Source organism: Myotis daubentonii, chromosome 11, assembly GCF_963259705.1.
Source record: "Myotis daubentonii chromosome 11, mMyoDau2.1, whole genome shotgun sequence".
In the NCBI taxonomy this organism is placed as follows: Eukaryota; Metazoa; Chordata; class Mammalia; order Chiroptera; family Vespertilionidae; genus Myotis; species Myotis daubentonii.
The window spans coordinates 6855709-6927098 of NC_081850.1; the positions used below are offsets into that span (position 1 = coordinate 6855709).

General features: G+C 47.8%; 1 protein-coding gene across 1 annotated transcript; it reads left to right on the top strand.

Moving 5' to 3' along the window:
- The first annotated feature begins 4128 nt into the window (after positions 1-4128).
- HSD17B3 (hydroxysteroid 17-beta dehydrogenase 3) lies at positions 4129-55383 on the top strand. The gene is made up of 12 exons (XM_059658683.1): positions 4129-4236; positions 5439-5637; positions 18118-18164; positions 32505-32580; positions 34229-34336; positions 35676-35743; positions 37602-37637; positions 40382-40416; positions 41499-41580; positions 42111-42176; positions 51912-52061; positions 54924-55383. The coding sequence occupies exons 1-12, from the start codon at positions 4129-4131 to the stop codon at positions 55032-55034; spliced, it is 1086 nt and encodes a 361-aa protein (XP_059514666.1). The 3' UTR covers positions 55035-55383.
- Positions 55384-71390: the final 16007 nt, after the last annotated feature.

Genomic DNA, 71390 nt, shown 5'->3' on the forward strand with positions numbered 1-71390 from the left:
TTCTGCTTTTCTCCTTCGGGGCTGGTGGCTGAGCTGGCATCATCACCGGAGGTGTGATCTTCAGCTTCTTGAACGGCGGGATGAGCTGTTCTCCTAGGAGGTCCATGGTTGTGACGCACTGCTTGCTCTGGCACCCAGGTGGGGTTAGACGCACCTTCTGGAAAGATACAAACATGGCCTCTTCCCCATGTTTGGATCTGGCCCTCTCCACTGCCCTGTTTATAAATCCTCCCATCATGCCATACCGGCAGATGCCACGGCACCAGGACTTTGATGACTCTCGGCTGCTGTGCGACCCTCATCGTCACAATTTAAAAAATTGAAAGTGTGAAGGGCATGATTTAACTGATTCTGTCGAGTAGGATACCTTTCTGTTTTTATAATTGAGTCTTTAAGGTTCGATTAGCTCTTTCTACAATTGCCTGTCCTTAGGGGTTATAGGGAATTCCTGTTTTATGCATAATTTGGTATTGCTTGCAAAACTGCGGAAAGGAGCTAGTACAGGCAGGTCCATTATCTGTTTTTATCTCTAGGGGCCGTCCTATGACTGGAGAAGCCGCTAGGCAGTGGTTAATTACATGCTTTGCACTTTCCCCTGTTTGGGGAGTAACAAAAATGAAACGTGAGCATGTGTCTGTAGAGACATGGACCCACCGAAATCTGCCAAATTCAGGCACATGAGTAACATCCATTTGCCAGATTTCTTAGGTTTAAGCCCTCGGGGATTTACCCCCAATGCTGGCACAGGGAGGAGGATAACTGCCGGGGTCCAACCCCAGCAGGTCCAGGGGTCCCCAAAGGTGTGGACGGAGTCGGCGAAGAAGGAATGAATGACACAGAGGCAGCGTTCAGTTGATCAGCATGGTTGGGTTCTCTTGCCTAGTTCTATTGCCAGGTTCTATAGGTTCTCCAGCCAGGTTCAGTAGCCACGTTCCCTCGCTAGGTTCTCCAGCCAGGTTCTGTCTGAGATCTCCAGCCAGGTTCAGTCACCAGGTTCTAGTCAGGTTCTCTTGCCATATTTCTGTAGTCAGGTTCAGTCCAGGATCTTTTGCCATGTTCTCTACAGCGAAATTCTTCTGTCTGTAGGTTCTGTGTAGGTTCTGTCTTCTGAGTTCTGACTTCTAAGTTGTGTGTGTTGCTGTCTTGTTACATCTGTATTTATACCAGTTGATTCAATCCTATCAATCTCTATTACAAAGGTTAGGGTGTTTCTTATCTTCATTCCAGGGAGTAAAGATTATGCAGCTTAAGCATGATTGTTTGTAGTTAAAGTGATTAATTACCCGCCTGGCACTTAGTTAAGGGGTTTTATTCCCTCCCTAACTTCAGGAGAAAATCCCTACCTGGGGAAACAACCTTTCTCAGAGACCTTGGTTAAAACACATAGTGCCAAGAAGGTGAGCAAACATATTAAGAACAGTATGCCATATATGCCAGGTCCCTTGAAACAGCAAGCATGGACCGGCTCCCTGCAAATTCCCACTTTTTTATTTTTTAAAAGCAGGCATTAAAAAGAAAAACCCAAAATGCTCTCTTGTATCCATTTTAAGAGTAGGATTGGCGCTTTCCGCTACTACCTGAGTCCTGATCTATCACCCCAGGGAGAGCTTGCCAATCCTGCACTTTCCCGGGGTGGAAAGGCTGCAGTGGGGTTAAGGATAAGGCTCCTTGGGCCTACCTTCTCCCATGCCGTTACATTTACCTTTCCTTCCTCAGAAAAGCATGGACATACTTCTTGTATAAAACGTTCCGTCTGACTGGGAGTAACCTTAATTCCTCTGCTAGCAAGCATATGTGTTAAAAGATCAATACAGAGTCTTATTTCTTTAGACTCAGTATGGCACATCTTCTTAATCTAAAGATCAATACAGAGTCTTCTTTCTTTGGACTCAGTATGGCACATCTTCTCAATCTAAGTTCTGTACTATCCACCTTCTTACCCTACTTATCCTCTATAGGGGGGTCTGTAGCACCCTGGTGGAGTCCTATCCGTCCCGAGTGTGGGAGTTCTCAATGGGGGGGGCTTACCTACGGGAATCCTTTTCCAGGGGTTCCCAAAGGTGTGGACGGAGTCGGCGAAGACTATCCACCCTTTTCCTATGGTGGAGTCCTATCCGTTCCGAGTGCGGGGCGCTTACCTAGGGGTCCCTGTTCGGGCGCCATATGCCAGGGTCCAACCCCAGCAGGTCCAGGGGTCCCCAAAGGTGTGGACGGAGTCGGCGAAGAAGGAATGAATGACACAGAGGCAGCGTTCAGTTGATCAGCATGGTTGGGTTCTCTTGCCTAGTTCTATTGCCAGGTTCTATAGGTTCTCCAGCCAGGTTCAGTAGCCACGTTCCCTCGCTAGGTTCTCCAGCCAGGTTCTGTCTGAGATCTCCAGCCAGGTTCAGTCACCAGGTTCTAGTCAGGTTCTCTTGCCATATTTCTGTAGTCAGGTTCAGTCCAGGATCTTTTGCCATGTTCTCTCCAGCAAAGTTCTTCTGTCTGTAGGTTCTGTCTTCTGAGTTCTGACTTCTAAGTTGTGTGTGTTGCTGTCTTGTTACATCTGTATTTATACCAGTTGATTCAATCCTATCAATCTCTATTACAAAGGTTAGGGTGTTTCTTATCTCCATTCCAGGGAGTAAAGATTATGTAGCTTAAGCATGATTGTTAGTAGTTAAAGTGATTAATTACCCGCCTGGCACTTAGTTGAGGGGTTTTATTCCCTCCCTAACTTCAGGGGAAAATCCCTACCTGGGGAAACAACCTTTCTCAGAGAGGAGACCTTGGTTAAAACACATAGTGCCAAGAAGGTGAGCAAACATATTAAGAACAGTATACCATATATGCCAGGTCCCTTGAAACAGCAAGCATGGACCGGCTCCAGGCAGATAACACACCGAGGGCATTGCTTAACGATTTGGAGAGCCTGCTCTCGGGAAATATGGAATTCCCTGCGCAAGGCAGAGGCATTTTGACGATGCAGGGCATGCGAGGCCTATGCCATGGAGGATGGAGTGACCTCCTCTACTGAGGCGACGAGACGATCTACTTCCTCATTACCTGCAGCCAAGGGACCCGGAAGGCCAGAATGGGGTCTAATATGGCCAATAAAACATGGAAACCGCCGTTTTCGAATAACTCTTCGCAAGGTGATAAACAGGTGGAATAGCTCTTCAGAGTTCGTATGCCCAATGGTAGCAGTTTCAATAACTGTAGCCATTCCAACTACATAAGCACTGTCACTGTAGATGTTGTCAGGTTGAGGCAAAGTTTTCTAAAGCATAAATGAGAGCTTGGATTTCTACTCGTGCAGAGGAGTAATTTGCCTGAATTACTTTAGAACTCTATGAAATCCGGCTTTCCCTGAGCTGGACCCGTCAGTGAAGACAGTGCTTGAGGGAGAGGTTGCTGCTTAACTATTTTTGGAAAGATAAAAGTTGTAACAGACAAAAACTGTAAAATCTTATTAGCAGGATAATGATTTCCAGTTTGACCAGGATAGTTAGCAAGAGCTGTTTGCCAATTAATAGAGTGTTGCCATAGCCAGCTTTGCTGTGCCGTGGTAAATGGCACTATAATGAGGGAAGGTTCTTGCCCTACTAATTGAACTAGCTGTACCGTGCTTTCGATATGAGTTGAGAAACTGAATCATGAAATGGTGTTAATACTTTGGTCGGAGAATGGGCCAGTGGAGCCATTCTATTACCCCCGGGTCCTGCAAAATGACTCCCGTGGGAGTGTGAGTAGTAGGGAAAATTAACAGCGGAAGGGGAGTAGTTAAATCTACTCTTGCAAGCTGAGCAGCATGAAGGGCGGCTTCTACTATGGTTAAAGCAGTACCAGCTTCAGCAGTTCATTGTCTGGGAGAAGATGGTGGGGAATCTCCTCGAAGAACATCAAAGGAGCGAAATCTGCAGTAGTCAATTTTAATGAGGGACGGATCCAATGAATGTTCCCGGGTAATTTTTGAAAATCATTTAAAATTACTAATGTATCCGTCCAAATTTGTAAGCGTTGAGAATGCACAGTACGTCCTTCAATTAAACTGCCTTGATATTGAAAAGGAGAAATTTTCTGTACCTTTTCTGGTGCAATACACAGTCCCATCGTTAAGAGAGAGTGGTGTAAGTCTGCAAAAGCTTTATGAAGAGTGTCTACATTCTCATGAGCCAGCAAGATGTCATCTATATAATGGATGATGTGTGCCTGGGGGTGCTGCTGCCTTTTGGGGTGGAGCGCTGCATCCACAAAGTCCTGGCATAGCGCAGGACTGTTAGCCATTCCCTGCGGCAGCACTTCAGCAGTATCTCTTCGTTGGCTCCTTAAAGTTTATTGCAGGGACACTAAATGCAAATCCAGTGGACACTGGATGCGAAGGTATAGTGAAAAAACAATCCTTTAAATCTAGAACGAGTAGTTCATCATTAAGAGGAATAGCAGTAAGTGAGGGCAGCCCCGATTAAAGGGGGCCCATAACCTCCATGGCCTTTATTGCTCGGAGATCTTGCAAAAGTCTCCTCCCACCTGATTTTTTCTTAATTGCGAAAATAGGTGTATTCCTTGGACCAGCCTTAAGTTGTTCTTGTACTATTGTGCTAGAAGCTGTGCTGCTTGAAGCTTCTATCCAGTTAGGGGCCATTGATCAACCCAAACAGGCATGTCTGAAAGCCAAGTAATTTTTGCAGCAGTGTTGGGTCGGAGAGACGACCAAGGCCCTAATGAAAAAGCTGTGGCTCCCTGTATCCTAGCCCTCTTCTCCCTTGCCGGGTGGACGTGGGGATAACTGCCTTGCTGCCTTTTAGACCTTTAACAGGATGATAAAGTCCTTGCCTTGACATTTGAGCTGTGACCACAGCGTTGGGACTCCTCGGCAGGAGGGGCAGTGGGGGTTGGTAAAAGCCATCATGAGCACCAAGCACTAGGCAGGTGTGAAAGATGAGAAGAAAAACCCGGCTCAGCAAACCACTCTTCCCTCACGCCCGCGTTTCCTCAGTGAAAGGGCCCGTCCCCAGCCGGCGCAGTTGCTGGTTCCGATGCCTGGCACCCCGGCTAGAAAGCCGCCCCGAAACGGCAAATTGGCCAGTGAGGGGAGAGGCGGGGCACCGAGACACCCTATGACGCCAAATGGGCCCACAGTGGCCCATGGGCCTGCCCAACGCAGGGCTGCAACATGAGACGCCACAGGGCATCGGGTGGAGCCCGCAGCGATTTGCACAGAGCACAGGTGGCCAGTGTCCTCCATAAAGTATTTCAAGGCGACCGTTCAATTCCTTTTACAGTTAGAGTGACATACTTTACGCTTCCATTTGACCTGGCTTCTTACAGCGCCACATCCGAGAACACCTCGTACCGGTGCGCTTACTTCAGGCGTCTTTCATCACGTAAATCCCTCATCTATTGACTAGTTTTACCGTCCAAGCACGTCCTAGAGCCGCGGGGTATTGTGGGTGCAGTATGCAAAACACGGGGCAGACGCAGCCCCCCCCACCCCCCACCCCGCCGCATCCCCACGCTCCTGGCGCGCGGGCGGAGAAGGGCCGCCCTCGCCGGCGCTGCGACTCGCTGGCGTCAGCCGGGCGGCGGAGGCCGATGGCGGCGGCGGAGAGGCGGCCGGTGGCGGGCCCGCGGGCCGGGAGGGCGCGACCCTGGGCGGTAAGTCGGAGCACGCGGCACCCGGGGGCCCGGACCCAGCGGGACCCTGCCCCCGCGCGCGGGCCCCGCACCCGCAGCCCAAACCCTAGCCGCTCATCCACGTGCGCGACCGGCTCTGGCCCGCGCCCTTGGTCAAGATGGCAGTCGCCTCCTCGCGGCTCTTCCCGCCCGCCTTCCGCCGCCTCCTCGGGTTCTTCGTGTTGCTCAGGTGACCGTGGCCCCGACCCCCGACTCTCGACCGGCGGCCGGTAGCACCCCCAGACTTGCAACCTCTGACCCCGGCCCGGACCGCCCGCCGCGTTCACGGGGGGTCTAGACGGTCCGATCCGACCCGTTGGGTCCCTCCCCTTAGCAGCCGCCCAGCTCCCGACCCCCTCCCGGACCCTCACCCGTGGGGGCACCGAATCGCACTCCGGCCTCCCGTCCCCTCCAGGCAGCCTCCCCCTCCCCCGAGGCCGGAGCCCCGCCCCCCTGCCTGGGCCCCGCCAGCCCCGCTGTGCCACGTGGGTCCTCAGCCTCGGGAAGACCCCTCCCCCTCCTGCCCTCTCCAATGTGAATTTCTAATAAAGTCTGAGGTTCAGCATTATGTCCTGCGTGTGCACACTAGCTGTCGCATTTCTCTGTAATTTTCTGCTTCTGTCTTTTAGCCCTAAGATGTTGATGTTCTTTGACCTTTTGTTTCAGAAAAACCGGACCAGAACCAAACAGCGCTCTGAGAGTTTGGAGTTACACTGTATTCACCGGGCGGGCTTAGGGAAATTAACCCAAATTCTAAGCAAAGCTACAAGCAGAGCTTCCCTTTTTATAGAAGAGCCAGCCCTTTGTGCGCCTGCTGGCGGCGGCCTTGAAAACTACACGGTTCTATCCAATTAAAAACTGCACCTGGCATGGCATTGGGTGTATCTAGTCTAGTCTCTGGCCTACAAGGTCAGACAGCCAAGTCTGTCTCCCCCACTATTCAAGCAGGCCAGGAAGCCAAGTTATTTTTCCAGAATTAGATAGAGGCCGACCAAAGAATAGCGGAGAATGCCAAACAGCAGTTTTACAGAATCGGGGTTTGCCTTCACACTTTGACCTGATCTTATGCCCTGAATGTGGGGCTCCCTTGGGGCCCATATCTAGGCGAGGCCTTACCGGACTTGGTGTCTTCTCCCAGTTCCACCCGCTGCTTTGCATTTATTTCCACTGGTCTCCCCGTCCCCCGACTCCCCCCCCCCCCCACACACACACGCACACACTCGGGTGATGGGAGAGGCCACTGGAGCTTGGTTACTGGGTCCTGTGTGGTCCTCACATGGCCCAGTCCTCTCTCCTCCCACACCAAGCATGGGCATGTTGCAGTGAACTCCATAGATGCTCGCTCTAATCTGAGGCCTTACACTTTTAGTCCAGGGGCCAACTCTTTCCCACCTGTGCAGGCCTTTATAGGACCCCACACGTGCTGTCAGAACACCTGCCTGAGCTTCCCTAGGTGTTCAGAACCTTTCACCTGATCTGTGTGTGAGAGGCATGACCAAGCCCTGGGAAGGCTCACAGGAGAACATGGTAACCAACGCAGGCCTGTTGACCATCAGCAGCCACGTGCCACTGCTGGCCCCATCCCAGCCGCCTGCAGGTTCAGTGTGGGCAAAGTGAGTGGAAGCCGCAGCGCTTTAATGTGTTTGCAGACCCCGCAGGCCGTCCGGAGTCTTCCTGACTGAATTGAGTCAGCATTTCTCTGCAGGTAGACTAGCCTCCGCAGAGGTCCTCTGCCCTCACCACCTAATCTGCCTCTTACACATGGGAGTGTTTTCATTCCTGCTACGTCACTACCCCAGCTAAGCCAGCCCCGGGACCAGGAGGGAATAAGGTCCCATTTTATGACACTGCGCTCTGATTTACAAGGCACCCCTTTAACCCGAATCTAATTCTGTTTGTTGATGATTCATACTGGAAAGATGAAAAGGGGAATTTCCAAGCTGGTTATGCTGGTCCTACCCAATATGAACTGCTCGGAAGGGGAAACCTCCCTGAGTCTCCATTAGCCCCACAACACAGCTCCATGCTCTTACCAGAGCCCACAAGTTATCAAAGGACACATTGTTAATGTTTAGACCAGGGGTGGGCAAACTTTTTGACTTGAGGGCCACAATGGGTTCTTAAACTGGACCGGAGGGCCGGAACAAAAGCATGGATGGATTGTTTGTGTGAACTAATATAAATTCAAAGTAAACATCATTACATAAAAGGGTACGGTTTGGGGTTTTTTTTAGTTTTATTCATTTCAAAAACGGGCCGGATCCGGCCCGCGGGCCGTAGTTTGCCCACGGCTGGTTTAGACTGTCATGACCGCTGGTGTGCCTGTGAGGTCATCCATGATTTTGGAGCGTTAGGGAAACAAAGGGGTTTTCTTATGTTTATAAGAACCCCCATAAAAAATGGGCACCAATGCCCTGGCCAGTGTGGATCGGTTGGTTGGGTGTCATCCTGTGCACCAAAAGGTTGATTTCCACTCAGGGCACATGCCTGAGTTACAGACTCCATCCCTGATGGGTGGCTTTCAGGAGGCAACCCATCTATGTTTCCCTCCCCCTCCCTTCCCTCCCCGCCCCGCTTCCTCTATCTCTAAAAATCTTTTAAAAAAGGGGGGGCAACCAGTAGACAGCGATGCTCTGACCTTCTGAAAGGACTGTCACCAACACTGGGGCTCTCACTGGAAGGCCCGCCTGCCTGTTGGAGAAAGGCCCTCGCTGACTTTCATGCACAGGCAGCAGCACAGAACCTTCAAGGTTGTGACACGTGGATAAAGTCTATTCTGCTTCTGCAGAAACAGGCCCAGACCTCTGCCTTCATACTTGGAATTATCCCCGTTCCTGTCGCCCTCAACCATCAGGCAAGGTTGAGAGAACTAATGGGCTCCTCGGACTTAAAACCTCTAAACCTGCTGAAGCTGCTGGAAGCCTCAGGGGCTGCCCTGGGTCTTGCTGAGTGTGCGCAGTAACCCCTCAGGGAAACAAGCTCACCCCACACGCGGCGGTCCCCGCAGACCAATGTACATCGGCGACAGCTCTGCTGATTATCCTGGTCAGGCTAATGGGTTAAACTAAAGTCTGTCAGCAGGTCAAAAAGCTTTTCCAGATTCTGACTCAGAGGATCCTGGTGGTCAGGGTCCAGGGCCTGGTGGCTGGGTGTTCTGGACCTGCCATCAGAGGAAGACAGCCCTGGACCCCACTGGAGGGGACCTCACCGTACCGGGCTGCTGACCATGGGCACTGCCACACACCAGCAGGCTCTTGGCCTGGGTCTCCATCTCCAGCTGAAGGTGCCGTCTGCCAGCTGGTGCTGAACAGACGCTGGCGACCTTGGACTCACATTGACAAGAAAGAGAAGTAGCTGACTTCCACTCGGGATACTGGATCAGGACTCCATAGTTTAACCACGAAACTGTTTCTTTCCCCCTGTCCTTCCTTTACTCTGGCACTGGCCTACAGAGATAATGTCCTCATTCGTATATCCCAGGCCACTGTTCAGGGGGCTCCCTTTCAGACTGCTCGATTCATCATCAGATATTCTGACCTATCCCTGACGCGAAAGACACCTGCTACTCCCTGTGAGCTGTTTCTCTTCTACCCCAGTGTCGCTGCAGACTATGACTGCACTCCTCCAGCCCCAGAAGTCTCTTATCAAGGTCAACCGTTATGGCCAGAACACCCAGTGCCCGTTTTCACCTTTCTCTAATGAGACCTGTACTTAACCAATTTGACATAAATACCTATGTAAGCCTTAGTTCATGTGCACCCCTATGTTTTTGTCATTATGTACACCACATCTGCCTCCAATCACAAAACGATCTCACCAGCAGCTCCCATCTTTGCAAGTGATTTAGAACAACTTTTATTTCAGGTTAAATGGACTTCCCAAATGCGCTGGACACCTGACTGACCCGTGGCTTGAATGGGCAAATGCAACAATTCCTGCTACTGAGTTCATTGGCAATGCCAGCTTAAGGGGAAGAGCTGTGGTCATTATCATTCTCCTTGGGCCTATGAATGCCCAGATGGCTGGCACATAACCAAGCAATGCCTCTTTGGTTATCTGTGCCCTAAACTGTTCACAAATGAACTGAGACACTTTATTGGTCAATTCCCTTGAGTTTACATCATGGAGTTAGAAAAGACCTTCCAGGAGGCAGTCATGACTCAGGGCTTGCTTCCTTTGGCAGGGCCCTACGTCCCTGGTTGGGAGTAAGCGTAAATGAGGTTATGGTCAGGAACCTCTCCTTAAACTTGAAAATATTGCTGAATCCACTGCTAAGACAGTAGCTGCCCAACAACAAAAAATTTGTAGACTCCAGTTAAGGTTGTTCTTGATCATGAAATAGCCCCTGGTTATCTTCTAGCTGAACATGGAGGGCCTGTGCTGTAGCCAGCACAACTGCTGAGCCTGTATTCACACCATGGGGGAAGCTGAAGTCAGTTACATAAGATCACGGAGCGAGCCGCTTGTCTTACAAGGGTGACTCCTTCAGTGGAGTCTTTCTTTTCCTTATTTGATTTTCAATGGTTTGGGTCTGGGGACCATGGCTCTGAAGTTCACTCCAAAAGTTGGAAATTAACCTGCTTATAATAATCATAATGTCCTCCTTGATGTACTGAGTTCTCCCAAAAGCTTTAAATGCATGTTCACAGCTGCTAACCACCAAGCAAATGATTTCCTGAAGATGGGAACACCAGAAAAGGAAGGAAGAGAATGACTGACTGAAAAATTATGAGCCTACAGTCATGACCTGTGAATACCACACAGAGGGTATAAGAGCTGTGGGGACTACAGTGCAGTAGCTGAGAGGGCCACGGATCCCTTGAATTTAGATCACACCTCTCAGGCTGAGAGTCTGATCGAAGAGGTGGGAGAGGGATTTTTTAAGGAGACAATAGATCCCAAGGGAGTCACTTGTACTAGGTCCCCAGTCAGCAAACCAAGACTTCGTACCTAACCTAATTGCAGTTGTAGCCTCTCCCAAGAATGTAATCTTTAACCAGTTAATTCGCGTTACCTGGTCAATACTAGTGAGATAGTCAATCTGATAGACCCCTTCTGTCTTCCATAGGTAGATGAACTTGCCTGAGACAATCCAACCTTTGCTGGAAACTTCCTTTTTGAATAGTTGAATAAAGCCAACTAGATCTTTAAACTTAGGTGATTTTTTTTTAACACCGGCATCTCTTACTTTCCTCCCCAGGGCTCCTCTTCACCCACAGGCACTCACAGGCCATCTGATATATGGGCAAACCTGGAAATGAGGGAGATCATACCCAAGGGGGCAAGCTTGATCAATGGGCACAGGAGCCAACAGGCAACACACTCTACTTCTATATGTAAGTCAGAAGGGTCTGAGCTGCATTCCACAGTTTCTCAGGACGAAACCTCGGTCACCCACAGCAGTGACCAGCTTAGGGACACATCTGTGTCTTTCCATCTTGTCCCTGTTCAGTCTCCCAGTGCCAACCCAACTCCTGCTCATTGGAGTCACTTCCCAGAGTGATTGCCTTTACTAGGCCTTCATATCAGGAAGAGCTCAGGCTCAGAAGGTCATGCTATTGACTTGTGGGTCTTTTAGATTCCATCTCTCAATATAACATACTGTTATCCTATATAATAAAAGCCTAATGTGCAAATTGTCCCCTTGGGCGGTTGGTTGCTCACTTGCTATGACATGCGCTGACCACCAGGGGGTGGTGCAGAACATGGTGGGCATCAGCGACTCGCCGTGCTGGGTGCTGGCAGCGGTGGCAGTGAAGGTGCTGCTGGCTCTGATGGGCCTGATAACAGTGGGACTGTGGCAGGATGGTGGAGCAGGTGAGTGGGAGGTGCCAGGCCAAGGTGGGTGCGAGCAGGGACCCGATTGCCCAGCAGATGGCGACCAGCGGAGGTGGGTGGGCACGCTGGCCGGCTCCCAGGTGCTGAGGGAGCTGGGCAGGGGGCCCAGCCCCCATCGATTGCCCTGCAGGCGGGATGGTGGAGCAGATGAGGGGGCAGCACCAGGCCACGGTGGGGTGCCAAGCAGGGCTACAGGGCTGCAAGTCTGGGAGCATGAGCTGGGGCTGCAAGCCTGGGGCGCACACTGGGGCCCGATCCCTGTAGGTCACCCCGAGGGACCCCAACCATGCACAAATTCATGCACTGGGCCTCTAGTATATATATAAGTACGATATATTTAAAGTTATAAAGAATGTCTCCTTTTCTTCATAGCTCCTTTAAGTTAAGAAGCTTCAATCATTAGATTACCTCAGTTTCTCTTAGAGCAGCGGTTCTCAACCTGTGGGTCGCAACCCCTTTGGGGGTCAAACGACCCTTTCACAGGGGTTGCCTAAGATCATCGGAAAACACATATATAATTACATATTGTTTTTGTGATTAATCACTATGCTTTAATTATGTTCAATTTGAAACAAAATACATCCTACATATCAGATATTTACATTGCGATTCATAACAGTAGCAAAATTACAGTTATGAAATAGCAACAAAAATAATTTTATGGTTGGGGGTCACCACAACATGAGGAACTGTATTAAAGGGCCGCGGCATTAGGAAGGTTGAGAACCACTCTCTTAGAGCAACATCTAAGAGATCCTCCATAGCTGGTAGAGAAAAGATCTTAAATTTTTTCAAGTTGGAAATTGTCATTTAAAGGGTTGCAATGAACTTCTGTATTTTAGGATGCAGGCTGTTCTTTAACGCCAGAAACAACATTTTGATGAATCTTTTAGTAATGTTAATGCACCTACCACTCCCTCCATTATGGTATGATGCTAAGTAAAGGAATGAACAAACAAAACAAAACAAAACAAACAAATTGATAGATGCAGACAACAGATTGGTGGTTACAAGAGGGGAAGGGGTCGGGAGGAGAACAAAATGGGCCAAGGGTGTCAAGTGTATGGGGACAGATGGAAACTGGACCTTTGGTGGTGACCATGCTATAGTGTATACAGATGTTGAATTATAATGAACCTCTGACACTTATATAATGTTATAAACCAATGCTACCTCAATTAAAAAAAGAGTCTTTGCCATTCTGTGGATGGGGAAGTGGGTATATACAGAGTAACAGTGGACATTAAATGACAGTACATTTTATTATGAAATGTCATTACCGAATATCTGTAGATGGGGGTCCTTTAAATTAGTCTCTCTACTCAGGTATGTTTTTGATTTTTTTCTTAATATAAATTTTTATAAGTGCAAAACTTTTAAAAGAAATGATAAAAATTTATTGAAGACATTAAGAAGGACTAAAGGGAGAGATATGCCCTGTTTATAGGCCGAATGACTCAATAGTGTAAAAATAAATGCTAGTTCTCCTCCAGTTCAGCCCCAGTAGAACTGGCCCCAGTGATTTCTGCAAGGTTTGCTAGCATTCCAGTGGGGACTTCCTGTCCCAGGCGGCAGTTCCGCTACCCAGCCTCCTCCTCCTCACTGGGCACAGCTTCTCAGGGCAACCAGAGAACCTCACCATCCAGGGGGCTGCAACCACACTCCCAGTGAGGCCTCCTCCCAAGTTGGTTTGTCCCTTAGATATTCTGCTTCAGCCATTGGGTGTTCTTTTGCGTTCTCTTTTATATCCTTTTAGTTGCAAATTCCTTATACGTAGTGAATAATTTTTATATTGTGTAGTCCCTGTTTACATTGCTATGTGGTTTGTGTCTCTTAAGTGGGTCTGGTTGATACACCATAAAAGTAAAATTGAACTTGTACATATGTAATATGTGTGACCGGCTATTGTGCGTGTGTGTGTGTGTGAGAGAGAGAGAGAGAGAGACTTGCACATGTGTGGCAAGTACAAATACAACAGTATTCACAGCAATGTTGTTTAGCACAATCTAACACAGAGCAAATCCAACAGGAGACAGCTTGGCTGTGCGATGGGAGAGAAAGAGAAAAGTCAAAGGTATCTCCAAGGTTTCTCACGTGAACAACCGGAAGATAAGCGCTGCCATCTCTTGAGATAGGCAAGCCTGGCAGTTGGAGACAGTATCAGAAACTGGTTTTAGACGTGTTATGAGGCATCCAAATGGAGGTGTCAAGCAGGCAGTTGGGTATGCAAGTCTGGAGGACTAGCCCGGGTTGTGCATTTGGGGGAGTGCTCAGCATACAGAGTCCCCACAGTCAAGAGGTTGGGTAATATCACAGACAAGTGTGACATGGGGGCACTTCTTGGATGACTGCTGCAGTCTCCCTCCTCTGCCGCAGACGTCACGCCCACCCTCTATCTCCACCGCCCGAAGGTCGTCTTTCAGCATCCAGTGACCTTGTGAAAGCAGAATTCAGATGCTGGGACTTCACGGTCTCAGCCTCTCCAATGGCTTCCTGCTGCTTTGGACGCAAGCCCCACTCCTCCGCAGAGGCCCTGGCTGCTGCTACCCCGCCCCCCTCCCCCCCCCCCCCCCCCCCGGCCCCCACCCCGCTTCTCTCCTGTGCTCTGCGCACTGGCCCCGGACTCATGGGCCTCTCCCATTTCCCTGCATCTGCGCTAGCTGCCCGGCCTGCGGGAGGGGCACCCTCATCTCTCCCGGTTCCTTGTTTTCATTCACATTTCAGCTCCAAGGGCCCCTCTACCGCATTCCTTCCCGAACACTCTCTCTAGGGCAGTGGTCGGCAAACCGCGGCTCGCGAGCCACATGCGGCTCTTTGGCCCCTTGAGTGTGGCTCTTCCACAAAATACCATGTGCGGGCGCACACGTACGGTGCGATTGAAACTTCGTGGCCCATGAGCAGAAGTCGGTTTTCGGAAAGGAGATAGACGAAACAAGTATACAAGACGAGTGTGGCTGGGAGAGTCGGAAGGGGTCGACCTCAGCGAACGTACCTCAATCAGATTGAGGACGTTTTTAGCAAAGGCCAGCTTAGGAGTCCCCTAATTAAGTTAATAACAATGTACCTACCTATGTAGTTTAAGTTTAAAAAATGTGGCTCTCAAAAGAAATTTCAGTCGTTGTACTGTTGATATTTGGCTCTGTTGACTAGTGAGTTTGCCGACCACTGCCCTAGGGTATTTGATCACGAGTCACCCTAACGGGACACTCAGAAGCACCTTTTTATGGCACCGATATCTGCCAGCATGTTAGCTCTCTGCATATCATCTGTCTCCCCTCCGAGGCTCTCAGCTCCCCCAGGCAGTGGCCCAGGCTTGCTCTCCATTGTGTGTCCCCAACGCCATGGACTGCTACGCCACCTGGGAGGCGGTCAGACATATTTGCTGAATCAACGTCTTACAGGATATTGCATTCTTTTTAGCTTCCAAATCAGGGGGAGAACCTTGAGCTGCCATTTTCATTTCGTCCACGCTTTATCTTTCTTCACATCCTTTCACTCCTTCACCAGCTCCCCCGGTCACAAACTCCCAACAGTGCTCTAAAGATATTAGAAAGAATACTTTATCACAAAGCCTGTGAATCGGAGGATTGTGTAAAGAAGTTACTCTAATCTAAAGGTCCGCGCACAGCGGAACTCACCCGGTGACTCCAGTAGGTGCCTGACCCGCCTCCCCAGCAGCTGCGCCCCAGGAGGCCCAGCGGGTGGGTCGGGTCTGCGAGGCCTGGGAGCCTGAGCTGTGGTGCCGTCATGGGGGAGGCCCTGGAGCACGTCTTCATTCCCGTAGGGCTGCTGGTGTGCCTGGTCTACCTGGTAAAGTGGGCGAGATTCTCCAGATGTATTTTCCTGCACTTCTGGAAAGTTCTGCCAAGGTCTTTCCTGAAGTCAATGGGCCAGTGGGCAGGTAAAGAAAGCGCTCCAGTCTTGGGTGTGGTTGTTCCTGCTTATTATTGTTTGTGTCTCAAAAGGCATTCTGCATCTTTTTCCTTTGAGCAAAGATGGACTTCCTTTGGGTGATTTTAAGTTGGGTGGGGGCGGGGTGTCTAGAAAGCACGAGTAGAATTAGAATTGTTGGGCAAACAAGACGGGGTCTGGGAGATTAGCTGGAGTGGACTGTGCCCGCCACCCATGTGCTTGTCCGCGGACCCCACCAGCTGCACTGTCTTCCTTGGAGAGTTTCTGATGATTCAGATATAAATGCTGCAGACGCTCCTCATCCTCCTCTCCGATTTCCAGAAGCCCAGAGAGCCTCCGTTTTGTTACAGGGTGTTTCAAAAGACTGAAATCCAAATAATTTTAATTCACTTTATTGGAAAAAATTTTTCTCCGAGCCCTTTTGGGAAGCGAGGGTATTACAAAATGCAGGCAACAAAGATCTCTGTGGAGACACCTTTTGAAGATAGAATCTGGGTCTGGTGTGTCCCAGGCAGGTTAACTGCTACCTCCTAATGGGACTTATTCCTGGGACTGCTGGAATCTAGCCCCTGTCTGGGTGTAAGGTAAAGAAAGCAGGAGGCTGTGGTTTCATGTTACATTTCCAAGTTGGGCACCAAGACATCCAATGGCCTAGAAAAAAAATTTAAGCAGCTTTAGAAATACCATGCCAAGCCAAATAGGAGAAATCGTAAGCCGCTTCACAGGGCTGCCAGATAAATACAGGATTCTCAGTTAGATTTGAATTTCAGATAAACAAGGAGTAATTTTGTAGTGTATGACACCCCAAATGCTGTGTGGGACATATTTATACTAAAAAACTATTCGTTGTTTACCTGAAAATCAAATGTAACTGGGCATCTCGCCTCCTTATTTGCTAAAGTGGCAATCTGACAACTTCAGCAATGGAAACGGAAAAATTACGATATGAAAATTGTTAGGAGTGGAAAATGGGTTTTGAACTGGGGCATGTTCCATTTGCAGTGCGTGTGAATGCTCTCTCGCATGGGGGCTGCACGCTGGGTCCATGAACTTGCTGGGTGCTCGACCTTGAGGGTCCGGACCCACATGCTCTGCTCTTACAGATGCAATTGCCCATGCCTGAGGGCGCTGTGAACTCTACAAGTGCTGCCCATCAGTGCTGGGCAAAGCCCCGCTAAGAACACTCGGTGCAAAAAAAGTTCACATGGGGCTAGAGACTTAGCATTTGTCACTCAAAAAACATAATCTTAACCTGTCTTCTGAATCAGTCCTGAATAGTGTTATAATTAGCAGGAGTAAAATGTCTGTGGGCATAGGCAGATATTGGGAGATAATACAGGTCAAATGGGGGTGGGGGTGGGGGTGGCGGGAGACAAGAAGAAGATCCAGTTACTAGAGACTGAAATGTCAGCTCCTCGGGGCCCTGTTGTTGGCTGGCGAATCATGTCAATGGTATATCCTAACAGACTTGTGGCCGCAGAGTCAGCCAGCCTGTGCTCAAATCCATCATCATCACTGAGCAGCACGGCCTTGACCAGGTTAAGAATGTCCTCTCTCTTGGCTTCTGATCTAGGAATTAAGAATAACGATTTTCCCTACTTTAGGGCTTGTTTGAATATTGAGATGATGCATCTATAACACTTGAAGCAGTGCCTGGCAGAAAGGAAGCTCTCGATAGATGCCAGCCATTTATTGATGCCATTATCTTAACTATAGTGCCGGCCTCGTCCTGGGTGATTTCTGATACCCCCGTAAGAGAGGGGAAGTGGTGACGATAACCCTGAGCGTGGTACTTCTAGTAAGAGGGGCAGGTAACACCTTGGATTCGCTCAGAGGTGCCTAATTAAACAGATGACGCCATTAGCAGTTACTAAGCCCGGTGCCCCTGCCAGGGTGCTGCTGGGAGCGTGCACAGCTTGGTCTGCTCTCACCTACAAGTGTTGGGTACAGAAGGATGAGAAGGCCCATCTGATAGTTCTATCTGAATCAACAGGCCACTGAGCACTGACTCTTCAGGGCCCTCTTTTTATTTCAGCCTCTTCTTGCATTTCTGTGTTTTCCTCTTTGTTAAGTTCCCTGCCTTCCATGGGCATTGATTGCCGCTGGTCTGAGGGGGAGGAGAAGGGAAGGAGGGAGAACTGGACTTTTAGGAGGAACCTTGAAATGTCCCACAGTGACAGCTGGCTGTGTGGGCAGAGAGATAGCAGGTGCACTGCTTGCCCTTGATGCGTTAAGGCTTGGAAATGTCTAAACCCCTATGGGGTCTGAAGGAACTGTTCCCTGCCTGGGTGCTTTGTTTCATTTTGGGGTGTGTTTTCATGGCCTCACCAATCCCTCAAAAGGAATAAAAAAAGTTTCATTGTGAACGTTTAGTGAGGGAAGTTGAGTGCTGCTTTGGAGTATTTAAAAAAAAATATATATTTTTAATTGATTTCAGAGCGGGAGGGAGAGAGAGAGATAGAAACATCAATGATGAGAGAATCACTGACTGGCTGCCTCCTGCAGCCCACAGCCAGGGCATGTGCCCTTGACTGGAATCGAACCCGGGACCCCTCAGTCCACAGGGCGACACACTATCCACTGAACAAACCGGCTGGGGCTGCTTTGGGATATTAAGTGTCCTAGGGAGGTGGCCTGCAAGAACACACGGCCAGCTAGATAGAGGACTGTAAAGGTTAACCTTCCCTTTGGAACCATTTCTGCTTTTTGCAGTGGTCACTGGAGCAGGAGACGGGATTGGGAAAGCGTATTCGTTTGAGGTGAGTTGTGTTCTCGGCCTTCTCTGCCTCCTGTATTGAGCACATTATAAAGCAGCAGACATTCATTATGAAGGGACATATTTTCTGTAAAAAAGGAAATTTGAAAGTCATAATCTCACTCCCTGGATACCTTTAAAAAATGCAATGATATTCAAAGGTGGCAGTATCTCCCCTTAGGAGTTGTTTTACAAATACAGGGGCATTGTTATTTTCTAGTGGAATTGTACCACAAGCATCATATACTTAAGCACAATTTCAAAAAAGTATAAACTGCTTTTCTTTTATGTACCCTTTACATTATGCTTAGGGCATATATTGATTTAAAACATTAGTTGTGTAGACACAACATATTATCTATAACTTTAATTCCACGAAGATTAAGGGGCATTACAACTATTATATAAAGAGAGGATCTGATAGGGCCGAGTCGCTGCAATATTAGTGTCTTTCAGTGTTTCTCTCCAGGCTTCTTGTTGCTCTGCAGATAGATCCATAGATAGATTGATTGATCGATAGACAGGCACCTAGGGAATAGATGGGTACCTTTAAAAATACTTTTATAGCATGTGCAGTCTTACATGCTATTATTACTGTATTATTACAAATTCCCTTAATGAAGTATTGTTTTCCTGGAATTCCTATGTATTTTATTTCTTACTGGTGTCATTATACTGAACAATGTGAAATACAAAAGAAGAAATACTAGTAGAATCTTAGGAATTATGAGGACGACTGTTAAAAAATCAGCGACACCTTAAAGATAGAATCAAATGCGTTTGCGTTGTGAAAACTACATCCACCAGCAGTGCAGCACCCAGGTGTTTTCTTGTCCCCGAGGCCTTCATCATGTCAGATGCTAAACCACCTGTGTGAGAGGACAGTGCAAGGTGCATGGCAGGCACTTGACAGAAACTGCTGGGACTTGAACAGACCTAACTATTCCAGTTAGAAAAGCTCCCGGTGCTGGTCTTTTGGGACGGCCCCACCCCATCCTGTATCCTCTGCCCATAAGTTCCTGGGCACAGACATTGTGTTCCAGCTCTTCGCTCTTATCCTAACTGGTGACTAACAACTTTCTGACGGCCAGTGGCTGCTCCAGGCTCAGCGGGTGAGTGTTGAGGTTGGGGAGACTGTTCAGCAGCCACTTTCCAAAGTCTTGTGTCTTCCATTCCCCAAACGAGAAGGATAATTTTTCTCACTGTTTGCGTTAAACCTGTATCACCTTTTATATAACCATTTCCACCTTAGACCAGGTTTCTGGCCTGACCCCTCCTCCAAAACATCCACGGCTGCCCTCTCAGTTCTCGGCATTGCCCGGAAACGTGGGTCCTTCATGATTTTCCAGATTCTTTCCTCAGATTCATGCTGACTTGGCCTGCTCGTGGTCCCCGTGATGCTTGAGACTCAGGTACTTTTCTTGCTGTAGAGGGGACCCGTAGGGACGCTCCCCTTAGCATTCGTTTCTTACTGTTTCCGAAAGCCGTGGCCTGGGCGTCAGACGCTGTGGGTCCAGCCCGCCCTCTGGCACTCACTGTCGGGAGACTTGGGACAGTGACACACACACTCCTGGGCTTCTAGTCTTCAGCAGCCAAGACACACCTCCCAAGAGCCTTCAAGCTCTAAGTTCTGCTTCTGTCCTACACTGATTCTTGCTTTGCTCTTCTCCTGGTGTAACCTTTTCCTGTGTTCTCTGTTGTCCTTCGCTAAGGCTGGGAGACAGGTTTCTGGGCTTCCTCCTTCCCTTCACGCAGGCTTTTCTCCTTCCAGCGAGCCTGCCCTTGCTCCCTGGTAGGTGCTGCTCCAAGGAGAGCAGTGGGGAGACAGGGTGCTGTGGACGGTGATGGCTGGGAGCCCCAGCTGGGAAAGGGTTAGCCATCTCCGTGTCACACCCTGCCTTCCATGCTCCCTGCAGAATCTCCACATCAAAACCCGGAGGCGATGGCAATCCCACTGGGCTTTTTAAAGGTTAAATGGGATGAGGAGGGCGAGGTGCTTTGCACAGAGTAAGCTCCTCAAGGGCAGCCACTGCTATTTTGGGTGTTTAAACTGTTTTCTTTACCGAAAATTCCTTTGTATTTTTTTTAAGGAGGAAGAGGAGGGAATGTACTGTACTTACCATATTTTTACTTTTTCCATTCTTCTTTCTTCCTCCCTGAAGCTCCAAGAGTCTCTCTCTCTCTCTCTCTCTATATATATATATATATATATTTATATTTATATTTATATTTATATTTATATTTATATTTATATATATTTATATTTCAGAGAGGTGGGAAGAGGGAGAAAGAGATAGGAACATCAATGATGAGAGAGAATCATCAACTGGCTGCCTTCTGCACACGCCACACTGAGGATTGAGCCCGCAACCCCGGGTACGTGCTCCACACTAGGGATTGATTCTTGGTTCATAGGTCAATGCTCAACCACTGAGCCATGCAGGCCAGGCCCAAGAATCTTTCTTTTGTTATTTCCTTTCTATTAAGAGAACTTCCTTTAGCTATTTTTTTTAAGAAAAGTCTGCTGGTGACACATTCTCTTTGTTTTCCTTCATCAGGGAATGCCTTGACTTCCCCTTTGTCCCTGAAGGGCACTTTTGCTGGATAAGTTACGGTTGATAGTCCTTTCTTTCAGCACTTGAAAAATGTGGTGCCACTCAGTTCTGGCCTCAGAGTCTCCGATGAATCTGATGTCATTCAAATTGTTTTTCCACCATTAAAGAAGGAGTTGTTTTTCTCTCTCACTGTTTTGAAGATTTTTTTCTTAGTCTTCAGAAGTTTAGTTTGAAAGACAAATTGGGAGCCGAAAACCAGGAGTACAGGCTTTATTAGGGGGGAAAACCTGCCGGGTTGTCTCTCAAGGGGAGAGCAGCAACCCGTGCAGAGGTGAGCACCCCTTTGAGGGGAGGAAAGGGAAGGAATGGGGGCTTAGGGTACTCAGCAGGCGCTGATTGGTGGCTTAATGTATGGTCCATATAAGGTACATGGTTAGGCACTACGGTACTGAGGGACAAGGGCTGAGGGTATTTGGCAGGTACTGATTGGTGGCTTAATGTATGGTCCATATAAGGTACATGGTTAGGCACTACGGTACTGAGGGACAAGGGCTGAGGGTATTTGGCAGGCGCTGATTGGTGGTTCAATGTATGGTCCATATAAGGTACATGGTTAGGCACTCAGGTGTTTCCAGGCTGCAGGTTACGTCATACTCTGCCCACCAGCTGGGAGAAGGGAGGATCTGTCATTGTTACGATGTTGCTTGGTGTGAATTTCTTTGGGTTTATCTTGTTTGAGGCTCACATAGCCTCTGGAATATGTAAGTTTACATCTTTTCACAAATTTGGAAAATTTTCATTCAGTGTATCTTCAAATAGTTTTTCTGCCCACCCCTCTTCTTCTGGAATTACAATGACATGGATGTTAGATCTTTAGTATAAGTGTCTGAGATGCTGGTCATTTTTTTTTCCCCCAGTGCATTTTTCTCTGTTGTTTTGATGGGTAATTTCTATTGTTTTACCTTTAAGTTCATGAATTCTTTCCTTGGTCCCCTCCATTCTGCTATTGAGCCCATTCATCGAATTTTTAATTTTTTTAAAAAATATTTTATTGATTTTTTTACAGAGAGGAAGGGAGAGGGAGAGGGATAGAGAGTTAGAAACATCGATGAGAGAGAAACATCAATTCAGCTGCCTCCTGCACACTCCCTACTGGGGATGTGCCTGCAACCAAGGTACATGCCCTTGACCAGAATCGAACCTGGGACCACTCAGTCCACAGGGCGATGCTCTATCCACTGAGCCAAACCGGTTAGGGTCGAATTTTTAATTTTGGTTATTGCATTTTTCAGTCCTAAAATTTCCATTTTGTTCTTTTCTCATATCTTCTATTTATTTGCTCAAACTTTGTATTTTCCATGGGTTTTAATTGTGTTCATCCTTGCTCATTAAGGCATTTTTACGATGGCTGCCTTAAAATCCTAGTCATATATTTCCAACATCCGTGCCACTTCAATGTTGGCATCCGTTGATTATTTTTACTTCACCCAGATCGAGATCTTCCTGGTTCTTGGTGCGATGAGTGACTTTTGATCGAATTTTGGACATTTCTGATTTTATGTTAAGGCTCTGGGTGGTATTAAACCTTCCGTTTCAGGTCTATGCCAGCATTGCTGCAGCAGGGTGGGGCCGACTGGTGCCCACGGGTGAGGGGAGGCCTCGTCTCCCACTTGGCCTTCATTGGCACACGCTGCTGCCTCATTCCTATGGGCTGGGGTTGGGGTGACCCCATTAGGCCAGTCTGGATGGGAGGGGCAAGAGTGCCCCCTCACTGCTCCCAGGAAGCCTCCAGTGGCACTTGGGGAAAGGGCCTCCTTAGCATGGGGTTGGGGTGGGGGGTGATGGTGCAAGTCCCGCCCTCTCTGCCTTCCCTGTTATCTCCCAGGCGAAGGGAGGGAGGGAGAGGGAGCCTTGGCACTGCGAGTGGTGGTAGAAGTTCAGGTTCTGCTGATGTTGGGGTGGGGGCGGGGGCGGGGGCGGGAGGGGGGCTTTGATGAAAGTCCCCGCTCCCTCCTTGGCTCCTCTGACGCCGGCCTGGCTGGGGGGTGGCCACTGTTACCGCAGCCATACTGCTCTGTGGGTAAGGGCGCTGACAGATGGCGAGGTTTGGCTGTGGTGACAGAGAGACCCGGTGACAGTCCTGGTTTTCCTGATGAGCAGGTGGCTGTGCTCAGGTTCCTTCTGTCTCGTCTTGTGGCCTTTGCTCTGGTCTTCAAAGCTGGAGCGGGGCCATGAGCATGCCTGTGTCCTGAGAGTCCTGTGGCCAAGCCCGGCAAGAAAGGCCAGGCGTCACTCGCCACCTGCCCGTGAAGACATGGCAGGTGTTAGCGCCCCCTAGCGGTCTCCGCCAGCGTGCACACCTGCACGTTTAGTTCTTGCTCATGACGGCGCTAATGGAGTCCTGCTGTACACAACCTGCTCTCAGCTTTGCTTTAACCCTTTACTAATCCAGGGTGGAGCCCTGCCTCAGCAAAGCCATACAGACACCTGCGTCCTCGTTAATGACCGTGCGCCTCTTCATCCCAGGGTGTGCCTCGTCTCTTTCATCAGCTTCTTAGGGATGGGCACTGAGGTTCTTCATTTTCGCTTTTACAAATAATGTTTAAGATCCACCTTTGAACATGTACTCACTCACATATACATCCCTATCGGTAAGATAGCTGGCTCATGGGTATGTGCACTTAAATATTGGGTACCACTGCCAAATTGTTCTCTACATGGCAGAACCAATTTTAATCCATTCCACATTACTATACATTTTAATATTGATGTAAAGTATGCATTTAATATAACTTAAAATATTGTACATTTTACTTTTTGTCACTCTGATGTATGTAAGTAAACCTGTACTCTTGGCTGTTAATGCCCAGAGAATGCTAGAAGCAAAATGCATGACTAAGACTGTCTGGTTTTATGCCTCCACATCTGGGCAGCTCTCGTGCCTCCCCCAACATCTGGGCTGGCATGGATGCCGGCACTGCTCCAGCCCCAGGGTGGCAGACAAGGGCAGTCAGAATTCTTCTCAAGGCGGCCTCCTGGAAGCCAAGGGAACGGCACAGAGCTGGGCCTTGGAGGAAATTCACTTCCCGGCTCTGCTTCAGACCAGCCGGGAAAAACAACTGCCGCCCCTGCTCTTGACCGTCAGCACACACTTACTTGGCACATATGATGGTGCCTTACGCCGTCTCAGCGAGGAATTTCTTCTTCCGAACGTTTACATTGCTCGAGTCTAAATTATTCCCGCTGCACTCTCAGCTCATTCTCTCTCATCTTGCCTTAAATGAAAACAGTAGCTTTTAATTATTTTTATGTTCCCCTGGATTCATTGCTTTGTTCCTGGGTGGCTTGCCTTCAACCCATTAATTTTGTTTCAGGTTTTGAGTAGCCTGGGTTCATTGTACTATGCCATGACGTGTATGTGTGTGTGTGTGCGCGTGTGCGTGTGTGTGTGTGTATAATGCATAGGCTTGATTATGAAAGATAATAAAATGAGTACTGTGTCCCTTATCACACAGCTTAAGAAATAGAACACCAGCCCTAGCCAGTATGACTCAATGGATAGAGTATTGGCCTGTGGACTGAAGGGTCCCAGGTTCAATTCTGGTCAAGGGCACATGCCCAGGTTGCAGGCTCAATCCCCAGTAGGGGGTGTGCAGGAGGTAGCCTATCAGTGATTCTCATCATTGATGTTTCCATCTCTCTCTTCCTCTCCCTTCCTCTCTGAAATCAATAATAATGTATTTAAAAAATGAAATAGAACATCATTCTCATCCTTGAGACATTCCATAGTCACGACATACCTTTGTGTCCCTCCCTCATCCCCACTCATGTAAGCACAGATCATGATCATTGTGTTAAAATGTCCTTACTTAGAGCGTTTTATTACATATGCACGTGACCCTAACAATGTGTTGGTTGCACCATTTGTTTTGATTTCCATGCAAACTGATTCAGATGTCTTCTGCAACCTGCTTTTGATGGATCAATAGCATGCCTTTGAAATGCATCCAGGCTGATGTGTGTAGAACACGGTTCACTCATTTTCATAATTATGTAGTATTCCATTATGTAAATATGTCCCGGTTTAGCTACCCTTACCTCTGTTGACGAATATTTCTGCCGTCTCTGCTTTGCTGCCACAAACGCATTGCCCGTGTCTCCAAAGGGCTCCTCGAGAACGTGCCCAGGAGCAGAATTGCGGGCTCAGAACTTAGGCAGAGGCAGCATTGCTCGGTAACGTTGCCTCCAGTCTGGTTCCAAAGTTTCGGCGTTGAGGTGATAGCAGCCTCATGAACCGAATAGGGAAATGTTATCTCTTTTATCCTTTTGGAATTGTTGGGTTTTTTATTTGAATGTTTGATAGAGTTTATCTGTAAAACCACCTGTGGCTGGAGTTTTCTTTGTGGGACAATTTAAACTATTTACTTATATCATTATCAGCATCACTTCTTATTTATATGAATATATCATATTGATTATTGCTATTATTTTTAGTGACTATATGACTATTGGGTTTTTAATTTTTTTTGAATAAGTCTTGGACTTATATTTTTCAAGAAATACATCCATGACACCTAAGGTTTCAAATGTGTTGGCACATACTTTTTTTTGAAAACATTCTCTTACCATGTTTAGAAAACTTTAGCACGAAACACATTTATCAACGGTTACCATCTAGTTCACAGAATCACTGGGAAGGGGCAGCAGCTATATCTGAAAATGAGCAGAAATACCGAGAGGCTGGGTGGAGGGGGACACAGCGGAGCCGCCCCTCCCAGGAAGTTCACATTCCTCCTCCATTTACTCTCTTCTTTCGGAACTCTAATTATTCAGATGTCGGGTAATATTATTTCTGGAACTTCTATTATTCATCCTCTATTAGCTTTTTTCCCCCTCATAATTTCTATTTCTTTGACTTTCCTGTTTACAAAAGGATTTCATTAATTTTATTCTTCAGCTTTTCTACTAAATTTTTCATTTTTTGTTCTATTTATCTTTAAATTTCACATTTCTAATACAAATAAAAATGAAAACCTTTAAAAGAAGTTAAAAATTGTTGGCCAATTCTGATGGTGTGTTTCTCAGCTGCCTGTGCAGGCCTATGTAACCCTATTTTATGGGTCATCCAGGGTTCGAACTGCTGTATCTTCCTGATGAACGGACTAATCTATATTTCTAGTAATACTAATTTGCTTTAATGCCTGTTGTGATTGATATTGATAAAGCTGTGCCTTTTTTCTTTTGGTTGGTGTTCCATAGATATATGCAATGTTTTTTCTCATTTCAGTTTCAACCTTACGTTTTGGGTGTGTTTCTGGAAGATAGCATGCAGCCCGGTTTTAATGTACTCCTCTTGGGTGTTCTTGTCTTTAACGGAGCGTAGCAGTACGGACACTTCTGAAATCCTGCAGATATTACGATTACAGTGTAATCATTGTGTTCACTTAGCCAAATAACTCAAAGGATCGCTAATATTTTAAAAGCACAAGGAAACCTGTGAAAACTTGTTGGACTTTTATTTAACGTAGCTAGGAAGCATACAGCAGGAAGACAAAGGAGCTCCTTGGAGAGCATTTGATAAGCGGGGCTGTATGCAGTCAGTCGGGAAAGGAATGTGAAATCACATGGGCAAGATAGGTACCAGCCGGGCTCCCTTTCCACGGGGCAGTGATCGCGCCACCCCGGGGTCAGCCTCTCGGCCAGCTTCCGAGCCTGCAGACGCCTCTGTCCCTGGCCTTGTTCCAGGGCAGTGGTTACCTGCCCCAGCGTCAGACCAGGTCAGGCAGCTACTGGAAAACGTTCGAGGGTGGTGTTAATAAACAACCCAAGCATTAATGTTTTGCCTGTATCAAAGTTTGGGATGATGTTTTCCTTAACGATTTAACAGCAAAATTAATTTTTTTTTGTCACAATGTGTGCATTATGGCCTTATTAATGTGATAAGGTTAGGGGTAATGTTACCTGCAAAACAAACTACAAAGGCTAGAGGCAGTTGTAAAATAAACATTTGTACACAAGAAAATTAAACTGTGGCATGGGTATTGTAAAAGTTAGAATTGGCATAATTAGCTTAATAAAGAGCAAATGGTGGGGGATGACACATCTACCACACTCACTTTCATAAAGATGGAGGTCCGCCCCGGAATAAAGCCTGTTTCATAAGACAAAAAAATACACAAACTTCTTTGTGGTAAGCCACTAAAATTTGGAGTTATTTGTCACAGCAGCTACTGTTATCCTAACTAGTGCAAATTAACAAGAAATGCCCAAGATTTACATGAAGAAACTTTAAAAGTGTTTAGAAGAATGTATGAAATCTGAATAAATGGATACCATATTTATGGATGAGACATCTGATTACAGCCAAAATGTAACTTCCACCTAAATGTCTCTAATTTTAACATACTACTTTAAAATGTATACAACTTTATCTGTAAAATCACACTAAGAAGATTAAAAAATAACATTTTGAAAGAGAATAATACAGGGTAGGGACTTCCTCTATCAGACATCAGATACCAAAGCTTTATTGTAAGACTATGATTAAATCAGAAGTGGCCGTGTCATTTAAGTAACAAACAGGTCAATGAAAACAGAACAAATCGAACAGAAACAGACCCATGTACTTATGAAAATTTTGCATCTGACTAAGTTGGCATTCAAATCAGGAAAGAAAGGACAAATAGAAAAATGTCGTTGAGACAATTAGCCACCCATTTTGAAAAATATAATGCTAGATGATTTTAACCTCACACCTTTTTCAAAAATAAATGACAATAACCAAACAAACTACGAAGGGTTGTAGGAAAATCTACTTATATCCTTGGAGTTAGAGAAAATCATAAGAAAAAAATTAACAAACCCATCAAGTCACAAACTTGATAACATTAAAATAACCTATCATGTATGCCAAGACACCATAAACAAAGGAGAAACACTGCTACATATACAGTAGGCAAATAATTATTATCCAGAATATATAAAAAACCTCCCATAGATTTATAAGAAAATGACAAAACACCAGTAGAAGGATGGTCAAAGGGTATATACTGGTATTTCACACATAAACATACAAAAAGATACTCAGCCCCACCATTAATTGGGAAAATTACAACAATAAAACAGAGGTCCTCAAACTTTTTAGCATGAGACTGACGTGCTACCTACTGCGCTAACGAGGCACCTATCCTCAAAACTTTTTAAACGGGGGGCCAGTTCACTGTCCCTCAGACATTCCACACATGAGCACTGCGGGCCCGGGACGAGTCAGCTGCTAAGCAGGACAGGCAGCGGTGGCAAAAACACCTGGCAGACCGGATAAATGTTTTCATGTTTTTGGTGGGCCGCATGTGGCCCGCAGGCCGTAGTTTGAGGACCCCTGCAATAAAAGGATATCATTTCTTGACCATTAGATTGGACAATTTTGAAAAGTTTGTTAATATAAACTATTGGCCAGAGAGTGGAGAAATAGCTATAATTTTACTTTTGATGGTACAGTTTGAAGGGAGGACATTTAGGCAATACTGTTAAAATTTAAAAAGCATAGACCCTTTAACACAACAATTGCACTTGTCTATCTACTCTAGGAATTGGTTCACTTGTATATACAAGGAGCTATATAGGAAGGTTTTCTTTGTAGCAGTATTGGTAATAAGAAAGCTTGACAACAACTTAAATGCTCACCCATATGAGCTATAAGCACCTGGAAGCAATAAGGAGAGCCAAGTGGCTCAGCATGAACTGATGTGGACATGGGTCAATGCTCAGGGATGAGACTCAGCATCACGTTAAAAAGGTAGCACTTACAATGCCATTTGTAAAGTGTGCAAAGAAAGAAAACCCACAACACACACATTTACTTCTGTATGTTCTTATATGTGCGTGTAGATGCTGAGATAGAGTTAGGAAGGATCAACACCAAACTCCAGGCAGGGAGAGCCTGTGGTGGGTGAGGAAATGGCACTATGGTGGCCTCAGGGACGCCTTATACAACGAGAATGCACTGGTGTATTCAATAGTATAATTTAATAAATCAAAGCAGAAAAGTATGTAGACACTCAGGCTTCCACCTCAGAGATTTTTATTTGGATGGTTTTGGTAGGAATTGGTGTTTTTGGACATCTTCCTGGTTGATTCTGAGACCAGTGGCTTGAAGATCGAATTATTGGTTATTGTAGACCCTATATTATAGTCTTTAATTTGGCTTCTTATGTTTCCTATAACATTAATTCCTCATTGCAATGCTGGCATAGTGCTCGCTTTGACCACATATGTCCTAAAACCGGATTGATATAGAGAAGACGTGCCTGGGCCTGTGCAAGGGTGACATGCAAGTTCATGAAACATCCCATACATTTGTCAACATGGAACATTTTCTGTTGTGTATTGAAACGTGGGGTTTGAGGTACAGACTTCTTCTTGTGGCTTCTTGTCTGATGAAGATGAAGAATAAATTCATGGACTAACGGATTTCTTTAATAAAAATGTAGAAGTTTATTGGAAGCATATACAAACTCCATCTGGGCAGAGGTGTCCCAAAGGGGATCCCCTTAGGGAGGGGCCCCCAAATGGGGAAGCCTGCTCTCTCTCTCTCTCTCTAATGGAAAAAAAAATCCCTCCTGGTGTCCCTTTGTCTCCGGTTTATATATGTTGCAGTTCTTTGTTTGAACCTGACCCTCTCTAATTGGACCTTTCATTAATTTAGGGTCCCCATGCTTTCCTCATTGGTTACTTTGTTACAATGTATCAGTTTCAAAGGCCAAAGCCCAGTGGTGCCCCCTCTTCCTCTCCCCTTGTCTTGTAACATTCCTCTATTCTCTGTGAAAATATGTTTCCTTCGTTCCATTATCCTGTGATTTTTCTATATCCTCGGTGAATGTATGTCTTCTCCCTCCTTCTCCTGTGGCATTTTTCTGTCCATTGGACAAGTAAGATAAGCATTTTGGCGTCTCCAAGCTGCTCAGGTCAGGACTGCTTTTGATCTACCTTCTAATTGCTTTAATTGCTCATCCTTCACATATGCATGCCTCCCCCATGGACACTCTGTATTCCCAAAATCAGCCTATTTTGTCCCTAGAATTCCTTTCAGTGTAATTTACCACAATTTAAAAAGTAACAGTATAAGGCATTTAATTAAAACCATAGAGAAAGATTTTTTTCCTTAATTAAATCTTTATTGTTCAGATTATTACATTTGTTCCTCTTTTTTCCCCCCATAACTCCCCTCCTCCCAGTTCCTGCCCCACCCTCCGCCCTCACTCCCCACCCACTGTCCTCATCCATAGGTGCACGATTTTTGTCCAGTCTCTTCCCGCATCTCCCACACCCCTTCCCCCCCCAAGAATAGTCAGTCCATTCTCTTTCTATCTCCCTGATTCTATTATGATCACCAGATTATTTATTCACTTGATTCTTAGATTCACTTGTTGATAGATGCATGTTTGTTGTTCATAATTTGTATCTTTACCTTTTTCTTCTTCTTCCTCTTCTTAAAGGATACCTTTCAGCATTTCATATAATACTGGTTTGGTGGTGATGAACTCCTTTAGCTTTTCCTTATCTGTGAAGCTCTTTATCTGACCTTCAGTTCTGAATGATAGCTTTGCTGGATAAAGTAATCTTGGTTGTAGGTTCTTGGTATTCATCACTTTGAATATTTCTTGCCATTCCCTTCTGGCCTGCCAAGTTTCTGTTGAGAAATCAGCTGACAGTCGTATGGGTACTCCCTTGTAGGTAACTGAGTTTCTTTCTCTTGCTGCTCTTAAGAGTCTCTCTTTGTCTTTTGCTCTTGGCATTTTAATTATGATGTGTCTTGGTGTGGTCCTCTTTGGATTCCTTTTGTTTGGGGTTCTCTGCTCTTCCTGGACTTGTAGTCTATTTCTTTCACCAGGTAGGGGAAGTTTTCTGTCATTATTTCTTCAAATAGGTTTTCAATATCTTGCTCTCTCTCATCTTCTGGCACCCCTATAATTCTGATGTTGGTACGCTTGAAGCTGTCCCAGAGGCTCCTTACACTATCTTCGAATTTTCGGATTCTTTTTTCATTTTGCTTTTCCGGTTGGGTGTTTTTAGCTTCTTCGCATTTCAAATCTTTGCCTTGATTCTTGTGGTCCTCTGGTCTGCTGTTGGGAGTCTGAATAATATTCGTTATTTCAGTCCGTGTATGTTTAATTTCTAGTTGGTTCTTTATCATAACATCGAGGGTCTCATTAGATTTGTTGAGGATCTCATTAAGTTTATCAGTGGCTTCTAGACAGTTCTTGAGAGACCTTAAAAGTGTGGTTCTGAACTGAATATCCTCCATTGACAGTTTTGTCCTATTTCTTTGTCTCCGCATTTTTTATGCTTTCTTGGTGCACCCCCTAGTGGTCTTTGTGTGCAGTCCTCCTGTAGTTAAGCCTTGATTGTTGTAGTTAATACTAGGGGGATTTGACCTCCAGGCCAGCTGGCTGTGAGAATCAGCTGTGTCTGCAGTGGGAAAACTTCTGTCCTCTAGGGAGGTGCTAATCTAGCCTTTGCCTGAGGCTATCTGGCAAATGGCTCTGCGCAGGGCTTGGGCGGGGCGGGTGGGTCACTCGGGCTCGGGATCAACAGGGTCGCCGGAGAGAGCAGTTATGGCGGCTCTCAGTTCCGTCCCTAGGGGCTCTGCCTCACAGAGTCCCAGCAACCGCTGCAAACCTCGGAGAGAAAGCTGCCTTCGAGTTCCAACTGAAGCCAGACAGTCCCGCTTCTCCCCTTTGAGTCTGGGTCCCTAGAGACTCTCCTGGATCTGGAGCTCAGAATCTGAGACTCCCTCCCGATTGAAAGCACCAACCGCGCCCTCTGCCGCCAGCCCGCTCTGCTCGCACTCCGTACCTGAGTATTTCACTTCAGCACTGCATCTCCTCTGAGTCTGGGTATGATATTCTCTTTCCTCCTAGTTGTAGAATTTCCACTCAGCCAGCCTTCCTGTGGTTCTGGATGATGTCCGTTCCGTCTTTTAGGTGTGTTTTGATTTGGTTGTTCAAGGCAGCAATCTCCGGCGTTAACCTATGCCGTCATCTTGGTTCTCCTATCAAAACCATAGAGAAAGATTTTAATGAACTAGGTCCTTTGTCACTAACTCAAATGTCATCAGCCTGTTTGCACGATCATTGGTTTTCCTTCTGTCCTCAGGCAAAGATCTAATTTTGCTCACGTGTAGCATTGTTTGGTGCGAAGCCCGCGTTAATGCATGCCATTCCCGTCCTGCGTCCCCCGGCCCCCAGGAGTCAGGCAGTATCTATCCCGAAGAGACTTCCTTGCGGGTCTCAGGGAAGCAGGCACGTACCCTCCAGCTGGGAGCCAGAGGGCAGGCGACAGGGCTCAGGCATGAGCATGTCTGTGCAGAGTGAACCACAAGGAGAGCGTCCTTGTGAGCAGGAAGCAGCTCAGGAGGTGCTGCAGGAATCGGGTCTCTATGGAGCAGTGCTGCCCGGGCTGGTATGTAACTTATAGTCTAGTGGCTTCCAAACCCCGATTTTCAGCACCGCCCGCACCCGAGCGTCCTGATGAGAGGGCGTCAGGCTGTGGTCTGTACAAAAGGGAACGTGGACTAGTTCCTCGCACGTCATAAACACAAGCAGGATTATGTCATGTTTAGCCTGGCCCAGGGCAGCTGTTTTGCCCAGAACGCAGAAATGTCTGCACATTTAAACCCAGAAAAAGCAAGCACCTCGCCTTGGGACCCAGTGGGTGATGCCCCAACTCACCTTTCAGGCAAGCCTTCCTGTCTGCTGACTGTCTTCTCTCTCTTGGTTTTCCCCTCCCAGCTAGCAAGACAAGGCCTCAATGTTGTGCTGATCAGCCGGACGCTGGAAAAACTACAGGCTATTGCCGTGGAGATTGGTGAGCGACCCCAAGGAATGAGGGAAGTGTCTGTGAGTGCTCTGGCCAGGTCTGCTCTGGTCCTGCTTGCAGAGGCACCGCCAGCATCCCCCCTGCTCCCTGAGGCCTGGGGCGCGGGCCCTGCTGCGGGAGCTCAGTTTGCAAAGCTAAGTGCAGGCTGTGGAGGGGGCGTTTCGTTCACGGCTGAGTCTCTGGCGGGCGAGGCAGGATCAGAGCAGCGCCAGTAGGTCTGCTCTCTTCTCTGGTCCCGCGTCCTCATCTCTAGAATCAGACGTCCCCATCCAGAGGCCCAGCTTCCTGGGGGCTTCTGCCACTCCCTGTGGGACTTGCCTTCCACGTGTCTGTGCTCTGCTCCGTGCAGGAAGGGGAGGGGCGACGCTTCGTGGTGACACTCAGATTTAAAAAAAAAACCTTGGCGCAGGGCTGCTGTGCGGCTGTGAAGACTGCACTGCACAACGCTGGGAGGCCGCACTCACAGGACAGCGTGTTATTATCATGACACCTCTGAAGTGTCCTTAGCTAATGACCATCACAGTATCCCTCTTTGGGATTTGCATTTTAATGATTAATTATTAATTTAGTAGTTAATACACTCCTTAACTCACAGGAATAGGCCTTTAATGATAAAGACTTGGGAAACCACGGCAGGCCGCCTGGGGGACAGTTTGTGTCCCTGAGGCATCAGGAGGCGGACGGGGTGGCTCAGTGCCCTTGGGCCGATGAATTCTGTGTCTGGATATCAGAGGTAACTCTGACCAGGATTCGGGCATTCTTCAGTGCTCCTCCCGCAATGTTAAAGTGTGATTTTCATCGGCCTCTTAAAGAGCAAGCAGTGTCTTCAGCCTGAGAGCATCCCACCCCCAAACTATGCCTCAACATCACTTGCCCCAGAAATATTGGGTCTGGCTCCAGCGCTGAGGGGGGCAGCTGGTGACATCTGTGCTGCTTCCACACCTCGCTGAGCTCCTGCACAGGCAAGTTCACCGCACGAGGCTAGTTCACGCGGGAGAGTGGCAGGGCCTGGCCAGGAGCAGTGCGGGTGCCCCGGGCAAGGCACTAGCGACTCAGCTGGCTTCTCCTCTGGAAAATGCAGACAGCACCTACGTGGCACGGTTGGAGAGAGGATTAAAATAGGAGATGGTGCAGGTAAAGGCTTGGTGAATGCTAACGTGTGGGCAAATGCAGAGGGTGGCTGTGTCTCCGGAGGGACCCGGCGCGGCACAGGGGGCATCACACTGTGCCTGCAGCCCTTAGGCCAGGCCTCTCCACAGAGCGAGCACCAGAGTCAGCTGGGGCGTGGGTGCAGAAGACCCCTGGCCTCCCAGGGTGCCTGGTTCTCTAGGTCCCGGGAGGAGCCTGAGGTTTTGTGTTTCTAACCAGTTGCTGGTGGTGCTGATGCTGTGTTCTGGGGACCCCGCTTTGAGAATCACTGTGTTAAATCTAATGCGTGTACTTGTTACTGTGGTAACGCTCAGACTCACCCCTCTAGCACATGCCAGCTTTATCCGGGCTACTTCTTGTCTCTAATGGGGTGGTGGGCTTGTGCTCATAAACGTCGCTCAGGCTGCGTGGGAGCGCAGGGGAGCTCCACGGGCAAGAGGGGATTTGAACTCGTGATCACTGAAGAGTAACATTGTCTTGAATGCAGAGCGCGCTACAGGGAGGAGTGTGAGGATCATACAAGCAGATTTCACCAAGGACGACATCTATGAGGATATTAAAGAAGAACTCAAAGGCTTAGAAATTGGAATTTTAGGTAAGCAAATTGCAATGCTCAGAGCGTGCTGTAATACGTCAGAGCAATAACTACCTCGGTGACCCTTGATTATCCCACGGTGGCTTGAGCTTAACCCATAACTGTGTTTTAAGCTGTGGCATTAACGAATATTAAAGTTCAGTTCTTCAAGAGGCATTACCTGACTAACAGATGTATATAGAGCTTTAGAATGTATCAGACCTTCCCGACCGCCTTCCCTAATGTCAGAGAGGACGAATGTTCTCTCACCGACTGACACTGACATTCGGCGGGAAGAGGGAACCTCAGAAACACGCGCCTGAAGGACCAGTTACCCAACACGCTTGGCTGTGATTGACGCATGAAATGGCAGCGCAGTGCGCGTACTTGTGAACTGATCACCTTATTCAGGACACAAGACGATGTTTCTTCTGTGATGATTATAAACACGCTATTTCATCACTACGCACACAGTACAATGTCTGTATTGTGCATAGAAAGAAGGTTTGATTTCTAAAGTTCCTGCTGAATTAAGAAAAAAATTACTAATTCTTTTTACTAATAACAATGAAAAACATATTGTTGCAGAAAAACTGGAAAGAGTAGAGAAGCATATAAGAGAATTATGAATTTCTTAAAATCCTGACGGCCCGAGAGAGCATTTTGGTGCATATCCTTCCAGATACATATTCTCATATGTCTACATGGGTCTTACGTGTTTACACATATTTATTTACATATTTACTTGTTTTAAATTTTGTTCTTTCCATCACCACCTGTCCCGTCTGTGTGTTGTGCGTTTTTAAAAGCCGTTCATCACACACACTTTCCCCTGCCTTCAGCTGAGCAGCCGTGGTTGTGAGTGACTGCACTGCGCTCCAGCCGGGCTGCACCCCATTCCCTTCATGTGCTTCCTATCCCTGGATCATGATCTCTTCCCTCGGATCTGTTTAGTTATCAAATCATGTCACAATGAACGACCTGGGGTATCAATCTTGTTGAAGGTATTTTCTTTTTTAAAAAAAATATTTTTATTGATTTCAAAGAGGAAAGGAGAGGGAGAGAGAGAGAGAGAAACATCCATGATGAGAGAGAATCAATCAGCTGCCTCCTGCATGCCCCCTACTGGGGATGGAGCCCGAAACCAGGGCACGTGCCCTGACCGGGAATCAAACCCTGATCTCCAGGTTCCTGGGTCGGCACTCAACCACGGAGTCACGCTGGCCAGGCATGAAGGTATTTTCCTAAAAACACCTTCCAAGAGAAGAATTTCTGGGTTGAGTGTAACTGTTTTTAAGGTTTTCAACAAACATTTGCCACTGGCTCTTCTGACATCTTTTTGTTTTGCCTCCCCCGGCAGTCAACAATGTTGGAATGATCCCCAGCCTTCTGCCACGCCATTTCCTTAACACACCGGAAGAAATCCAGGTACAGCTGTGCTTTCTGTGGCGCCCTCCTCTCAGCAGGGCCGGGGAGGGTGTCTGGACAGAATTCTGTGTCCCAGGGGGCTGTCTGGAGGGTTCCCTTTCTTCTCATCTTAGTACTTGGTCCACAGCAAGGCATCCCTGCTCATGGCCATTTCTAAGATAAGGTCACCTCTCCCCTCCTCCGCACATCAGCGCCCGCCGGCTGCTGCCCTAGTCTTTGGGGCTCTGTGCTGTGTTTCATAAGGGGTAACCCTGCCTGGAAATTTTATGGCTGTGGACGCAAGTGGGAGAAGCTCTTTGGTTTTCTTTGTCTTCCCAGGTAATAAAATTTGTTCGGAGTTCAGCGTGAGGGAAGTCAGTGATACAAACTCTGCGGTTGAGGTATTGATTCTAAGTTCAGCAAGCGTGGCTCAGACCCCTGGCCGCCATTGCTGGCCATGCGTGCATTTGGTGCATTTAGCAGCCCTGGAAGGTACTCCTTGTTACGTCTTCCAGGCTCTGACCTTTGAGGTCATGGGGTCATATCCAGGCTGTCGCGCTCCCAGTCCCCCACTGTGCAGGCGTTCCCATGCTCCCATGTGAGTCCGAGAGGAGCGGGCGGAGTGCCCACTGCTGGGCGTAGCTGCACACCCTTGCCACGCCCGCCTCTCCATTAAGCAGATGCCATTCTTGCTTCTTTCTCTGTTCATGTCTGTACTTGTGCCCGTTTCTGTGTCTACCCCTCTTTCCCTCTCTGTCTGTCTCGGGAGACTCTACTAGTTTCTTTATCTGGCCTCTGTAGCCCGGAACCTCCGCCTTGTTAGACAGCCACTGGCCTTTCTTTCTTTTTTTAAATATATTTTATTGATTTTTCACAGAGAGGAAGGGAGAGGGATAGAGAGTTAGAAACATCGACGAGAGAGAAACATCGATCAGCTGCCTCCTGCACACTCCCTACTGGGGATGTGCCCGCAACCAAGGTACATGCTCTTCACCAGAATCGAACCTGGGACCCTTCAGTCCGCAGGCTGACGCTCTATCCACTGAGCCAAACCGGTTAGGGCGCCACTGGCCTTTCTGTTCTCGCTGCCGTTGTCCCCAGGCCCACGCACGCTGCCCCCTTCCTCCAGCTGGGAAGTAACCGCTGCCTTGGAAAAGCTGTGTCCACATTCCTCTTTACAGATTTGAGGAAACTCTTAGTAATTGACTTCGTTCAAGGTCACACTGCACAGATGCACGGCACGGAGGGCAGCCGTTTCCCAGCCCTGGCGCAGGCGCCCTGAGCTTCCAGGAGGAGCCGGTGTGCCGGCTGGGCGAGTGGGGAGCAGCTCAGACGCCTGCCTCCGCCCACTTCATGTTTCTTTTTTTTTAAAAAAAATATATTTTATTGATTTTTTACAGAGAGGAGGGGAGAGGGATAGAGAGTTAGAAACATCGATGAGAGAGAAACATCGATCAGCTGCCTCCTGCACGCCCCTTCCTGGGGATGTGCCCGCAACCAAGGTACATGCCCTTGACCGGAATTGAACCTGGGAACCTTCAGTCCGCAGGCCGACGCTCTATCCCAGGGGTCCTCAAACTACGGCCCGCCCGTGGGCCACATGCAAATACAAATATTGTATTTGTTTCCATTTTGTTTTTTTACTTCAAAATAAGATATGTGCAGTGTGCATAGCAATTTGTTCATAGTTTTTTTTAAACTATAGTCCGGCCCTCCAACGGTCTGAGGGACAGTGAACTGGCCCCCTGTTTAAAAAGTTTGAGGGCCCCTGCTCTATCCGCTGAGCCAAACCGGTTAGGGCCACTTCATGTTTCGTTAGCACCGACTGCACGTCAAGAGAACGTCTCAGCTGATTTGTGGTTGTGGTTGTTCATTCCAGAGCCTCATCCACTGTAACATCACCTCGGTAGTGAAGGTACGTGACCAGTGTACGTGCCGAACGCATTCACGTGGAGCAGCTCCCGGCATGTGGCAACGCAGGACACCCGGCCCTTCCCTGTGGAGGGGACTCTCTGGACTTGAACTGCACTTGACTGCGAGGCCCACGCGTGGCCTTTCGGTTGTCTTGTTCTGTTTTCACCAAGCGCAGGGAGGGATTCATGCTCCCTCGTGTTTGAGGCCTATTTCTGCCTTCCGTTCTGCCACATGTCAGAACATATTAGACCTGACGCTGCTGAAACTGATTCTGGATTCCAGGGTGACTTTTTAAAAAATTCACTACTTTCCTCTGATTTTATTCTAGTAAATAGAGGAAAAGTCGCTCTGTTGGAGAAAAAGACAGAGGGCAGGCATGGATTTTATGGACTCCTGTTCCATAAGTACTTGCCAATTGGAGTTCATGTATCTCTGACTCCAGCTCAGCCACTAGCTGGCTGGGCAGCGCTGGGCGTGCTGTTTAACTCCCTGGAACCTCAGATTCTTCATCTGCTAGAAAAGTGTGGCACTAAGTGTGTCGGGTGCTGTTCTGCACAAGCGTCAGTAGGCACGACGGCCACGGAGCTGAGCTGACTGTGCCCTGGAGAGAGTGGGGGGGTGGGGGTCGGGGGTGTGTGGGGGGAAGGGCCCTCCTGGGCAGGCGGCTGGGGGAAGGTGCTGCCGAGAAGCAGGCCCAGCCGCGCCTGCTGAGCGGATGGCACTTCTGTGTGAACACAGGCTTCTCTCCTCTGAATGGCTTGTGAGTGAACCCTGGGCTCTGAGACCCCACTGACCCCACAGCCGGTGCCTGGCTCAGGCCACAGCGTTCACAACTGCGCCTGGCGCCCTGTGGCCATTCCCCAGGCCCCGTGGAACCACAGCAGGGAGCCAGGTGTGACCCCCGGCTTCATGGGTCTGGACCCTGGCTGGGAGCAGCAGGAGGCTCAGTCTCATCTTGAGGACATGGACTGGCCGCGGAGGACGGCTTTCCCACAGGAGAATCAGCTGCTCGCGACCTAAGGGGAGGGGATGGATGCTGAGTAGAGCCAAAAATTTTTTTTCAGGTGGATAAGTTGGGCTGACAAAAATTGTTTTTACCATTGACTGTTTTTCTGTAAGCATAGTGGTATTTTACGTAGCCTGCCCAGTGTTCATTGGTACACACATTCTTTTAGGCTGAGCAATCAATAGCTTTTCAAACTCCCAGCTGATGTAATTGTAAGTTTTATATTTCCAACTGTTGTCGGTAGTCTTATCACTAAAATCTTTCACATTATTTGACACGTGGATCTCTCACTCTTGGTCCATTTGATCAAGGGGCTTCCCAGATGTATTTGATAACCCTGACTCCTTTAGCAGAGGGATGTTTTGATTTGCTAAACAATTATTTTATATATTGTTAGACACTGACTTCCCTAAATAACAGAGAAAACACACGGGAGGTTAGCTTATACGCATGCCACCCCAGCTGTCCACGCTGGTGGGAGGCATGACAAGTATCCCTTATTCCATTATTCCACAGGAGCCGTCTGGGAATAGGAGAGGCCCCTGTCAGGGCAGGGGTGGGAGCTGAGCTTGTGGGCAAAAGGAAGGTGAGATCAGAGACTAAATATTGGGAGCTTTGTGACAGAGACTCACAAACCCGACGTCCTCTCTCTACCCGGGATTGCTTCCCCCAGTGAGGCTAGAGCATTCAGCCGGGAGACTGAGGACCTGCTGGCGTGCTCCTCAGTGACGTTGGAAAAGCCAAGGAAGGGTGATGACAATCTAGCCCTCATCCTTTTCTCACCTCCCTTCAAATCCAGGTTTTCAGGAGGCAGTCCCGTGGGTTCTAGGGACCACCCCCCACTCTGGAGGCCCCGCAGGTAGGGCGTGGCAGGGACAGAGCCCCCCCGGAAGCTCCTGGGGCTCCCAGGCCACGTGCAGAGACTGGCAGAGCTAGTCCTCTGGCCCTGGGCCTTTTGATTTCTCTGCTTTGCCCCACCTGTTTGGTTCCTCTCTGTCTCAAACCTGCTCCCCAGACAGGGCCCCCGTCCACTCGGATGTACGTTTGAGAACCCTTTAGCCCACACAGTTGCCGCCTCCTTAATTCTTAAAACGTGCGCCTTACAATTACGATGTGAAAAGCTCTTTAACGGGATGTTTAAGCTCCGGAAGTTGCAGAAAAGACCTCTTTTGGGACAGAAGGTTGGGAGGGGGAAGGGACTTCCCAATACAGTTGTAATTCTGACAGACCGACAGACAGACATGTCTGTCTGGGGAGCTAGCACAGACCACCTGCAGGCTGCTTATGCGGCCGCTGTTGGATTGACAGGTGTCCTCCCCGGTACTTGCGACGCTCATGGACACCTGCGTGATGTCCTGACGCCCCCCAATCCTAACTCAAGGCTGAGGCTTGTGATGAGCAGCTCCGCTTGCCTGTCTCCTGGGGTAGAGAGTATCTGGGGCCCTCAGTGCTGACCCCACACCAGGACAATTTCCATAATTTTTCACTGCCCTCGTTTTGCAGGAAGACTGGAGCTTTAGCAGGAGAAACCAGAGGCCTCTGAGCAGTTGGCCATTTTCTGAGTTGCGTCCTGTAGGTTCCGGCCTGACTCTAGTGTTGCCAGAATGACCCCCAATGCGTGTGGCCATCTGAGAAGATTAGGCAGTTCCCCAGCTCCCTCCCACACCCACTCCCCCAAGTTGCACGCCCATTGCTATTTAGTTCCTTTGTCAAGGCTTAACGTTGACCTTCTCTTGTAGATGACCCAGCTCATTCTGAAGCACATGGAGGCAAGGTAAGGCCTTTCTTTGAAACGGTGGAGCACACGGGCTCCCTGGCCTGGCCGGCGGCGGGTGTGGAGGCTGGGGCTGGGGCGCCTCTGGCTGCGGTTTTAACAAGTGATAACACTGTGATGACAGGACATGGACATTACAGGGGAAATAACATTCTGCCCAGGCCAGCTTTGCAACACACAAGCATATTGAAGGTCAAGTGTAACATACACTGGAGGGAGGAAGAGAACAGCGGATTCAGCACACATTGTAGTAAAAAATTAACTTACGTTGAGCATAAAAAAAACTTCAGAAGTTGGCCTGAGACCAAGACCATCTCTTTGTTATTATAAATTTCAGCTCTTGTCAGAATGAATACTCCAGTTTAGTGGTAAAAATCAGCACCCCATCAGCACCCCAGCAGCACCCCATCAGTGCCTCCATTTACGCCACGTCTTTATCACCCTGTTACCCACCCATGGGAGCCGGTCTCACGCACCCACGGGAGCCGTCCTCACACACCCACGGGAGCCAGTCTCAGGCCGTGTCCATGAACAGCAAGTGGCCGATGGCTTTGTCCTCCCTCGAGGAAGCGAGGCTGGCCCTGCTACTCTAATGTGCAGTTTCCTGGTTTTTCTGGATCAAACCGGTCTCATTGGGGTGGATTAAAGGGATTACATTTCCAAAGGGCACTTAGGGAACCCCGGGACTTGTGAGGACGCCTGTGTGAGCAGGTGATGGGCCATCCAGTTCCACCCCAGACTGACGGCATCTGCCTTGTTGTGGGTCGTCATGGGCAGAAGGGCCCTGAGCGCCTGTGCCCGCGCTCCAGGGAGAAGGATCCCCTCCCCTCCTGTCTGCGCTCAGTGGGTTCCTGCGTTTCGGCGGGGGCCCCTTGTTGCAGCAGAACCCGTTCCCGGTGGCAAGCCCTGGCCCCAGCCCTCGCTCACTGCCCACTGACTGCCCAGGGTCACCATTGTGCGGCCGTGGCCCTGAGGGAAGCAGAGCGGGGTTCCCCGGCGCGCACACGAGCTCCTTGGTTTCTTCCTTTGCACGGAGCCCCCAGGCAGCGCAGCTCCTGAAACGTTGCTTCTTTGCCTTTTAGGAGGAAAGGGCTCGTCCTGAACATTTCTTCCGGGGTGGCCCTCTTTCCCTGGCCTTTCTACTCCATGTATTCGGCTTCCAAGGTGAGCGACAGCAGAGTTCCAGGCTCCTCCTCCCTCCCCTTGCTGTTCCCGCTTGCCATTTTCCTGTGGCCCATCTGGCCAGTCCATGGGCAGATCGCCAGGAGGCGCTCTCCTGTGTCCAGGGCGGAGCTAGTCAGCAGGGGTTTGGGTGCATAGACCTCCTGGCCTGGGAGCCCTGCTGTCCACTGTGGTTTCCTCCCTGCCCTGGAGGCCTAGCCAGGTGTCCCCGTGCCCTCGTCTTGAAAACAAACTCGGGGGGGGGGTGCTCTACACAAGGGACAGCCCCCCACCCCCGGGTTGGGTCATGTATGTGCAGTGGCCCGAGGTATGTATTTATCCCCACCATGTATGTTCCCATTCATTGCGGGATCTCTTCTCAGACCAAGAGATGAAGTCCTAACTCGCATCAGAGAAGCGGCACGTTTTAAGACAACGTGGTGGGCTCCTGCGGGGCCCCCGGAACCTGCAAAGTTGGTTCTGACGGAGAAAGCAAGCTCCGGGCCCTGAGGTGTTTCTCCTTCTCGCTCCAGGCTTTTGTGTGCACGTTTTCCAAGGCCCTGCAAGCGGAATATAAGGAGAAAGGAATAATTATCCAGGTGAGGCTGACAGTTCGAGTCCCCTGAAGAGATGCTCCAGGTCCCCGTGGAGCCAGCCACTGCCTCCTGCAGGGCTGGTGCTGAAGTGCAGCGGGAGGAGTGGTCTGCATGACTCTCCGGGGTTCCTGCGACCCTTGCACTGGCCGCTGTGCCCTGTGGCTGCGCCTGCTGCCACCCTCTGCCGTGCCCTGGGCTGGAGCAGGAGACGGGGCAGGGTGAGTGAGTGCCCAGGAGCGCTGTCGCCCCTCTTGCTACCCGATGCTGCATCACGCCAGAAGTTGGGGCCTGGTCGGCCATGCTTTCCTCTCTACTGTAGGTACGGGAGACGGGCTTGTGTGGGAGGATGGTGGAGAGGGAAAGAGACACTGGGCATCGGTCCACGTCGGAAGGGGTGGGGTGCCCCCCTTGCGGGCTGCTCATCTGTGCTGGGCCCAGAGGTCCTCACCCCTGGCTCTGAGCAGCGGGCAGAGGGGCTCGGCCGCCCCTTCACCCACAGCCGCACACCGATCGGGCTGTCCTGCTGCCTGTAGGCTGGGCAATAGGACATCTGTGTCAGCGATGTCCATGCGTTGGCTCACAGCACGGAGTCCAGTGATTTCTAGGACCTGGAATAAAAGCTGTATTTGCAGGGTTTTGTTGCTGTTGGGGAGGAAGTTGTACGGCATAGTATTAGAAGTGGAAAGGCTCACTCACTGTGACATCTTTTTTTTTTTAATATGTTTTTATTGATCTCAGAGAGGAAGGGAGAGGGAGAGAGAGAGAGAAACATCAATGATGAGAGAGAATCATTGATTGGCTGCCTCCTGCACGCCCCCTACTGGGGATCGAGCCCACAATCCGGGCGTGTGCCCTTGGCCGGAATCCAACCCGGGACCCTTGAGTTTACAGGCCAACGCTCTATCCACTGAGCCAAACCAGCTAGGGGTCACGTGACATCTTTAAAATCATTGGTGTGCATGCGGATTTCAATTAAAATGCTCACGGGTATGAGACGATCTCAGGTGGCTACGTTTTAAATTAAGTAAAGTTTATTCAAAAGGCAGATATGAATTAATGGTGAGAACTTTGCAATTAACATCGACTTCTGCCGCTGAGTGACGGGAACAGCACACCATGCCGCTAGGCCACTCGCTCTTTGCCCGGCTGACTGAAGTCCCGCCCATCAGGGACTGCCCTTCCTGCCCATCTTCCAGCTCCCGCTGCAGACAGATTCCTTTTGCACAAGTGCTACCCCGTGCAGGCTGTTCGCTGCAGTAAAACATAACCCTTTACACCTCACTGACTTCCAACCACAAAGATTCATTTCTCATTCATGATGCGCATCTACGGGGAGCTGCCAGGGCATCAGCTCGGGGCAGTGACGCAGGGACCGGCGGATGGAGCAGCTACTCCGTGGGGGTTGTGAGCTGACACGCCAGGGCAACGTGGTAGCAGTTCTAGAGGGTTTTCCATTGATAACGAAGGGCTCTGGCTCAGAAAAGACGCCGGTCACTTTTGCTCACACTCATGGGCCAGATCTGGTCACATGGTCCCACCCAACCGTGTGTAATTCTATCATGTGCCTGGAGGAGAAAAGAACTAAAAATACTTGGTGAACCACACGAATGCTTACCAGAGCTACCTGCTTACTAGTCATATGACAGGCTTGGCATCACCATGATCTTGAGAATTGTGGTGAGAGAGGCTGGGGCTGCTGAGTGAGTGGGTTCCGTGGGGCAGCAGGGGTGGGAGGAGGTGGGGGAGGGGAGGGGCCCCTTCCTGGAGGCAGGAGCCTCGGAGCTGCTCTCCTAGCCAGTGAGAGAAGGTGAAAAGGCTCTGCGACCTTTCGGAACCACTGGGCTCTCCAAACACTTATGTAATGGGTGCTCAATAAAGATTTGTGAATTGGGCAGCGAAGCAGGCACTAGAGACTTGAGTTTGATTTTCAAATCCCAGCTCTGCCACTTGCCATGTGAGTGATCCTGGAAAACCTGCTGAAACTCCGCGAGCCTCCGTTTCCCAGAATCACCTGCACAACCCCTACTGGGGATCGAGCCCCCAGCCCGGACCTGCGCCCTTGACTGGAATCAACCCGGGACCCTTTGGTTCCCAGGCAGATGCTCTACCCTCTGACCAAAACAGGCCGGGCGGCACTTTGTTTTATAAGTGACAATCCAAGGAGGAGACGTAAGTGGGTTACAGGAAATCCACTGGTGATAGATGAGAGAGGGAGGGAGGGAGGGAAGGAGGGAAGCAGCAAAGAGGGGTGGGGAGTGCGGGGACCTCTGGGATTGGATAAAAAGTAAAATGATAGACGCATACTTCTTTTTTAAAAAAAATATTTTTATTGATTGCAGAGAGGGAGGGAGAGAGAAACATCATCGATGAGAGAGAATCTCCCCATCTGTAAAAAGGGCATGTTTACCATGGCTGCTCACTTCTCTAGGTTCTTATAAAGATCTAATGAATGAACAAATATGCACATTTCACCCCGGTTTATGATGCCCCTGTGCTCCACAATGAGGTGTTTTGTGAACCAAACCCCACTGTGGGAATGAAAATACTTACTATTTCCCCACCTGGGAGTGGGTTGGGAACGCATGCTCCCGCATCTCTCCAAGAGGAACAGGGTGAGATCGGTGGAAGAAAGTGTTTTGCCGATTAACGACGATAGCGTTCATTTCCATGAGGGCCATTCAGTCGTGTTGACTGATTCATAACTGATTCATTCATAACAGTGTCATGTCAGGGGTGATGTGAAGAAAAGCTGACATGATGAAAATGGCAAACGTGATGTGAAGAAAAGTAAAACCAAGAAAACAAGCACGGACCTTTTTTCTCTAAAGATGCCGAGCTCTGTGTGTCTGGGAGAAAGTCAGCCTCCTGCCAGGTGCGGGGGCCGTGGATGGAAAGAGGGGGTCGTGAAGTGCAACCCAGAGGCTTTAGTTGCCCCATCGTTGGCTGTGTGTGTTAGAAACACACGTCTGAGAGAGGGTTGCCAGATAAAATACAGAACACCCAATAAAATCTGAATTTCAGATAAATAAATGAAAATTTAAATGTAAATATAGCCCACGGAGTACTTGGGACATAGTTATACTGAATTTTTAAAAATTTTAAAAAGTATTACATGTCTCCTTTTCCCCCCGATTGACCCTCCCACGCCTGCCCCCACCCCCAGTAAACCCCCCACCGCCCCATTGTCCGTGTCCATGTTAATATGCATGCATACAAGTTCTTTGGTTGATCTCTAACCCACCCCCCTCCCCTGCCTTCTTTCTGAGGTTGGACGGTCTGATCAGTGTTTCAGTCTCTGGACCAATTTTTGTTCATCAGTTTATGTTGTTCATTATATCCCACATATGAGTGAGATCACGTGATACTTATCTTTCTCTGACTGGCTAATTTTGCTTAGCGTAATGCTCTCCAGCTCCATCCATGCTGTTGCAAATGTTAAGAATTCCTTCTTTTTTACCACAGCATAGTAGTATGTTGTGTAGATGTACCACAGTTTTCTAATCCACTCATCTGCTGATGGGCACTTAGGCTGTTTCCAAATCTTAGCTATTGTAAATTGTGTTGCTATGAACATAGGGGTGCATATATCCTTTCTGATTGGTGTTTCTGGTTTCTTGGGATATATTCCTAGAAGTGGGATCACTGGGTCAAATGGGAGTTCCATTTTTAATTTTGTGAGGAAACTCCATACTGTCTTCCATAGGGGCTGCACCAGTCTGCATTCCCACCAGCAGTGCACGAGGGTTCCTTTTTCTCCACATCCTCTCCAGCACTTGTCGTTTGTTGATTTGTTGATGATAGCCATTCTGACAGGTGTGAGATGGTACCTGATTGTTGTTTTGATTTACATCTCTCAGATGATTAGTGACTTTGAGCATGTTTTCATATGTCTCTCTGCCTTCTGTATGTCCTCTTTCGAAAAGTGTCTATTTAGGTCCGTTGCCCATTTTTTTGATTGGATTGTTTATCTTCTTTTTGTTAAGTTGTATGAGTTCCCTGTAAATTTTGGAGATTAAACCCTTATCGGATGTAACATTGGCAAGTATGTTCTCCCATGCAGTGGGCTCTCTTGTTTTGTTGATGGTTTCTTTTGCTGTGCAGAAGCCTTTTATTTTGATGTAGTCCCATTTGTTTATTTTCTCCTTAGTTTCCATATTGGTAAAGACATTGCTACAACATATGTCTGATATTTTGCTGCCTATGGAGTCTTCTAAGGTTTTTATGGTTTCCCATCTTATATTTAAGTCCTTTATCTATTTTGAGTTTGTTTTTGTGTATGGTGTAAGTTGGTGAACTAGTTTCATTTTTTTGCATGTATCTGTCCAATTTTCCCAACACCATTTATTGAAGAGACTGTCTTGACTCCATTGTATGCTCTTGCCTCGTTTGTCAAATATTAATTGAGCCTAATGGCTTGGGTAGATTTCTGGGTTCTCTGTTCTGTTCCTTTGGTCTATTTGTCTGTTCTTGTGCCAGTACCAGGCAGTTTTGAGAATAGTGGGTTTGTAATATAGCTTGATATCTGGTATTGTGATCCCTCCAAATTTGTTCTTCTTTCTCAGAATTGCTGTGGCTATTTCGGGTCTTTTTTTATTCCAGATGAATTTTTGGAGAGTTTGTTCTAGGTCTGTGAAATATGCCATTAGTATTTTAATGGGAATTGCATTGAATCTATAAATTGCTTTGGGTAGTATGAACATTTTAATGATTTTGATTCTGCCAATCCATGAACACGGTATGTTCTTCTATTTGTTTATGTCTTCCTCTATCTCTTTTTTCAATGTCCTGTAGTTTTCTGAGTATAGTCTTTTACCTCCTTATTTAAGTTTATTTCTAGGTATCTTAATTTTTTTGTTGCAGTGGTAAATTTTTTTTTTTTTTTAGTTTCTCTTTCTGTGAGTTCATTATTGGTGCATAAAAAAGCCATAGACTTCTGGGTGTTAATTTTGTATCCTGCTATATTGCCAAATTCATTTATTAAGTCTAGTAGTTTTTTGATGGGGACTTTAGGGTTTTCTAGGTACAATATCATGTCATCTGCAAATAATGACAATTTTACGTCTTCTTTTCCAATTTGGATGCCTTTTATTTTTTCCTCTTGTCTGATCACTATGGCTAGTAGTTCCAGTGCTATGTTGAACAGAAGTGGTGAAAGTGGGCATCCTTGTCTTGTTCCTGTTCTTAGGGGAAATGAGTTTAGTTTTTGCCCATTGAGTATGATGTTGGCTGTAGATTTGTCATATAAGGCTTTTATTATGTTGAGGTATGCTCCCTCTATTCCCACTTTGCTGAGAGAGTTTTTTGTTGTTTTTTTTTAATCAAGAAAGGGTGTGGATTTTGTCAAATGCTTTTTCTGCATCGATTGATATGATTATGTGATTTTTGTCTCTCAATTTGTTTATGTGATGTATCACATTTATTGATTTACAGATATTGTACCCTCCTGATATCCCCGGAATAAATCCCACTTGGTCATGGTGTATGATTTTTCTAATGTAATGCTGGATCCAATTTGCTAGAATTTTGTTGAGGATTTTAGCATCTATGTTCATCAAGGATATTGGCCTGTAGTTCTACTTCTTTGTGGTGTCTTTATCTTGTTTTGGAATAGTGTAATGCTGGCTTCATAGGAAGAGCTTGGAAGTGTGCCTTCCTCTTGAATTTTTTGGAATAGTCTGAGGAGGATAGGTTTTAGTTCTCTGAATGTTTGGTAGAACTACCCTCTAAAGCCCTCCAGACCAGGGCTTTGTTTGTTGGAAGATTTTTGATTACTGCTTTAATTTCATCGGTAGTTATTGGCCTATTCAGGTTTTTTGATTCTTCCTGATTGAGTTTTGGAAGCTTGTATTTTTCTAGGAATATGTCCATTTCATTTAGGCTGTCCAGTTTGTTGGAGTAGAGTTGCTCATAGTATTTTTTTTTTTTTTTTTTTTACAATCCTTTGTATTTCTGTGGGGTCTGTTGTTACTTCACCTATTTCATTTCTGATTTTGTTTATTAGGGTCCTTTCTCTTTGTTTCTTGGTGAGCCAGGCTAAAGGCTCATCGATCTTGTTTATCCTTTCAAAGAACCAGCTCATGGTTTTATTGATCTTTTGTATTTTTTTTGTGTGTGTGTCTCTATGTCGTTTATTTCTGCTCTGATCTTTATTATTTCCTTCCTTCTGCTTACTCTGGGCTTTTCTTGTTACTGTCTTTCTAATTCTTTTTTAAAAAAAATATATTTTATTGATTTTTTTACAGAGTAGGAGAGAGGGACAGAGAGTCAGAAATATCGATGAGAGAGAAACATCGATCAGCTGCCTCCTGCACACTCCCCACTGAGGATGTGCCCACAGCCAAGGTACATGCCCTTGATTGGAATCGAACCTGGGACCCTTCAGTCCACAGGCCGACACTCTATCCACTGAGCCAAACCAGTTAGGCCTCTTTCTAATTCTTTAAATTGTAGGGTTAGGTAATTTATTACCTTTTTTCTTGTTTTTTTGAGGTAGGCCTGCAGAACTATGTACTTCCCTCTCAGGATTGCTTTCACTCTGTCCCATAGATTTTGGACTGTTGTGTTTTCATTGTTGTTTCTTATCAGGATACTTTTTATTTCTTCTTTGATCTCTTTGGTAACCCAATCATTGTTTAATAGCATGCTATTTAGCCTCCAAGTGTTTAATTTTTTTCATTTTTTTATTGTAGTTGATTTCTAATTTTATGCCATTGTGATCTGAGAAGATGCTTGATATGATTTCTATCTTCTTGAATTTGAAGAGACTTTGCCTGTATCTCAATATATGGTCTATCTTTGAAAATGTCCCATGTGCACTTGAGAAGAATGTATATCTGTAGCTTTGGGATTAAATGTTCTGAAGATGTCTAATTCCATCTCATCTAGTGAGTCATTTAGGATTGATGTTTCTTTGCTGATTTTTTGTTTAGAGGATTTATGCAGTGGCAAAATTCTTACTTTGTCTCTGGTGTTTGCCAATTTAATTATGATGTGTCTTGGTGTCGGTCTTTTTGGGATCCTCTTGTTTGGGACTGCATAATAGGGTATTAAAGTTGACTGTATTGCTGGCGATCTCTCCCTTGATATCTTCCAGAAGTTTTTTTTATGTATTTGGGTGCTTCTGTATTGGGTGCATATATGTTTATCAGAGTTATATCCTCTTGTTGAATTGCTCCCTTTAGTATTATGAAGTGGCCTTCCTTATCTTTTGTTATGGCCTTCACTTTGAGGTCTATTTTGTCAGATATAAGTATTGCTACCCCAGCTGTTTTTTCATTTCTATTCACCTGAAAATTTTTTTTCCCATACCTTTGCTATCAGTCTGTGCTAGTCCTTTGTTCTGAGGTGGGTCTCTTGTAGACAGCATATATATGGGTCATGTTTTCTTACCCATTCAGCTACCCTATGTCTTTTGTTTAGAGCATTTAATCCATTTACGTTTAAGGTTATTATTGATAGGTACTTGTTTGTTGCCATTTTTATTCTTTATGCCTGTGTTCCTTCTTCCCTTCTGATTTCTTCTTTTAATAGCAGTCCCTTTAGCATTTCTTGCATTGGTGGCTTGGTGGTAATAAACTCCCTTAGCCCTTTTTTGTCTGAAGCTCCTTATTTCACCTTCAATTTTGAATGATAGCCTTGCTGGGTATAGTATTCTTGGATTCAGTCCCTTGCTTTTCATCACTTTGTATATTTCATTCCATTCCCTTCTGGCTTGATGTGTTTCTGTTGAGAAATCAGTTGATAGTCTAATGGGAAATCCCTTATAGGTAACTTTTTGTCTCTCTCTGGCAGCCTTTAAAATTCTTACTTTGTCGTTGGTGTTTGCCAATTTAATTATGATGTGTCTTGGTGTCGGTCTTTTTGGGATCCTCTTGTTTGGGACTCTGTGCTTCTTGAACTTGTGTGAGTTTTTTCTTCCCAATATCAGGGAAGTTTTCTGTCATTATTTCTTCAAACAGGTTTTCTATTCCTTGCTCAGTTTCCTCTCCTTCTGGGACCCCTATTATGTGGATGTTGTTTCGTTTTGTGTTATCCCAGAGCTCTCTTAGGATCTCCTCCTGCTTTTTAAGTTTTTTTTTTCCAGCTGCTGCTCTTCTTGGGTGTTTTTTCCTACCTTGTCTTCTAGCTTTCTGGTGCAGTCCTCAGTTTCTTCTAGTCTACTATTGATGCTTTCTATTGTGTTCTATGTCATTCTTCATTTCTTCTTGGCTCTTCTCCATTTCCTATTGATTCTTACACATGTTGTTGAATTGTCTTCCATCCTTTTCAGTGTCCTTATGACCATTGCTCTGGATTCTTTCTCTGACAAATTTCTTGCCTCCATTTCATTTACTTCCTTTTCTGGCTATTCCTCCTTTTCTTTCATATGGGGTCTGTTTCTTTGTCTCCCCTTTTTGCTCCTTCAGGGTGTCTGGTTATGTGGTTCACCCTCTACCACGTTGACTGAGAGGTACAAAATACAACTCAACAAGACACAACACAGAGGGAACAAAACAAGAATGTATTCATGACACTGATAACCCCAATAAAGGTGACCACCAGAGAAAAGAGAATTAGGGGAGAGAAACGAGCACAGAAATGATATTGAAAAAAGGAAAAAAGGTAAGAGAGAAAAGAAAAAGAAGAAAAAAGAAGGGGGAAATATATGTATATGGGGATAAGAGTCCACAAAACAAACAAATAAACCAAAAAATGCAAACCACAAACACCCAGAAAAAAGGGGGGAACTGAATCTGAAGAAGCACAGCTTATTTCCAGAAGGTAAGGTAAAGGAATTGAATGAGTGGGGAAATGGCCACAGTTCAATATAGAGGAGGTAGAAAGAGAATGAGTGGATAAGAAGAAAAGTAAAAAACAAAATAATAATTAAAAAATTCTTCCATTTCTTTAATCTATTATCTATCTATCTGTATATTCATCTATTTTTGGAAAAGGAGACTAGAGTAGAGAGCAAATAGGCTTGAGTTTGGTGAGTGTAACTAATTAAGCAACTAGGAGAAGAAGAGAGCAAGCAAGGGCAGGAAAAACAAAAGCATAAAAAATGGCTAGTGAAGAAAGAGAAAAGAGAAGTGTACAAGGACTTGGAGGAGGGGAGAGGAAATTAGATATATGAGTAAGCCAGCAGAGACTAGTATAATAGTAACACGTCAGTAAAGCAGATAAAGAAGATCAATTTTTTTATAAGGAGTAAAAAGAAAGGAGAGAGAAAAACGTTCTCCAGGCGTCCTCTGTCCTTTCCAGCCACAGATCGTCTCACCAGCTGTGTTTAGTTTGCCAATTCCGGGTGGACGTTATTTGATTTAGTTGTTTCTTCTATCTGCTCCATGAGAAGGTGCAGGACACATCTGCCTATTTGGACGCCATTTTGTCTCCCCCAGTTATACTGAATTTTGTTGTTGCTGCTGTTATTCTGGATTCGGTTGAACTGAGTGTCCTGCACTTTTATATCAAAGCCTGGCAACCATGCTCGGAGAGCTGGCTCATGCCTCAGCCGTGTGCACTCGGGGCACCGTGGTGTGTGGCCGAGGCCTCCCCTGGCGTGAGTGGCAAAGGGAAACCAGAGGCTGATTGCCAGCGCTGTGCCGCTTCTGTGCCCGTGCAGTGCCCCCTCCCTGTTTCGAACCCTGGAACTTCTGACAGGATGGCTGGAGTTGGGAAAGGAAGGGATGGGGAGATGGGGGCTCACTTCTCAGGGATGGGCAGATCGCTCCTGTGTTACAGCTTTATTTCCCATTGTAGGTGCTGACCCCCTATGCTGTTTCAACCCCAATGACAAAGAATCTCAACACCAGCCTGATAACCAAGACTGCCGATGAGTTTGTTAAAGAATCGCTCAATTACGTCACATTTGGCGATGAAACCTGCGGCTGCCTCGTCCATGAAATCCTGGTAATTGATAACTTCTCCTTCTTGAAGCGAGTGAGCACAGGTGTGCAGGCGGCCCTGCGGGCTGAGCCAGCTCTTCCTCCCTCTTGGAGGCCTGGTGCGCCCCCAAGGCGGGCAGTCTCACCCCTGGCTGCCTCACTTCTCCCTCAGAAAGGAAGGAGGCTCCAGAGCTCCTGGAAGAGCTGGCTGAGACCCAGGGAGCGTCTCCATGGGGCTACTGTGGCCCTGACCCCCTGTTAGTAAATGTTTAACTCTGGCCCTCCTCAATGGCTATGCCAGCAAAATGGAGAAACACTGTTTGGAGAATACAGCGGGGCCTTGAGTTTAATTCGTTCTGAGACTGAGCTCATTAAGGAGCTCGTTAAGGAGCTCGTTAACTCAAATTACTCTATCAACTCAATGCAAAAAATCTGCCGAGAGACAGCTGGTATCTCAAAAAACTCGTTAGTCGGGACACTCGTAAGTCAAGGCCCCACTGTAGTACCTTTCCAGACTTAGCTTATTATTTACAATCCCCCCAGACATCTTCTTTGTATTGGTGATCTTCATCCCAAAATCGAAGTGTGCTTCTCCCTCCAAACACGCCAGTGGATCAGGGAGTTATAGCAGTTTTTAAAGTTCACTACCTAAGGACGACCTTTGCCCAGGCCATTGCTGCAACTGACGAAGACGCTGATGCAATTTTGGAAAAATTACATCTTCAGCTGCTTCAGGAGCCTTGCTTGGGCTTAGAGCCATGGTCGGCAAAGTGCGGCTCGCGAGCCACATGTGGCTCTTTGGCCTCTTGAGTGTGGCTCTTCCACAAAATACCACGTGCGAACGCACGTACAGTGCGATTGAAACTTCATGGCCCATGCGCAGAAGTTGGTTTTCGGCCTGGGCGAGTCTATTTTGAAGAAGTACTGTTGATATTTGGCTCTGTTGACTAATGAGTTTGCCGACCACTGGCTTAGAGTGATGCCACCAAGGAGGGTATGAGTGGCACCTGGAGGAAGACACTCAAGAAGTTTGTCCATGACTTCAAAGGGTTTGCCAAGATTGAGGAGGCTGCAAGAATCCACAAGGCTGTGGCTGAGATGGCAAACAGCCTTAACCTGGGTGTGAATGAGGATGACAAGGAGGAGGAGCTCCGAGGGGTGGTCTGAGGAAGTGGCTGAGGAGGAGTTGTTGGAATGGGATGCATAGCTGAAGAAGAAGCCAGGGGAAAGGAAACTGCAGGAGCAGAAAAAGAACCTCTAAGAAAATTCATGGTGAAGGTTCTAGCAGAAGGTTTGCAGACCTCAACAAGCTTCTTTAAAAGTTGTTCATTAATTTAAAAACACCACAAGTTTTTCACTTACAGAGAAGAATGCTCATGTTGCATTATCTGCTCACAAGCAAGTCTATGATGAAAACAAAATTTTAACAAACCACCATGGACATATTTCCGAAAAGAGTGACACCTCCTCAAGCGAGCATGTCATTGCCCCTGAAGACCTAGTGGGACAGGATGTGGGGGTGGAAGACACTGATAGTGATAGTGACACTATCCTGACAGTGACGATCCTGGCCCTGTGTGCGCCTAGGCTAGTGTGTGTTTGTATCTTAGTTTTTTTGTTTGTTTGTTTTGTTTTTTATTTACTTAAATTCTTTATTGTTGAAAGTATTACATATGTCTCCTTTTCTCCCCATTGAGCTCTCCCCAGCTGCTCCCACCCCCAGCACATGCCCTCACTCTCCTACTATCTGTGTCTATTGGTTATGCTAATATACATGCATACAAGTCCTTTGGTTGATCTCTTACCCCCTCTCCTCCCCGACCTTCTCTCTGACGTTTGACGGTCTGTTCGATGCTTCTATGATTCTGGGTCTATTTTTGTTCATCAGTTTATGTTGTTCATTATATTCCACAAATGAGTGAGATCACGTGATATTTATCTTTCTCTGACTGGCTAATTTTGCTTAGCACAATGCTCTCCAGGTCCATCCATGTTGTTATGAATGGTAAGAGTTCTTTCTTTTTTATAGCAGCATAGTATTCCACGTATCTTAGTTTTTAACAAAAAAGTTTAAAAAGTAAAAAAAAAATTAAAATTTAAAAATAGGAAAAAACTTATAGAATAAGGATATAAAGAAAAAAATAATTTTTGTACAGTTATAAAATGTGTTTGGGTTTTATGCTAAGTGTTATTGCAAAAGAATTGAAACTTAAAAATACTAAAAAGTTTATACAGAAGAAAAGTTATAGCAAGCTAAGCTTAATTCATTACTGAAGAATTAAATTCTTAAAAATAAATTTAGTGTATCTTAACTGTATAGTGCTTAAAAGTTTACAGTAGCAAACAGTAATGTACTGGGCCTTCTAATTCACTCACCACTCACTCACTGACTCACCCAGAGCAACTCTAGTTTTCTGAGCACCACTCATGGTAAGTGTTCTATACAGATGTACCATTTTTTATCTTTTATACCATATTGTAACCATATTTAACATTATTAAATATACTTTTTCTATGTTTAGATACACAAATACTTATCATTGTGTTATAATCGCCTACAGCATTCAGTACAGTAATAGGATGCACAGGTTTGTTGCCTAGGAACAATAGTCTATACCACACAGCCTAGGCATGTAGTAGGAGGTACCAGAAAGCATGTAAGTTTGCTTTATGATGTTCGCACAATGACGAAATCATCGAATGATGCATTTCTTAGAATGAATCCTTCTTGTTAAGCGACACATGACTGTACTAGAAGATTTTGGGACTTACCTTCAGTAGTCAGAAGAAATATTTTTTTGAAATGATAAATATGAACTGAGATGTTTTAGTTGTAATTTCCTTGTTCTCCTTTTCACCCAGACACTCATGTTTTTGTCTATTTAAGGCGAGCTTTCTGAGCCTGATCCCGTCTTGGGTCATCTACAGCAGCTTGGTCAAGAAGCTACTCCTGACTCATTACACCAACTACCTCAAGAGGAACGCCAACATCCGATAGTCTGGGGGCCTGATGGCCATCCAGCATCATTTTCTTCACCAGGTTCTGCACTGACTGCAGAGGACCAAGGAGCAGACCGTCACCCATCACCCCCTGAAGCTGGAGGTTCATGCCACAGACATAGTCCCTAGAATACAATTTGTGTGCCAATTAGCTCATGTTAAAATCAAGGCCAAATGGAGACAGGCCTTGAAAATTCCCTGAGCAGATAAAGCCAGCTTATTCATACAAGCAAAACTTAGTTTAGCTTATTTTGTTAGACTAAAGATGGGACTCAGGGCAGGCCACCCTCAAATATGTCACTTTGGCATATTTATGATTTTGAATTAAAATTACTTAAATAGCAAGAGTACTCTGACCCTCCTTTGCCTTCTGTGACCATCTTTGGAAAATACAATGAGCCACACTAATTAATCTCAATATAAGTTGTTTATTCCAGCACATATCAATTATGGGGAGTTGGCATTTCAACTATTGGTGGAACAACTTAAGGCGTAGACATTGTACTTATAAACCTTCACATCAAACCCTGGTGATGTGGGGAAGAACTTCCACAACCAGCAGCCTGAGTTAGAAACATCGATGATAGAGAAACATGGATCAGCTGCCTCCTGCACACTCCCTACTGGGGATGTGCCCGCAACCAAGGTACATGCCCTTGACCGGAATCAAACCTGGGACCCTTGAGTCCGCAGGCCGACGCTCTATCCACTGAGCCAAACTGGTCAGGGCTAATCCTGGGTTTTGAATGATAGATTGTCCACAAGCTTTTTGAGGGCCTTTACATGAAGAGAGAATTTCCTCAAAATAAAGGCCCCAAGATGTGGGGCTGGCTTATGAAACAAGGGTAGAAAAGCTCTGTATTTTAAGATTTTTATACCCATCACCACTAGCACTAGCTAATAGCTAACATTTGTTGAGCACTAATAATGTGTCAGGGACCATGTAATCCTCATTACAACGTAGGAAGGAGGAACTATTATTACTGTTGTCTTCATTTTACAGATGAGGAAACTGAGACACAAAAAAACTGAGTAACTTGCACAGGTTCAGCGAATCAGTGAGTGGCAGAGCTGGGATTTGAACCTGGGTCCCCTCCCAGCATATGTACTAAAGCACTACGGTGGCGCCCTGTCTTTCCGGGATGAGGTTCTTTAATTGGACTTAATGGAAACGGGTGAACCCTATTCCCCCTAACCCTGTGTTTTTTGCATTCACATATTGTGAAGAGAGCTGAGGAACCGGGCTTCGCAGCCAGGCCCACGTGTCTCCACTCAACACTGACCACTGTCCCGATTTACTGTTGTCTGGGAATCGTTTCAGAGCAGGGAGCCTTGCCAGCTTTCACTGAGCTTTTGTTTCCGCCGAGGAGTGCTGGGCTCTTGCTTCTTGCTTGATTCCCTTCTTTTTGTTTGTAGGGTGTGACACCCCAAGGAACATCGGCAGCTGGTGGTTTTGATAGAAGCATGTGCCCTGTGTTTGCCCAGCCTTCCATCTGTGCTGCCTCCCGCCTGCTAAAGGCCGGAGGGTCCCCCTGCCACACTTGGTTGGAGCTGGGAAATAAGATGATTATGGGCTGCTGCCTGGAAACAGTTGGCAGCTGCTGCTGGGGCTGTTTCCTGGCGCGTCATTCATTTCTTGTTCTTGTGGGATGGGAACCAGAATGCCCCGCTTCAAAAAGACTCCTTTAGCCATCGCTTGCCAGAAAAAGCTGAAGACAGTCATCCAAGGGTCAGCATGATTTTAATCATCTTTGTCTGCTTCTGAGGCCAAAAAAACATGGTTATTCTCACTGTAGTTTATCCACTGTGCGTAGGGCTCAGCCTGTCTTGACTTGCTAGTGCCCTCTAGTGGTCTGGGAGAGGACTGTTGAGTCTTTGTACCTAATCTTGCAGGAATTTTAGAACAGAATCCAACTTGTGGAGAAAAATCCCCCCCCCCCCCCCAAAAAAAAAGTAGTTTCTTTTTTAAAAAATTGAGGTATAACTGACATATAACATTATATTACTTTCAGGTGTATACCATAATTATTTGATGTACGTGTATATTGCAAGATAATCACCACAAGTCTAGATAACATCCATCACCACACATGGTTATAATTTTTTGTTCTTGTGATGAAAACTTTTAAGACCTACTCTCAGCAACTTTCAAATATACAATAAAGTATTATTAACTATAGTCACCATGCTGTACACTATATCCCCAGGACTTATTTATTTTATACTGGATATTTGTATCTTTTGACCCCTTTCACCCATTTCTCTCAGCAACCCCCACCCCCAAACCTCTGATAACAACCAGTCTGTTCTGTATTGTTGTTAGAGTCCACATAGAGGTGAGATCCTATGGTACTTGTCTTTTTCTGTCTTAGCATAATGCCCTCAAGGTCCATCCCTCAATCTTCTTTTTTTGAGCTCCCTGTGAGTGTGCGTAGGTGAGTCATCAAAAAAGAAAGACAAGGAGGAGAGTTGCACTTACTCTGGCCAGACGGCTGAGGGGCCAGCGCACTTAGCCACTCTGGACTCTAGTTACTTCAGTAAAATTAAAAACTTTGACTACATAGTCTATAATTTTCTACTTTGCTCTTTTAGACTATACATTTCAAGTAAGTTTTGGAAATAAACTTTCTTTCTCAATCTTTAAAAAGTATTTTTATTGGTTATAAACATACTAGAGGCCTGGTGCATGAAATTCGTGCATGGGTAGGGTCTTTAGGCCTGGCTGGCTATCAGGGCTAATCTGTGAGGGGCCGGCAGGGCAGTTGGGGCCCCTGCTTGCACCTGCCTGCGTCTGTTGCCGCCCGCTCACCTGCTCCACGGTCCCACTGCAGTCCCGCTCTCATCGGGGCCTGGGGGGCCAGCAGCGCGCCAACACCAGCCATGTTCTGCGCTGCCCTCTGGTGGTCAGCGCACATCTAACTCCCAGTCAGTCGAACTCCCACCCATGGGGACAATTTGCATATTAGCCTCTTATTATGTAGGATATGCAGTAGGAAATACAATAACTATAGAAAAAAGAGAAGAAAATAAAAGTCACCATTTATCCCACCACCCAATATTAACCATTCTTCACTGATTGTAGATTTTCTTTTGTAAATTTTCTGTGTGTAAGTGAATGTGTATGTGTGTCTAAATGCAGATTTTACATTTTTGTCTTTTCCCTTACTATTACAGCAGGAGAGATCCTTGTGTTAATAAGTATTCAAAAGATTATTACAGTGGTTACCTAATACTTATTCATATGCCTGAACATAATTTATTTTACCATCCCTTTTGCCTTGCATTTAGGTACTTTCAGATTTTTAAAATCTTATAGATAACATATAACAATGTACAGCCTTGCATGTGCATCATTTGTGGTTGTTTTGAGTATTTTTATAATGGTTTTATTAATTCATGTATATACAATACACCCACTTACACTGTACACTTAGATTATTTTTATTATATTCACAGAGTTGTGCAAACATTGCCACAAACAATTTTAGAACATTTCATCCCCCCACATAGGAACCTCAGACCTGGCAGTTACTCCCCCTTCTCCATTCCCCCTCCCGAGCTCCAGGCAACCACTATATACATTATGTCTCTATGGATTTGCCTATTCTGGACTTTTAATATAACTGGAATTGTATAACATGTGGATTTTTGTTATTGGCTTCTTTCACTTAGCATAATGTATTCAAGGTCCATCCATGTTGTAGCATGTATAAGTACTTCCTTCTTTTTTATTGCTGAACTAGAGGCCCGGTGCACGAAATTTGTGCACTGGAGGGGGGAGGTCCCTCAGCCAGGCCTGTGCCCTCTCGCAATCTGGGAGCCCTTAGTCAGCAGTCGGACTTCCTTAGCGCTGCCGCTGTACTTGCCAGTCATGAGCCTGGCTTCTGGCTGAGTGGCACTCCCCCTGTGGGAATGCACTGACCACCCGGAGGCAGCTCCTGCATTGAGCGTCTTCCCCCTGGTGGTCAGTGCATGTCATAGCGACCGGTCGTTCACCCGTTCGGTCAATTATTATTATTATATAGGATAATATTCTATTGTATGCCTAGGCCACATTATCAGTTCATTAGTTGAAGGACATGTAGTTGTTTCCACTTTTGGGGCTATTATGAATAATGCTGCTATGAGCATTTGTGTACAAGTTTTGTGTGCATATGCGTTTTCTCTTCTCTTGGGTATACATATCCCCAGGAGTGGAATTGTTTGGTTGTGTGGTAACTGCATGTCTAAACGTTGGAGGAGCTGCCCAGCTGTTTTCCGCAGTGGCTATGGCGGCAGTGTCTGAGGCTCCAGTCTCTCCACATTCTCGCCAGCGCTTGCCCTGTCTTTTTGACCATGGCCATCCCAGTGGGTCTCATTGTGGTTCCGTCTTCCATTTCCCTGGTGGCACGTGATGTGGAGCATCGTTGCAGGTGCTTATTGGCCATTTCTGTCTTCTTTGGAGAAACGAATACTTGGATTGTGTGCCCATTTTTAAAGGAGGTTGTCATTTTGTTATTGATGTGTGAGCATCTTTCCATTTCTGATTTCTCCTTGAAGTAGGATTTCTGGATGAAAATATCTAAACATGTTTTAGAGTTCTGAATACTTACTACCAGTTGTTTCTGGAAAAGTCGTATAACTGTGTGCATCCACCTTCAGCAGTGGTTCTCCCCGAGGGCGTGGTTTGGTCTCTGGGGGGACCTTGTGCAGTGCCTGAGGACATGTTTGGTTACTGCGCTTGGGGAAGAAGGGTGCAGCTGGCGTCTCTGGTAGGTGGAGGCCAGCCATGCTCTGACCACCCCGCACCGCACAGCACACCCCTTCCCTCCACCCACGGGCTCACCCGGCCCCAAATGTCAGTCGTGCTGATGCTGCGAATCTTCGATCTTTGTTTATGAGGGTGCCTGTCTCAGTGTGCCCCTGTTTTCTCCCATCAATTCCTGGTTTGAGAATTGTGTTAAATCCCACCTGTTCGGGTGATTAGTCATTATACTTTTTAATTATCCCCCTTGGGATCAGCGTGTCTGCCATTAATGCAAACAAGAGTGCGATACATTCAATTCGTTCCCGCCAGTACTTGTTGAGGCCTACTATGTGTTCCGTATTGCTAGACCAGTGTGGGTTATGGAACAACAGGACATTTACTATTACTAAGGACGTAATGATAACATGTTTACTACTGCTTTTGAGACCTACTGTGTGTTACAGATGTGCATTTTCACTCTGCACAGCAACATGAAATGCGTATTGTACCAGATAGCTTTAAGTGGGAATTTATAATACAGTGGGGCCTTGACTTACGAGTTTAATTCGTTCCGTGACGAAGCTCGTAACTCAAATTACTCGTATGTCAAATCAAAAAGTGAACGAGTGAGACACGTGATGCTGGGCTGATGTTGTGGCGTTCACTGTGACGTTCGCGGCTCCAACTAGCGGTGGGGTATCTGAAGCTGGCTCGTAACCCGAATTTTAGCTCGCAACTCAAAGCAAAAAATCGGCCGAGAGACGGCCCGTATCTCGAAAAAGTCTAGTGGGGACACTCGTAAGTCAAGGCCCCACTGTAGTGTAACAGAGACTTCCATGTGGCTTTAAAAAGGAAGACATTCATTTCTCTCTTGCATGAAAGTCTGTAATGGGCGGTCCGGGGCAGGAAGGGCAGCTCGGTGACTGACATTTTAACGCGCCCGGGTTCCTGCCCGCTTGGCCTCTCTTCCCAGGGTCTCCAGGGGAGCAAGCAATGTGTGTCCGGCTCATTTTCAGGGAGGTTCCTCGGGGCGGGCACGCGGCACATTCTTTAACTCTCACAGGCAGCACTCAGTCGTGCAGCCGCAGGAGCTGCGAGGCGGGCTGGCTTTCGGGACCCTGTGCACATCTCAGGACCTCTGTGACTGCGGGGGACAGGGCACCGACACGGGAGACAGCCGCAGCCTGCGCACGCTTCCCTCCTCTCACAGACAAAGACATGGGAGTCCAGGGACACTAAACTGTCATAAGTTAGCTCTGCCTGGTAACAAACATTCATGTTCTTCTGGTTTTGTTATATCGCATCACCTTTCACTTCTCATTCTAATGAGGTTGCAAGGCATGAATCAAGTGTAAACAAGGCTAGCACTTTTAAAGTGTGAGATTGCGGCAGGGAGCAGTAGCCCCGTCCTGGCTGTGGTGTGAGACCTCCCGCTGGAGCTGGGACGCAGCCCTCCTCCGGGGAGAGCGTGCGGGAGCCTGAGGGGCAGAGGCCCCGGCTGGGCCAGGGAATGGGCAGCTGATCGAAAGGTTGGTTTGGTTAAACAACAACAACAAAAGGCTGGTTAAATCTGGGAACAATAGAGGAAAACACATACCTTCAACATTTTAACTTAAGAAATTGCTATAGAAAATTCCAAACATACAGAAAGAATCAGAATAGTATAATGTACCCTCTCCATACTATTCAACAATGATCAACGTCGGCCATTCTTGCTTTATCTCTAACTTCATCTTTTCCCCATCCCTCACTCAAGTTTTTTTTTTTTAAATATATTTTTATTGATTTCAGAGAGGAAGGGAGAAGGAGATAGAGGGAGAAACATCAATGATGAGAGAGAATCATTGATCAGCTGCCTCCTGCACGCCCCCAACTGGGGATTGAGCCTGCAACCTGGGCATGTGCCCTTGACCGGAATCAAACCCGGGACCCTTCAGTCCGCAGGCTGACACTCTATCCACTGAGCCAAACCAGCTAGGGCCCTCACTCAAGTTTTAAAATTCCATTTTCTTTAGGTAAAATTTACATGCATTAAAATACACGAATCTTAACTGTACAGTTTTGACCAATGGAGACAGTGTGTGATCCATAACCCTGTGGAGATACTGAACATTTCCTGAGCTCTGTCACTGTAGACTAGTTTGCCTGTGATAGAATTTTACATGAATGAAAGCACACAGGATGGCTTCTCCCACTCAGGATCGTGTCTGCGAGATTCACCCATGTTGTTGCACTCATTGCTCTTTGCTGTTGAGTATTATTTCATGTAGGAATACGTCACCATTTGTTTATTCATTCTCCTCTCGACAGAGGTTTGGTTTTCCAGTTGGGGTTAGCATGACAAATGCTGCTTGAACATCTTTGTAAGGATTTCTGTGGACATGTGTTTTCATTTCTCTTAGGCTTATACCCAGGGGTGAATTTACTGGGTCAAGGGGTAGGTGTATTAAACATTTTATTTTAACTTAAAACATGTAAAGTATAGTCCTCTGCCAGTCTTTCGATGTGGGCCAAGGGCTTTCTGTTAAGTACGGCTCCACTGATTGGAGCCGCAGCTTGTCTTTTTTACATAAATCACACCAGTGGTGACAATAAATAGTTTTTATTTCTTTAAAAAGGAACGAGAACTTAAAGACATTAAAAAGCAATCTGAATGCAGAATTTTTTTGGATGTTCAAAATCCCCCCCACAATTTCTTACAATTACCTTGTCCACAGCTAATTCTACTATAATCATTTTTATCAGGCTGCCCCTATTGACTCTTTCCAAAGCATTCACCTTAGTTTTTATAATAATAATAATAATAATTCTCTTTTCATACCAAGACTTTATTGGTGTATATGATTTGTAGTTCAATTGTGTAAGTACAATAACAAACACAACTGAGAGATTTGGGGAGAACGCAGTGCCTCTTCATGAGCACAGAACTTGGCGGGCAGGTGGCAGAGAGGACAGGTGCGCAGCAGGGAGGAGGGACTGGACTTGTAGCAGACATTTGGGAAGCGCGTGCACGGATTCCCCGTCAGGCTGTTTTGCAGAGAGAACAAAGAATGCCAGTTTGCTGTGGTTACTATTTCTGGGTGACGAGACCTCCCACATTTAGCAGCTTAATGCAGCTCCTTTATGAATGTGAACAGGGTATGTTGGAAAGACTTCTGTCTGCTTAAAGACGCAGGCAGCCTCAGCTGGGAAGGCTTGATGGATGGAGGTGACAATGGCTGAGGACCGGCAGCACCTGGAGGCCTCTCTGTTTCACCTCTGGCCACTGCTGTGCGCTACTGGCTGGGACCTCCGCTGGGCTGCCAGTGGAAGCCTCTCCATGTGGCTTGGACGTCCTTCCGGAGTAGGCGTCTTCTTACGTGGCAGCTCTCCTCTCCTTTTCTCACCACCGGTTTCTCTCTCACGCCTCGGTCCTTATTATCAGCACACAAACACGCTCTCGTATGTGCCCTTAAAGAAACATTCCTTCCTTGTCTCTTAGTCATCCTCCCACTTCTGTGTCCCCTCTCTGCTCCCTTCATGCAGCCTCTTAAAAGAGTTTTCTTTTGTCACTGTCTCCACTTCCTCAGTCCCCACGCTCTTTCCAACCCATTCCACGCTCCCTTCACCCTGGTCCCACATGTCCACTGAGACTGGGTGCCACGGTCAGCAAGGACCCTTATGTTGCCAATCCAGCGGCCACTTTTTGGTCCTTATTTTGATGGCCACCCATGGACTCTTCTTGAAGCATCGTTTTCATGTGACTTCACCACACCTCACCCCAGCTTCCCTCCGCCTCACGGGTGCCTGCTGAACACTTCTGCTAACTTACCCTCCCCCAGCCGCGGCCTCAGCACATTTTCGTTTGTTCATATCCCACAGAACAGTTGTCATTATAAAGACATGTTCTAAGTCCTTAAAGGTTTTAAAGAACTTGTCTCTAAAACCACCTGGACCAGCATATTTTTTTTTTTTTTGAGATGATTCTTAGCTGATACAGTCAGCTTAATACATACCTATGAACTCATTGATAGTTTCTCTTTTTCATTTGCCTGAACCCTCCCTGCTGTTGGATGGTGACCTAAAGCTTGGACTGCCGGCTTAGATGGTTTTGTTTATTTATTTATTTGACACTTCATGGGCCCTATTCTTTTCATTCTGATTCATTTTATTTCAGTCAGGTCTAGAGGATGTTGTTCTATAAGAAGAATGAGGGTGTTTGCAATGCTAAGCAGTGGCTCCTTCCCACACAGGCTGCAGGCTTCCAGGAATAAAAGGAAGTGTAAGCTCTCCAGGGCCTTGCACACTCCTCTCCCGCCTGGCGGAGCTGCAGGATTGCTCGAATGGGCCTGGGACTCTGCTCTGCTTTGCTTGGGCAGTGAGCTCTCTGGGCCTCACCTCTCCCGGCGGGAGGCGCTGCACGGGCTCGGAATCCCACAGGTTCCCTGGCCTCCTGCCCTCCACTGGTGGGAAGGCCGGTGGCTTCCCCAGGCCCCTGGCTGGGCAGCTGGCTCTCCCTGATAACTCCTAAACTGCTGGCATCCACTCCCAGGCGTGTGTCCAAGGGTTTGCACATGGCTCTGCTGACCTGGTTCCTCTGGTGCTTGCCTGATAGCAGGGACCGTGGGATACCGAGACCTTCCTCTGCAAGGCGAGTGCACGGTCAGTCTCCAGCAGAGCCCTGGCCTTGGAGCCCATCCAGGAGAATAATGCTGATTTTCCCGCCCAGTTTTGCCAGGGGCATGGGATAATTTCTGTTCCCCACATTTCATATGTGGAAGTCCTAAAGCCCAGGACATCAGAAGGTGGCTGTGTTTGGAGATCAGACCTTTAAAGAGGGGAGTAAGTTAAAATGAGGCCATGAGGGCAAACCCTAATCCAATCTGACTGGTGTGCTTCTAGGAAGAGGAAATCTGGGCACACGGAGAGACAGCAGGGCGCTCACACAGCGGAGAGACCACGGAGGAGAAGGAGGCCATCGGCAAGCCAGGGAGAGAGGCCTCAGGAGAAACAAAACCGGCTGACGCCTTGCCCCTGGACTTCTAGCCTCTCGAACTCTGAGAAATAGATTTCTGTTGTTCGAGCCACCCCGTCTGTGGTGTTTTGTTATGGCAGCTGAGCAGGCTGAGTCACCCAGTAAAGCCTGTTCCTTAGCCCATGATATGGGACGTGCGGGATTTATTCTAAGCCCAGTGGCTGGCAAGTAGGGGGTGTTTAGAACGGGCCTGATTTGCATGACCTGAACCTAAACTCCTGCCTAGTCCCACAGTAACAAAACAAAACAAAACAAAACTAATGCATATCAAGAGCTGCCATTAGAAGATGTCAGTAGTGTAAATGTAACGGAGGAGTAGCTGAGGGAGAGGGAGCTGCTACACCAGCACCAGCACTTGAGGGCAGCCAGGCCCAAAGATCTCATTATATTAAATTTACAGGGAAGAAAACGGAAGCTCCGGGGAGGTAAGCAGACTGCCTATGTTCTACTCTAAGTGTTAGGACCAAGTCCAGAACCATCACAATGCGGTGTGGAATGCGACACTGCTTTACCCATCACCCCCCGAAAAATAACACAGTGCATGCTGGGAAGTTAAGATCCAGCTACTCCTCCCCCTGGTGGCCAGTGGGTGCATGCAGCAAGACTAAGCTGCTGGGGTGGCAACATGAACCAGATGAGGATGTTTCTTCCCCAGAAGACTTCTGGCCTGAATCGCTGCGCAGTGCGTAGAGGCAGGAGTGTCAGTCACTGACCAAGGCATGACCGGATTCCTAAAGGGGAGAACGAGCTTTATGGCTGAGAATTTCGATTTAAGAGAGGGCTACGCGTGGTGGTAGGGGTCAGATGCACCATTTTGCTTAGATTGGATGTTCCGGGGGCGGCTTAGGCTGTGGGGAGATGATGTTTTTGAAAGGTTTGCTTTCCCAAACTGCTGCTGCAGTGGTGTTTCTCCAGCTTGGTGTTGCCTGTCGCGGCGCCAGGCAGTTGACTGTCCATAAATATTTCCAGGAATGCCTGGCTGTGGAGGACGGTGCTGGGTGTGGACTTTGGCTGCTGCTCCTCCCGCTATGTCCTCCTAAACCACTGGCTTCCAAACCTGGCTGTGCACTAGAGTCAGTCGGACAAGGTGGAAAGAGATTTGAAGGCTCTATTCCCGACGGCCTGCATTAGCCTATTTCGGAGGGGCACAGCCCAGAGATCTGATGTTTGTTGTTACTGTTTCTTTAAACAGCTTTTGTTGCGGTGACATCTATACTAATAAAAGGGTAATATGCTAATTAGACCGGATATCCTTCCAGACAAAGCCATGCTGGTGGGGCCGAGGCAGAGGCAGTTAGGGGGATCAGATAGGCAGGCAGAGAGGTTAGGGGCAATCAGGCAGGCAGGCAGGTGAGCGGTTAGGAGCCAGTGGTCTCAGATTGTGACAGGGATGTCCAACTGCGGGTTTAGGCCTAAATTGGCAGTCAGACATCCCCGGAGGGGTCCCGGATTGGAGAGGGTGCAGGAGAGACACCCCCCCCCCCCCCGTGCATGAATTGTTATTACTGTTTCTTTAAACAACTTTTTTTGAGGTGACATTCACATACAATAAACTTGTTCATATTAAAAGTGCATAATCTGATAAGTTTTGAAACTATCGCCACAATCAATCACGATCACCACAGCTTTGATTGCTACCTGTTAAACTATTGTTTAGGCAACCCAGTCTGCAGTATTCTGTAATGGCCGCTCTAGCAAGCGAGGCCCCCAAACTTCCTTGTGCCCCATCCCAACCCCAGGAAACCACTGATCTGTTTTCTGTCATTATAGATTAATTGCCATTTTTGAGAAATTTATATACATTTCACCCAGGCAGCCAGGTGGAAGCATTCAGTAGGATGTACTCCTTTTTGGTCTGACTTCTTCCACTCGGCATAATTATTCTGGAATGTATCCATGTCGTTGTGTGTAGATCATTCCTTTTCACTGCTGAGTGGTATTCCGTGAATCGGCTGAACAGCCATTTACTTATCCAGCCACCTGTTGATGGATGTATGGGTGCTTCAGTTTGGGGCTATGACAAGCGAAGGTGTTAAGAACATCCATGTCCACATCTCTGTAGGGACATATACTTTCATTTCTCTTGGGTAAATGCCTCAGAGAAGAGTGGCTGGGTCATGTGATAGGTATATGTTTATATATTTTTAAGGAACTGACAAACTGTATTCCAAAGCAGTTATGCCATGTTCTATTCCCACCCACAGTGTGCGAGAGGCCCAGCTGCTGTGCACGCTTCGGGACCTGGGTTGTTAATGGGCTCCCCGGGGATTGTGGGGCAGCTCGCCCGTACCAGCCTGAGACTGTTCTGGGGCCGCCCCAGTCCTGGCAGCTGGGTGGGGGCCGGTGGGTGGGAGGGTGTGGAATGCAGGGCACCTGGCTGAGGCCGGATGAAGCATCAGACACCTGAGCTGTGCGCTGCTCCGAGATCCTGCAGTTTTCTCCTCCTTCATCCGTAGCGTCTCTGCCCGTTGAGATCCTAACATCAGGCCTACCTCAAAGTCTCTCTCTCTTGTCTCTCAGACCCTGCTTCTCCCGGACCTCTTTTACCTGATGCTGGGAAAGGAATATGGGGTTTAGAGTTAGGTACGTGTAAGTTTTCAATGTTATTTAAGCTCTTATATGCGTGTCCTATCTGCAGAGGGAAGGTAAGAGACCTGGTGCTTGGGCCCTTGGGAAGTACCGGGTGGTGGGTCTCTGACGGAGAGGCCCTCTCTCCCCGCCACCTGCTCTGCAGTTCCACCCGGAGGCACTTGGCTTCTTTCCCTTCGGGGCGGGAACCAGCCCCCTCAACTTCACTAGTACCCCCTGCACAGGACTCTGTGTAGGTCAGTGGGTGGAGGCCTGTGTCTGAGGAAACTGCCAGCTCTCTCTCTCTCTCTCTCTCTCTCTCTCTCTCTCTCTCTCTCTCGGCTGGGACACTTGGACTTCTTGTTGGGAGCAGTAGAATCCTCTGCCCTCCTGGGACCCCCACCGGGTGCCGCTGGCTCTGCTCCAGAGGTTCTGTCATCTTGCTGGGTCGACCCCTCCCCCCCTTTCCCCCCCATTGAACCAGCAAGTACTTACGGTGTGTCTCGTATACCTGGCCGTGTGCAAGGCGCCGGAGACCAGGTGAAGCTGGCCTGCAGCGATGGGCCAGCTGGGGACACAGACAAGTCACCATGGAACAAGGTACAGTCACAGCTGTGAGAGCCGGCAGCGAAGAGGGGCCAGTGCGAGCAAGTCTACTGGGCATTCGTGCGTCCGGAGGAGCCTGGGGAACAGGGCTGGGACTAAGGCAGTCAAGTGAGGCGCCGGATTTAAGGAGAACTCACTCCCAAGTTCACAGCCCCAGCGGCCTCAGCTCCGCGTGTTTCTTTTCCATGGAACTGAAGGTTGGAACTAAAGGTCGGCCCCTGTTCGGGCACAGAAGACCTCGCTCAGATTTTGCTGTGAGTAAAGAAGTAAGGGAGAGAATGGGATTTAGGAAAAGCAGTTCTTGGTGGATCGGAATCTTATTTGGGTGAGGACATACGCAGCGCAGGAGGCCGAGGATTCAGTCCGGTTCAGGGCGGCTGAGAGGCGCAGGCTGCCCTCACCTGCCTGCAGGGTGCGAACGCGCCGCCCAGGTGCTCAGAGGCGCTGCTCCGCCAGGGGGCGCTGCAGACGGACGGCCTGCCCGCCCGAGGTCAAGGCTTCGCTGTACCGCCCCCCCCACGCCCTCTGCACCCCGAGGCTCACAGCTCCCGCGAGGTGCAGCTGAGCTGAGCCCCATTTCAGGCACGAAGCTCTGCGCTCTGCATCAGGGCGCCTTTATAGCTCCTGGAACTCAAGGAAAATAAAAAACGTCCATCTTCAGCATCTAGGAATGGGGTGCGGCCTTCCCTCTCCCCACCTCCCACCTTGGCCTTTCCCTGAGTCACCCACTGTGTGGCTCATGGCCCTGCAGGAAGGCACAGGCATCTCAATGCAAAAATCACTGTGTCCTGGGACCTGGGGGCGGAGGGTCCACTCAGTGACCCCGGGGCCGGCTCTGGAAGTGCCTGAGCTCACGATTCTCCTGCAGCGGCGGGGCCAGCGCCGAGGGGCCGGGCAGTGTTTGTGAACCGGTGAGTGTGAACCCGTGAGTGTGAACGGGTGAGTGCGAACGGACAGGGTCCTATGAGGGGGCACGGCCTCTCCGGGCAGAAGTCAGCCCCGCAGCGAGGCCGCTCCCAGGAGCCACCACGTGGCCACCGCATTTCGGAGGCCCACGGCACCCACGGCGGGCCAGCCTTGAGCCTCGTGGAGGAGGAGGAGGTCCCCGTTCCGTTCCTTGCGGCCCAAGACCCCGGGCGGGCGAGCTGGACGGGGCTGCGCAGGGCGCGGAGGGCGCGGTGCTCCCTCTACACCGTGGAAGGTGGAAGCCGGCGGCACTGCCCTGCGTGCGCCTGTGTGCAGGGAGCGGCCCCGCTGCATCACACCCGTTACTCCAGGCATCTGACCGCACCCTGTGATGAAAGCAGCCGTTTTCAATTTCTCCTCCCTTGGCAGAGGACAGACTTCCAGCCCGTGCGTGCGGGAGCCCCAGCGCCAGGCCTGAAGCCTGCGGTTTCATTGCGCGTTGGGAACGTCTCCTTCCAGTCTCAGCTGGGCCGCAGGCCCACACCCGCTCTGGGGTTGCAATGCCTTGCAGTTAAACTTCCAGGTCCTGGGAGCGGAGGTGGCGAGTGCCGGCGCCCGCGGGAGCCGGCCGCCTGCCGCGCCCCGAGCCGCCGCAGGAGGGCAGTGTGCCTCCGCGTTAGGGCTCCTGGCTCGGCCTGGGGTCCACCCAGTTCGCCTTTCTCAGTGTGGATTGTGAGGCATTAGAATGGGTTTGGTTCATCGCTAAGTCTTCCAGAAGCGAAAACAACCAAACCGGGGGCTGGACAAAGAGGGTCCCGAGTACCGCGGGGGGTGGTGGGGGGTGGGGGGTGGAGAGGGACGGAGGGAGCAGCGTCTTGCAACTTTTGTAAGCACGGCCTCTGCTCTGGCTGACTCAGCTGGGGCGTCTGTCCAGGGTCCCTTCCAGAACCCCAGCTCCAGCCACTTAATTGGGGACCAGGCACAGACCTCGACTGGATAGTGTTTCAGAGTAACACTCCCTTGGGACAGTGTGGTCAGGGGCCGGGAAAAGCTTTCCTGGTGGTCAGGCAGAGTTCGGTGCCCAGGAAATTGGTCTTTTGCCTCCAAGAGCAGTGTGAGAGGTCAGAGGCCAGCGAACAGGCTGGGGCCTCCACCCAGGCCTGGCGGACACTGCCCAGAGGCCGGCAGAGGGCATCTTCCCAGGTGTACTCAGCACTGGGCTTGGTGAGAGAGACACCGGTTTAGGGCACTGGTTGGTTTTGTAGCTTATCTTTTTAATGAGTGATGTTGTCTTTATTTAATTTTAAAAAGTTTCAATTACAATTGACAGTCGGTATTATATTAGTTTTAGGTGTACAGTGGTTAGGCATTAATGTAAGATTTGAGGTGATCCCCCTGATATGTCTAGTACACCTCCCCCCAACACACACACATGCACGCACACACACACACGCGCGCGCACACACGCACACACACACACACACACCCACACACCCCAGTCCTGGTTTCCTGAACAGATCATCCCTGTAAATCTGCAGGAGACGGTGGCCCTGACCTTCCTGGCCTCCCCAGGCGGGCCCAGCAGTGCGCCCACTCTGGCAGGCACCCGCCCAGGGCTGCTCAGACCCCGGGGGGAGCACCAGCTGCTGCTTTCAAGTTAAAAGCCACGGCTCTGCTCTGGCTTCTGTCGGACAGAGCTCTGGCTTCCTCTCAGCTAGCTGGGGGGCCTGCTGCCGAGGTGACCTGCAGGCCTTATCAGCACTTATCTTTCAGCAAAGCCCCTCTGAGGCCCGGCTCTGTGTGCGTCTGGCTCCCTGACAGCTGGAGGGCAGGGCAGGGCTTTGTTCCTTGTTCCTCCCGGCTGCTGGGAACTTTGCTGACAGCGAAAATCTATCCCATGAGTTTGTAGCACAGGCTATGAATATGGACACATTTTCTTTCTGAAAAGCATTTTTTTTGTTATAAAGTTAATACACATTTAATTTTTTAAAATGTACTCTTTTGAAATAATTGTTGGCTTATAAAAATGTGGAAAAAGCCCTGACCGGTTTGGTTCAGTGGATAGAGTGTCGGCCTGCAGACTGAAGGGTCCCAGGTTCGATTCCGGTCAAGGGCATGTACCTTGGTTTCAGGCACATCCCCAGTGGGGGGTGTGCAGGAGGCAGCTGATTGATGTTTCTCTCTCATCGATGTTTCTAACTCTCTGTCCCTCTCCCTTCCTCTCTGTGAAAAATCAGTAAAATATATTAAAAAGAAAAAAGCAAAACTTGGATTAAAAAAAACGTGTAAAAGTTATACGAAGAATTCCCACCTACCCTTCCCCAGAGGCCCCGAAGAACGGCATTTGAGCGTGAATTGCAGACAGGACGCCCCTTTAGCTCTCAGCGCTTCAGCCTGCATGTTCTAAAGCCAGGAGCGCAGGCCGAGGACCAGCCAGGAAGGGAATGCGGACACCGTCACCCACAGCCTGCATTCCTGTCTCCCTCGTGCCCACTGATGTCCTTTTCTGGATCGCACTGGGGTGCTTGTTGGGT

What these genes read in the sequence shown, in the direction of transcription:
- HSD17B3 (XM_059658683.1), top strand. Translation starts at nt 4,129, where the DNA reads ATGAAGAGTGTCTACATTCTCATGAGCCAGCAAGATGTCATCTATATA. An exon ending in TGGAGCGCTGCATCCACAAA is followed by an intron (nt 4,237 to 5,438) that starts GTCCTGGCATAG and finishes TTGTGGGTGCAG; the next exon opens with TATGCAAAACACGGGGCAGA. An exon ending in GGCTATTGCCGTGGAGATTG is followed by an intron (nt 32,581 to 34,228) that starts GTGAGCGACCCC and finishes TCTTGAATGCAG; the next exon opens with AGCGCGCTACAGGGAGGAGT.